This window comes from Argopecten irradians, chromosome 8 (assembly GCF_041381155.1).
Source record: "Argopecten irradians isolate NY chromosome 8, Ai_NY, whole genome shotgun sequence".
Lineage (NCBI taxonomy): Eukaryota > Metazoa > Mollusca > Bivalvia > Pectinida > Pectinidae > Argopecten > Argopecten irradians.
Window position 1 is genome coordinate 36,842,695 of NC_091141.1, and position 72,089 is coordinate 36,914,783.

General features: G+C 36.2%; 1 protein-coding gene across 1 annotated transcript; it reads right to left on the minus strand.

Annotated features, from left to right (window-relative positions):
• Positions 1-8,027: 8,027 nt before the first annotated feature.
• Positions 8,028-52,891, minus strand: LOC138330258 (uncharacterized). Its single transcript, XM_069277739.1, has 3 exons — positions 52,352-52,891; positions 25,163-25,306; positions 8,028-12,025 (listed from the first exon to the last, which is right to left on the minus strand). The coding sequence occupies exons 1-3, from the start codon at positions 52,437-52,439 to the stop codon at positions 11,805-11,807; spliced, it is 453 nt and encodes a 150-aa protein (XP_069133840.1). The 5' UTR covers positions 52,440-52,891; the 3' UTR covers positions 8,028-11,804.
• Between the last annotated feature and the right edge of the window lie 19,198 nt (positions 52,892-72,089).

Sequence of the window (72,089 nt, forward strand, 5' to 3'; positions counted from 1 at the left end):
TTTTTTATCATATTGTTTGTGAGGCAATCTTTCCAAACAAGAGATCCTATAGTGACCATGGCGCCCACCAAAGAATGATGTATGTTTGACTATGGAAAGAGGGATGTATTTTTCTGCTTTTCAAACTTTGACTACATAATACATGTATATATAAAATATGAGACAGATCCCTTCAGTACTTTTTGAAAAAAATAGCAGTGACAATCTTAAACTATCAAAATCCAAGATGACTGCCTATCGTGTTCACCGATCAGTCCCAAAATGCAATATGCACAGCTTGAGTCCTAGGGGAAAATGAAAATGAAATTTGAGACAGATCCCTTCAGTGCTTATTGGGAAATAGCGTTAACAAAGATCAACTATCAAAATCCTAGCATATGTGCGCATGTAATTTGTGTGAGGGAGTGGATCAGAGATATTTGGATATGGGGGACATTAAAATTATTGCACAAAAATAGTATCGCTGTGTGTGTGTGATGGTGTATGTATGTAAGGGAGGGAGAGGGTGTGTATGTGTGTGTGTGTGTGTAAGGGATGGAGGGAGTGTGTGTGTGTAAGGGAGGGTGAGGGAGGGTTGGAGTGTGTGTGTGTGAGGGATGGTGAGGTGTGTGAGATTGTGTGTGTGTTTATGGGTAATTGTGTGTGAGTGAGGGTGTGTATGTGTGTTTTTGCATTCATTTGGCCATTTCATATATGTAAAACACACTTGAAATAAGTGCAATATTTATGTTTCTGTGTGATGATAGTGAACTTTATACATATGTTTTTAATGTTGACATTCGTCGTGCTATGTCGCAGAAAAAAACGCAACTGTGTCAATGTTTTTTTTTATTTTTGTGATATGGTACAATAAAGAATGTGTAACAAAATAAGACTCTTACGTTACGGGTCCAAACGATTTTTGTGATTTTTAAATTATTATCTATTTACCAAATAGTCAGCAAAAAGCGAGTTAAAGGGACAGCGGGCAACCTGACAATGCTCTCTCTATTTCTCACAGTGATTGTATGGGACAAGGAAGTATTTCCAACCATGTGGACAAAGAAAATTATCAAATTTCATGTCGATCTGCCGCTTTATCAAGACATACAAAACGAACAACATTACATAATAGGATACGAACAGTAATGCGGGATAAAGTAGACAAATATTTAACTATACCGCACAATGGAGCGCAATTTACCCTTCGGCATGTAGCAGCCGAAGGCCGGATCTACCAAAATGTATCCATGCTGTTCGGCAGAAATATGATTTTACGAAGGGCATATTGCGCTCCATTGTGCTGTATAGTTAAATAATTGTAAACAATAACTAAGATGACAACAAGAGATCCCACATTGACACGTCTTTAAGCTGACAATCACTATCAATTCTCTATATATTTTGTGAAACGATGACTGAAACCAGCAAAGCAGTTGATCTACATAGTCAAATATTTTACGAGAGTTATTTCCCTTAGACCGCAATAAAAAGCTTATAAGCATCCTTTGGCGGTATGTTTCAGTGGTAAAAAGGGCACCAGTTCCACTTTACAATAAGACAGAACATGAATATACCGCAGTCTCCAAAAACACAAATCGCGTACTTCATATACTCTACACACTGCATACATAGGAGGCGATCATAACATGATCCTTCCTTAACTTAAAACATTATCCAAACTTTATGACTAGCGATGAAAAGGAATGGAATATTTTGTATTTTGTCCTTTCGGCCCAAGACATGGTTATAATCATGGCAAAATCAATAAACGTTAAGTAATACCTGTGGTTTGACGTATTTTTAAATAAGATTGATGTCTTTCGTATTAATGATCATTAGGTCAAGGATCAACTAATAGGATAAATTGCTGTTGATGCAAGAAGGTCATTTCATGCAATACAATTTCGGAATGAACTTTATACCATTTTAATTTTTACAAAATATACTTAAAGGGACAGTCTAAGAGAACATTAAAATTTGTACATATATCGAAAAAAAAACACAGTTCCTATTGATACTAGATCAGTCGGTTTTACTGTGATATTCCAGAAAAGCCCATAGGGGTGAAATGCGTGTGAAATGTTTAAACTCGCTCGCTGTCCGCCATTACACATTGTGGTCGAACATCTTGTATGCCGAACCCTGTCCCTTGCTCGTAGAGTAATGCAACTTTTGTCTAGAACTGCTCAAATCGCTCTGACAGTAGTGTGTTTAACTTATTAGGTGATTTGTCTTGCCTAAAAAACATTTTGTCACCTTCTCAGTGGTTATGTAGTTATTTTGTTTAACGTGCGTGACTTTGGCTCGGGTATGCGTACAGCGTACAAATTGTACCTGCTTAATCGTATTGATCAACGATTTGTAATTACAACGGTATCAACTAAAAAAGTAAACAATGACGTGGAATTTGTCAATATTTCAGAATTAGACCGAGTGAATTGTCCCTTTAACGCTGATCAAGCATAAACAATACTCATTATTCGAATAATAACTGGTGGTAAATCGCGTATATATATATGTTCAATGAACGCAACCAGTTTTTTTTTGCTTTTGGTGGATGCGCAATCAGTACTTCATTCCATATAGGACATAGTGCCACGTAATGTTTTCGGAACGGAATTAATTATTTTTAATATTTTTTTTCTTAAAGTTATATTAGAATCTCAAACTTTTCAATGGTGGTAATGGTGTAAAGTAAGTTACTTTTGTAACTGAAGAAAAATACTAATTCGTCTGCTCCTGTTTTTAGTAGAGGAAAAACCCGTTTGTCAGCGGTACAGCATCTTTAAATATAACATATAGTATTTAAACAGTCCTATTGCCAGCCATCCTCGATACTCCATGGGTTCCGATCACTTATGATCTCTACACCCCTGGACTATCTCATAGTAAAATTGAAGGCAGTTCAGCGAAAAAAATATTTGAACAATCACAGGCCAGCAAAGATTTCCTTTGAATACTACAGAGAGAGCGACGCCTAACATCAAAGCCACACAGTCAACCACAGTGTACCGTTATACGACTCTTTTGATGAACATCAAACGACTAAATTACCTGTTCTGTTCTGTTGCCCTCAGTTTTACCATGAGATAGTCCAGGGGTGTAGAGATCGTAGGTGATCGGAACCCCTGGAGTATCGAGGATGATTACCAGCCCATGTTCCGTTTAATCCTCGAATATGACTGGGGCTGGTGTATTCTTAACATTAAGTCAAATCTACATTATAGGCAAAAATTATATATACACGTATCTAACTTTAGATGTCTTGAGTTAATAAATGTGTTGAGAACACTTGAAATTCGATATATATTACCAAAGAAGGGCCACTGGGTGCCGATTACTGATTACATTCCGATGCAGATGTGTCCTCTCCCACCCATGTTTCTGTTCAACGTGACACCCACCAAGACTACAATTTCCATAGTCTGAGAAGTATACGCTAATCACTGTATGGAAGACTTGATTGATTCAGCTTGACATCGCTACAAATCGTTAACGACGGAGTGCCGCAGATAACATGGAGCATATTATCACAAGGAACGTATGTATTCCCCCGAAACCCGAAACACCGATGTCTGCTGTCACAACACAATAGGTTCAGTTCCGTGATGCATTGGGGCAGCCATGCATGCGAACGATATTTACATGTAAAGCCGATGTCCATTTCACATGAAATCAACATCAACGATCGTGATAAGCATATATACGTATACTTCGATAGATCGAAATGGCAGATAAGGGGAACGAGTTGTCACGAAAATATCTCGGGTTTTTCGTCAAGCGATTTCTCGAAAAAATATCTGGTTATTTTTTCACAGATATATTTTCTTTATCATATCTTTATTTAATAGGAGCAAATATTTTAATTTCACCCCATTCTTATCTGCAAACGGAATTAGTACTCTTTATATTGGTGGATACGTGGTCAGGCTGAGATCGCTACAGACACATCCGTGCATTACCTTGTTGGATTCGTACCAGATGTACTAAATTGATACGGCAACGCCTAAAGCAAAGCCTTTGAATTTTTCCATGATGGCGGCACCCATATGAAAGATACGCTTCGAATGTAAATGCTTTAGTGTTTTCTGTGCTAACAATAAAATGGATACAAACGTAAAACTTTAACGGTTTCCTCAAATATTGAAATAAATAATCTGTGTAATTGCTTAATTAAAAGTACTCGCGGTCTTGTTTTCAACAAGGAAATCATTTCGTTGACAAATGGAATATCTCGAGTCCGCCATCTTGAGTCAAAGTGGTACGCTTTAAGAAACGAAGAAATTGTACCGGTTCGGTTCGGCTGATACGGCGCGTTCCATTTGGGACACAGCATATTCTTATCGATGCTGCCGGTCAACGCTAATGTCCAAACATTGTGTTCATCAGGGTGCTGTCTTATTTTCATCATTTTTCAAGTAACAAACACACATCGACTCCTATTGGCATTTTTCAAAGAAAATGCATACAATTTGATTAGAATACATATCCTTATTCCATGAGTTCTCCATATATCGATTAAAAGCTACAACGGTAGGATTTAGTTTCATTGATAGTTTGAAGCACCATTTTTTATGAAGCACAGGCATTTGGCTCTAGAGACATTTTTCTCTCTATATATAGCTCGGTTGGCATATAACACTACCCAATTACAAAAAAAGTATGATTATTAAAAAATGTATAGGATGTGACAATTGGAATACTTTCAATCGACACCCACATTATTTATCTTTAATTTCCTATGTGATACAATATGTATCATGCAGTATTACATATATGAAAAGAGAAAAAATGTCTATAGAGCCAAATGCCTGTGGATGAAGTTATAAGTTGATCACCGAACATATATATATAGTGAGAGGACATGTCTGGGCTGCATACTGTTATTTTGTCTTACATTATCCATTTGCATGCAAAGAAAATGTTACAAATACAAATAGGATTTTATTTTGTAGCTATAACAACACAGCGTTACGGACACAACATGTAAACATTGCGACGCCATCGGTACATTGTACAACATTGTATATTTATCATACGGACAGAAACATTGGCCAAAGAGGTACGGTATTACCTTAAACAATTTAACGTTTTCGTTGACCCCATAAGGGGTAATGGCTAATTACTTGACTCTTTTCTCTGTGGGGGGGGGGGGGGGGGGGGGACTACCTTTTGCGCATGTGTGAGAGGGCAGTCTGCAGCTGCTGATATCAGTATATAATTTAATCTGAGGTCATTTATATCCCACAGTACAACAATTATTACATGGTATGTGTTTGGTATTGCCGCTGGTCAGGATTCCAGTCAAACCGTCCACACGATTCGGGGTATCTTAATAACATCAATTAGTAAGATACAGGCCCACTGTAGTCTGCTCTTTGTAGTATCGGTTTTAATGCTACTTACAAGTTTATGTTATGATTAACGAGTGCACCTCTGATACTGTACTGTTTTTTTAATCATTATACATTGGAATGTAGGACATATGTAATACAGTATCATTTTTGAAGTTTTCATCATTTCAGTAAAGCAAAGAGGTTAATAATAATAGTATAAGGTATGATCCGGCTTTACTTATTTGCAAACAATAGTTCAAACAATAGCTACATAACTAACGACACCCAGAAGTAAATAACTTTACATGTTGCAAAAGAACTATTTCTGTAAATAGCAGTGTGTTATATCAGTGAGCGCTCGCCCCTGTGAGGAAGTCTCTGGGTTCTGTCCCCTGGCCGAGACACACCAAAGTCTATAAAATGCGATAGTTTCTGCTCCTGCTTAGCGCGAAGCATACAGGTAGTGGGACGACTGGTTCGCCCGTTGGCAGTATAATGTGACCCGCTTGGGTATGTTGCTTCGTGTCTTCGGCGGCATGCTTCAGTGATATAGCACTATAAAAAGGGAAACAGTTCCACTATACAAGAAGACACAACACGAACACACCACAGTTTTCCAAATCACGCACCTCACACTTCACACACGCTACACACCGCATACACGGGAGGCCGTCCTTACATGACCATAGCTGTTAATAGGAAGTTAAAATAATCAAACAAACAAACAAACCCGTTTTGGTTAAAGCATCTTGCAATGATTTGTATCTTTTGTAATATAGACCGCAGTTGTCATATACTGTCAATACACTAATGTACTGAAAAGACAATTCAAAATCAAGGTATTGAAGAACGGATCAAGGTAGCATAACATTATCTCTTTAATGTTTTCGTTTTCGTACCTGTATTGCCACTAACAGCATTTATGCAATAAAACTCATAATCCTTTGTGTCCTCATTTCTGGCTCACTTTGTTTCAGGTTCTTGTATGTGTTTTCATTGCATATAAACAGCTCTCATTTTTTCCATTCTGGACTAGGTCATAGTAAAACTGAAGGCAGTGGATGGCGGAACACATTTGACCAATCATAGGCTAGCAAAGATTTCCTTTGAAGACTAGGCCTACAGAGAGAGCGACGCCTAACATCAAAGCCACATAGTCAACCACAGTGTACCGTTATACGTCTCTTTTGATGAACATCAAATTACTAAATTACCTGTTCTTCTTTCTGTTGCCTCCAGTTTTACTATGATATAGTCCAGGGGTGTAGAGATCGTAAGTGATCGGAACCCCTGGAGTATCGAGGATAAAACGTCAGTGACAGTAACCTCTTGAGCATCGAGGGTGATACAATTGTTAATTGAAATGAAATTGGGCAATTAAAGGTATGCATGCCTTCTTAAAAGTAAAGCCTTATACATTCCTTCTAAAAAGTAGTTAGCCAAGAAAAAATGCCTATTAAAAACTTGATTCCTCGGGCGTCTGTAGGAATAATCAACCTATTAGGTCAACGATGTTTTTTTTTATAAGAAAACAACTTGTCTACATTTGTATTTAAACATACATGTATTCCGTCTTTGCATATTACAGAGTTAGCTTCCTTGCGGATAGGTATCCATTGTGACGTCATTATTTTGTGAGTGCAATTTACGTCGTTTTCTCCGAAACTTATGACGTTACGCTCGCCAATATATGACATCACAATCAATACCTACCCACAAGTGCAGATAACTCTGTAATATGACAATGCGGAATATGTGTTCAAACCTGTTTTGATGCATGTTGCTCGGTATCGTAAGATTGGTACTGAAAACAATTACTTTTTCTGATGCGAACAATTACAACATGTTCATCCGCGCGGCTCCATATTGCTCATGATATACTCTGTTTATCTAGAAATAAATTTAAGTAGCCTTTGTTTGAAAAAAACGGGATTTATACTATCAATTCAAAACTGAATGAAACAATAAAATTATAAAACATATACAGACGTCAAAAAGGTTCGTTATTGATACATATACTTCCATTGTGCTACATTAATATCAAACCACATTTAAAGATGTGGTTTCTATTGATCGTTACTACAAGTAATACGTGCTTACCATTGGTGTATGCATATACAACGTCAGTTGAAATTACCAAGAAATCGTGGCGTTTTCATTTTGAGTTATCCAATTTCATACTAAATATAAAATGGAAGTAATTTCGATCTTAGATAACCTGGAAATCGCTATAGGATTGATCTATTACTTTGAAGGAGATTTCCGTATCGGGCAGGGAATAGCATATACATGTACATTATTCCATACAGTCTTTCCGCCCTGGTAACGCCTTTGTTTTTATTCATTAACACTAGAAATTGGTTAGTTGCTTTGAAGTAAGATCATTTGTATTGGGTTTTGTTATTTTCTATCCCACAAATCGGATGATACTATTTAAAAGAAAATTTGATATTACCATTGACGTCTGAAATTTTCACAATTCAACAAGTAAGAAATTTCCACGTTACGTGTAAGAAATGAATGAGGCACTGGGTCTGTCTCATTAATTGTCCATTGTATTATGCGAGGTAATAAATACTGTAAATGTGCATATTTCAGCGCAATCATAATTCAACGCAAAATGTTAAGCGCGAAAAGCGCTGAAATATTACATCATGCGGTATACAACTAATGTATAAGTATCCTTGGACAAAAACGAGTACAAATGCATGTTATTACATGTTTAATGATCCTTATGGTGTATTTACAATGAATCAGACGCATTAAAATAGTTTATGTTATTCCTTTTAATTCTCCGTTAATCTTGTGAGCGAGGAATGCTCGTTCAAGGTGCAGTTTGTATTTCAATCGTTCGATCGATTAGCAGCATCACTACTGCAATATAATGACATCTATAAAATACCAAGTGCATTAAGTGTAAGACAGCTTAACCCTCTTCGGATTTACAGAGATCGTAAATCTCTTGTTGATGGATTGACTTACCCACTTACCTAAGATTGACGACACAATTAATGCGGGCTACATGAAATAGGTATCTATTGCACAATTTTATTTTTGGAACGACCTTCTGTCTCCTGTTTTATGCTAGATAAAATGCTACGTCAAATGGAAATAAATACACATTTTTTTTTGTTATTGCAGACTGAAGGCAATTTGTCTAATATTCGAAGCATAGCATGCAAGATATGTTTTTAATGACGGCTGTTACTCTATTTTACAAGAATATCTATGCATCTAATTAACTAAGATTTTGCTTTGCTACCATGATTTTTTCTCCCTATTGTTTGAAACAACCATAGCTAGCATGTATTTACATTTTATGATTTGAATTAATATAATTCATTATACGATTAGAAATTCAAGGTAAGCGACCGTTTCGTTCTTTTGCGATAGATCAATAGTTCATTTAATTTTTCTAGCAAAAATACCATTAATCAATTAATTTAAACGATTATTCATAACTTTTGTGGAATCAATTTATTGTTTTAATCGAAGAAACGGGTCATCCACCGTTGATTATCTTGCTTACTGGCTCGCGTCCCGATTTTTCCATTACTTTCCATCATATGTTTAGTTGTACGCTAACGAGTTTTCAGACTCTTTTTGTGGAAAACCTGTAAGGTAGCTGCTTCTATTAGGTAATGATTACTATTTTATTTACGAAAATCTGCATGATATTATACATATATACATGCGATGGCAAAAGGTTTGCGAAAATTGGTAACGACCAGTAGCATTCTGAAATTTTAATGTAAATGATTCGGATGATAGGCTCAGTCCATAATGGATTGGTCGATTAGCAATGACTGGCATCAAATCAACACGTAGAAATAATTTAACAAGAGGCATGGCCTCAGCGGTCACCTAAGTACAGATATAGAATGAAACAAAGACATACTGTCCCTTGATGCCATGATTTTACAAATTTGACTTTTTAATATATGAAGAGTATTTGCTTCCATGAAACCTGTGAACTCAGAATTTGTTTGAAACTTTAGTCATTTTGAACCTGTTTTGTCCCGCCCTTCTGGAGGATTGATATGGATATCAAATTTCTATATCTCAGGTTAATAATTAACTCTTATCAAGTTTGACTCATTTCCTATGACGATTAAGCAAAAATGTTCATAAATGTGTTCTTCCTATATTAACTAAAGAAAACTTGACCCCCTCCCGGGGGGTAACAGGGGGTAACGTGAGACCAAGGGTGATATAATTCACAATTTTATAAAACATCTTAAGACCTTTCCATCTACAAAGAGTATTTGATTCTACCAATTCCAGAATGTTAGGAGAAGATTTTGGAAGTTTTAGCCTTTTAGACCCCTTTTGGCCCCGCTCCTTTGCCCCCAAGGGGGTCAGCCAGGATCAATATGCATATGATGTTAAAATGCTATCTTAGGCTAATAATTCTAAGCAAGTTTGACTCGTTTACTCTGAAAATTGAGCAAAAATGCCCATAAATGTGATTTCCATATATAAACTATAGTAAACTAAATCCCCTCCCCAGGGAGAATCATGAGACCCCAGGATCATATAATTCACAATTACTGTAAAGACCTTTCAATCTATGAAAAGTATTCGATTCTACCATTTCCAGAATTTTAGAAGAATATTTTTGGAGTTTTAGCCTATTTACCCCTTTTGATCCCGCCTCTAAGGCCCCTGGGGGTCAGTAATGGAAAGATTGTTAATAGGATTCAATGTCCATCTCATGCTGATAATTCTGACAAAATTGGACTCATTTCCTATTACAAATGACCGAATAATGCTCAAAATGTGTTTTCCCTATATAACTATGGTAAACTTAACCTCCTCCTTAGGGGAAAACGAAAGATTCCAGGGTCATATAATTCACAATTTTTGTAAAGAACCTTAAGACCCTTCTATCTATGAAGAGTATTTAATTCTACCAGATTTGTGAGTAGAGAAGAAGATTTTTGAAGTTTCAGTCAATTTTACCCCTTTCAGCCCCTTCAACAGCCCCGAGGGGATGGGGACCAGATAATTCAAAAAGTTTTGATTGGTCTTACGCCTTAGACGGTTTGTACAAAATTCCATTGAAATTGCTTCAGCGGTTTTGGAGAAGAAATCAAAAAAGTAAAAGGTCTTTCGTCAAACGACGACGGACAAAAGGCGATTAGAATAGGTCACCATGAGATTTCGTCTCAGGTGACCTAAAATTAACTGATAAATGATGGGTATCAATTATTCCAAGGTCAATCGTGCAATCCTGTTTGCCAAATGGACGAACTAAAATAAGACCGTATACCTAGTCAAATCTGCATAGTTGTTCTTTCTGGTCGTGTTTATACATTCCTCACAGCAAGTTCAATCTTAGCATCTACTCACATGACGGACGGAACGTTATACATTAAAATACACGTGTTTTAATGTAATCACAAAACGTATGAATGCACATTTCCATATACGAAGTTAATATTATATTATAATAATATTCCAAAGTCTTTCTCCTTTTGGAAGATGCCTGTAAGCGACTCCATCCACTTCATTGATTCATGAAACTCATTTGATGTCAGGACATGTGTGCATGGCATGTTAAGATCCCTCTTTTGATAAAAGTTTCTATTTGACATATGTCGATTTGAAACAGTTTGCATTGCAACTGGGACGGTAATAATCAGATTTCAATAACCTGTGGGACTCACTTAATCTTCAGCGTAAAACCTTTCATTACGTGATTCCAATACACATATACCGCCGTCGACTATGGTGATAAACCACATCCATTGAAAGCTCATGGAAGGAGCAAAACGGATGAAATCCCATTTTTGTGACATGACTATATCTGCTTGAATCCTCATATTAATCCATTTTGGACTAGACCGCAAAAGTGACACAGTTTGACCACTGGTCAGATACATCTATATATTTTGCGTCGGAAACTGTTTGGGAATTCCTATGTTACATGTAGGAAGGTAATCATCATATACACTTGACCTTTGTATCTTTGTTAACCAATGTTAATTAGTACCTAAAACTGCTGTCTTATTGTTACACTGTAAACAGTATCCTTGTTTTCAGCTTTCTTTGGGTCAGTTGTATTGAAAAACTATATCCTGCACATGACTTCTGTCAGATTTCGAGGAGGTCAATCACAATACACACAATTCGGCTTTACATTATTTTTTTCCTCGAACATTGTTCGTGTTGGCAACGCCGCATGCCTAAATACAAGTGTGCACAAGAATTTACACCTTGTCACACGTCTTGAACTTCAAAAGCATCTGCACATCAGTATCATGAATCAAAAGCAAAGACACAACTGTTTTTCAAATCATATTGTTACTGAATATGGCAACATTTTACTTATACGATAAACCGATACTTTAGAGCCGTGTGCTATTTCTTGCAATACAAGCGACGCACAATAATCGATTTCTTCTTTCTGCACGTTAACATTCCGTCTACTTCCACTTTTTGTCTGTCACTCGGATCTAAAAATAGCACCATCGTGTCATAAGGCTAAGGATAGAAGAAGGATATTGTTAGACTCATGACACCTGTTAAGGTAAGCACCACGCTGGGTGATGGATTACTTCCCTTGTTACATAAGTTCGTTGAACAGAAGCAGTAGAGGGCAGTAAACCCAATTTCATTGGTCCATTCTCTGCAGCCGTCTGTCTCATTAAGGCCATACAATGTCCCCATCTCGTAACAGACCCGAGCGATCCCGACATAACCATCTGCAACATAGATATGACAGTTGAACAAGGTTAAACAAAAAGCCATATCACTACTCTGAAAATGAGCGCAATGACATGAAAACTATTTTTGCAACAATTTGATTTATTTCAATACCGCTTCCTTAAGAAAGACTATTCTATTATCTTAATATACTTCTTGTTCACCCTTCTTAGGAAATGTAGAATCAGACTAAAACTATAATTCTGGGAATCCACCTATTAGAGACAGAAGATTTCATATCATCCAGATGTAAAATGTTTAGAGCTTTTCTAAAGTTATGTTTTATCAGGTTTATCAGGGTGAGATATTAAAAAGTACAAATATCGGATAAATCTAGTCAAGATGGCGGCGACACTAAACGTACGGTGAATTCTCAGGTGGAAATTTTGGCACCTATATGTGCTTTTATTAGTATGGAAATGGTCATAGTCACTCTACAGACGTTTTATGTCAGTATTTGAACATTATATATGGGAAATGTTTCACCGTTACGTTGAAAATTAGATGTGTGTTTATCAATAGTGAACATTCCATTGTCACGGTCAGTGTGTTACCTGTATACGTAGACAGTAGTGTTAACTGTATTTTAAGCGCACTCACGGCTATGACTACAACTGATACAATGCGCCAGGTAAATACCACACCTATATCTACAAAGCGTAAGGAGCCGGAAAAAAACCACTCCAAGTCCAGGTACACCTATCAAGCCTAGTCACAGAAGAAGGAATTCCATGGAGAGTATAACTCCAGGCGAGACGCCATCTTTGAAACTTGAAGTTGGCAGAGGTAAGGTAGTAGACTTTAATTCACTCATCCACAGTACCGTTTCCAACCCTACCTTTGCCTCGTCAATTGCTCCTGTTTGGGTCAAAGCATTGCTTCCCCATTTTAAAGACATGTTCAAAAATATCATATCAGTAACTCTCGAGGAAATTACTGAGCCTCTTAAACAGACTATCAGTGCCCAAAAAAACTCAATTAAATGAACAGTCCACGCAAATCCAAAGTAGGAAGAATGAAAGTAAAGAACTCTCCATCCCGTGTCATACACTCCAGGGAAGAGTCGAATCACTTAAAAGTGGTTTAGAAGAACTTGAACAATATGGGAAGCGTAATTCCCTCAGATTTCAAAATGTAAAGATGACCAGTGATGAGTCCACCAAGTCGGACCATAAAGTTGTAGAGATCTGCAGACATATGAACTTAGATATATCTGATGATGAAATTTTTACAACACACATCATAGGTAAACCTAGAAATGGCAAGTACCAAGTTATCTGTAGGTTACGGAACTGGAAAGTTAAAAACTCTATTTACCGCGCGAAAAAATCACTGAAAGGTAATCCGGATAGAGTGTTCGTCACCGAGAATCTTACGAGATACAAAAAATAAATAATGATTTAGATAAAATTAAACACTGGGCTACTAAGTGGCTAGTAAATTTTAATCCTTCTAAAAACAGAGGCATCACTTATTTCCAACTCTTGAACATGCAATAGAAATCAAGTTTAATAATGTAAATGTAGACTTTGTAGAAAATCATAAGCACCTGGGAGTGGTAATAATCGAAAATTGTAAAGGGAGTAAACATATCGAAAATATTTGTAAAAATGTGTCAAAACAGGTAAGTGTTTTACGAAAACTTAAGTATTTGTTAAACAAACGAACTTTAGACAAAATTTACAGGAAGTGAAGGAAAACTATGGAAGGAGATATGATGAAACTGATAAGCCGAAAGTTGTGCGTAGTGGATTGTGTACTTGTGCCATCTGGGTCGAGAAAGATCATTCACGCAGTCTTAAACAATGCTTCTTTTTTTAGTGAAAATGTCTTAACTATAATTTATGATGATATAAATGAAAGCCTCTGTCACATTCTTTTCATATACCTGCACCTTCTTACATCCTTTCTTTACCCTTGCCTTATCCACACTTCCACAAAAAATAATATTTTATTGCTAATGTCATCTTGTATAATTTTGTATGTGTTACCTAATATTGTATGGAAAGGGCTTAATATAAGTTGGAAAACTTGTGCCCAATCCTATTGTACATATTTGATACAATAAAATATGTTTAAATTAAAAAGTACAATTTTATGTCAAATTCTAGTGCGGAATTCAGCACAAGATAGCAGCTCCCACCTAAAAGTTTAACAAGATGGTAGATCTTTAAATATTTTATTCGCCCGTGTGAGATGACCTTTTTAAACATTAGTAATAAAGAACCAGAATTGAAATATGGGGAGAGACAAACATTAACATTGTCGTCTATAGGAAATCGTTTGATTCTGCATTCTTTTTGAAAATCATGCCGTTTACTAACCTCAGAGGAGATCGTCCTTTGGTGACATTTACTGTGTGTCAATCAAAATCAAACCAAACAAATGCAAACAGTTAATACAATTAAGATCCACACTAATACCATTGTAACAATGACTGTCGAATTTATAAACATTTTTAATTTACTGGCTTCACCACTATTAACTTATCGATTTTAGTTCATTAACAGCTGTACACCGGAAGTGTGTTCTGGGTTGACATTCATTTGGTTGACTATTTTATTTACGTTCTATTAACGAACAGCTAGGGTACTAAAAGCTAGGGTCATTTAAGGACAAACTCCCGTGTATGTATTCTTGTGAATGTATATTTATTTTCATTTTTTTCTAATACATACCAACGTCTACAAAGGATAAATAATATCAAAACATATTTTTATTGATCTGGATAAATACAGAACATAACAACAAAACATGTTTATAAATTAATGGAAAACACAATAATGTGTGCCATCGTACCAGTTGTAATTGGAAATTTTATATATCTATATACGATCACCCCCTGGTTATTTTGTCGCACATTTACTCACAAACATCGTACTGTGTAACCGATTGAGTCGTGTTAAGGACATCATTAAGTGCAAGGAAGGCATTCTATGCCACGGGTTGTGTCGCGAAGTTTGTCTTTAAGAAAACAATCCAAGTGATTAGCGTATCTACGTATTATTTGTGACACTGGGGTACCGATCTACACTGTACGTCATCAAATGTTTGTATTTTGTGTGGGAAATGCGGTCATTTTATATCGCCGAACAGGTAAGTATACCATGTTAATCGTTAAACGGCAATTACCATGAAACGATAATGTTACCCAAGGTAACACACTGAAGCTACGAAAAAAGATGTTTTGTTTTCCATATTTCATACTCGTATCCCCTATACACCCGTATATACACCTGTGCAATATGGAAGAAGTCATGTAACAAAATCGAGCATTGTCTGAAAATAATAAGATGACCTGCAGGTAGGGCATTAGAATTGTACCTGCTGCCCCTATTGCATGATCGTAAAAGGCGACTAAATTTAGGATCTTATCTTTTCTCTTCTTCCTTACTGACTTTATCTTTCCTAATGCCTCCCTTGGCACCGCCTCACTTTTGACCTTGGGGTGAGCGTTCGTCCCTGTGAGGAAGGCTCTGGGTTCTGTCCCCTGGCCGAGACACACCAAAGTCTATAAAAGTGGTAGTTTCTGCTCCTGCTTAGCGCTCAGCATACAGGGAGTGGGACGACGCCCGTTGTCAGTATAATGTGACTGGGTGGGGTGTGTTGCTCGGTGTCTTCGGCGGCATGCTTCAGTGATATAGCACTACAAAAAAGGGCAACAGTTCCACTATACAAGAAGACACAACATGAATATACCGCAGCCTCCCAAAACACGCACCTCGCACAAAATACATGCAACACGCCGCATACATGGGAGGCCGTCCTTACATGACCATAGCTGTTAATAGAACGTTAATTAATCAAACAAACAAACAAACAAACTGATCTCGGTCTTTTCATAAAAATGACTTATATTATACCTTACCTGAGCTAGTGGAAGACTATCACTGTAATACTCTGCTAAAACGACCCCAATGAAATATTCAATTATAATAATTGAAATACTAATTACATTATAATTCATACACGAAGTAACATCCCCTTCGAACAATATTCTAATTACTAATCAATATATCACTCCTTGAACCCACTTGGAAGGTTACTGGTAGAGTGAAGAACACCTATATCACTTGACCGAATCGATCCGTGCTTCCATTATTCAATTTCAACAAATTTTGTTGCAAAAAAAGCAAAAGGATTTGGCATCAAACAAAGCTTATTTTAGCCATCTCCATACAAATCCGGTATGGTTGAATTTTTGGAATGTAACATTTCATTATATAAGTGTATCTCGCCACCCCATCAGACATAAAAGGAAAATTCTGTGTCAGTTATTTATTTTAATATACAATTTCATATATATAAGTTTATTTTTTTCATTACAATCCTGACAACCATGTAATTACAAGCGGCGTTATTAAGATAGGTGCGTGTTTTCAGAACCATCTCCGGTGCGCATCTGCTGACTCCCGATATTGACAGTTCGCCAGATAAACACGCGAGAGCCATGTCACCAACTTAATCAAATCATTACTTGATATTTTTGCAGTTCACAATTAGACATGGGATTTTCGTGACGCGTGTTTTAGCGTGTTTCTCGATCGGTATATGGCTTCAGTCGATGACCAAATTTTGGTCGCTGGTACCGTGGAAAATGGTTGAAGCCATGCTTTCACATTTAATTTTTCACAAAGGGTCGTGTTTGATAATTCGATCGGTATTGATACGACGATAGTGTGATAATATTTCAGAGATTAATGCAAGTGTTAATTTCTTTAAGACGTCGTAGCAAGTATTTTTGTGTCCAGAGTAAAATACGATTTTTCTTTAGCTAATCATATTACACTGACTGCTAAACAAAACATGGCGGCCGAAAAGTAAAGCATGGTTTCGCCATGTGATCATGAACTACAGGTACGTTCCATCCACAAATAAACATATTTTTAACTATAAATGACTTAAGAAGATATTTAATGTAATGCTTGTATTGAATTAGAATCCTAGACTGCAGAAACGAAGTGCATCAATGACGAATATCTTTGCCGACTCATGTCAAACATGAGAAGCATTACGAACACTTAAACGTGTTGACATTACCGGTTTGAAGTGAAATCAGTGAAAACATATCGGCGTATTTGCTTGTAAATGACCTTCAGTTAAATATGAGCACTGCCCGAAATTCCTATTTCTTAATAACTAAAATAAATGACCCGTGAACTAACTTGAAATAAATGACAGAAATAAACACGAACAGTTGTTTACTACGTGATTTTTCTTTGCCGAGAAAACGAACAGAAACTGTCCCGGTACACAATCATTTCGGTGACATTACCGACAATAACCCCATTACTCACATCCACCCTCCATTGCAAATGAAAAATAAGGCACACGTGTTTCGTAGCATCAGATCTGTAGGATAGATTTTATTTATGATGAATTAGAAATCAAAATTTGTTGTTGCAGGGGCTGTTCATGTCATAGTTCAAAATTCTATTTAATAATAAATAAGTTTGATAATAGAATACAAAAATAAAATTGAAAAAGACAAGTCGTTTTACTCAAATTATCAAACTGTCATAAGTCAATCGCAAACACACATGGGATTCATAAAGCACATCTTGAAATAAGGCTTGGATAGGTAGCTTCCGGCAAACTACTGGGCTTGAATAATAACTATATAGCTTAATTGAGCATCGTAAAAATCAAAGCGCCAGAGATTATAAACACAAGGCCGTTATCGAACAATGATACAGTTCACGATTCTGTTACAGTACTTATTCTGATGTTTATTGTCTGGGTTGACCTATATAATAAATGATTTAATCGATTTAGGATACAGAAGAGGTTACTGAAAACGCTATACGTCCTGTCATGAACACATGTCTTCGGCAATTTCCATTTTGACGCATGGTTTTGGCATTCTTTTAAAAAAATTATCATAGTAAATAACAAAGGATTATATATGTATATATTTCAAATAGTTACTTCTATCTAAAAACAATAAGTAAAAACATACAAACAAACAAACAAAAACATTAATAAGAAAAATCAACAAAAACTAAATTCAACTAAAAAAATAAATAAATTAAAATCGAGTGCGATGACATTAAATGCCCGTCTGAGACAGAACACAATTGGATGAGAAATAAAAGAAACTTGTTAATGCACAAGACTGGCAGTCCAGATTATTACGCCTGTCGTGTCTGTAACGATTCTATCTACTGTCAGTGTGGACGAAAAAGCTTTCCACGTTGACTGACATCATCAGCAGTAAATGTGATCGAGCGTCAAGTTGTCTGGGTCTGCCGCAATAATTAGGATGCATCACTAAGTCTCTAAAAAACAACTAAGTCTTGTCATCCTCCATCAAAGTTACATTGAGTTGATGTGTTTGTTTTTAGGTCATCTGACCGAAGGTCAGGATGACCTATTGTCATCGTGTTTCGTCCGTCGTCGTGCGCCGTGCGCCGTGCGCCGTCCGCCGTGCGCCGTGCGCCGTGCGTCGTGCGTAAGACTATTTATACAAAAGCCTACTCCTCCTTCATCCTTTGATGGATTTCATCCATATTTGGTTTGAAGCATCATTAGGGAAGGACAATCATATTTTATATAAATGAGTCTGGTCCAACCCCTAGGGGCTGAGGGGTGGGGCACCAAAAGGGCAAATTTTCTTATTTTAAGCTTTAAAATCCTACTCCTCCTTCATCCTTGGATGGATTTCATCCATATTTGGTGTGAAACTTCATTAGGGAAGGACAATCATATTTTATATAAATGAGCCTGGTCCGACCCCTAGGGTCAGAGGGGCGGGGCCACAAAAGGGCAAATTTTCTTAATTTTTAGCTTTAAAATTCTACTCCTCCTTCATCCTTGGATGGATTTCATCCATATTTGGTTTGAAACATCATTGGGGGAAGGACAATCATATTTTATATAAATGAGCCTGGTCCGACCCCTAGGGGCTGAGGGGTGGGGCCCCAAAAGGGCAAATTTTCTTATTTTAGCTTTAAAATCCTACTCCTCCTTCATCCTTGAATGGATTTCATCCATATTTAGTGTGAAACATCATTAGGTAAGGACATTCATATTTTATATATTTGAGATAGGTGTGACCCCTAGGGGCTGAGGGGTGGGGCCCCAAAAGGGCGAATTTTCTTATTTTAAGCTTAAAATCCTACTCCTCCTTCATCCTTCTGATGGATTTCATCCATATTTGGTGTGAAACATTATTGATGGAAGGACAATCATATTTTATATAAATGAGTCTGGTTGCGACCCCTAGTGGGCTGAGGGTGGGGCACCATAAAGAGGCAAATTTCTTATTGTAAGGCTTTAAAATCCTACTCCTATCCTTCATCCTTCTAGATGGATTTCTTCTACCATACATTTTGTGTGAAACATCATTTGGGGATGGACAAATCATATTTTATATAAATGAGCCTGGTCCGACCCCTTAGGGGCTGAGGGGTGAGGGCCCCCAAAAAGGCAAACTTTTTCTTAATTTTAAGCTTGTAAAATCCTACTTCTCCTTCATTCTGTGGGATGATTTCATCCATATCTTGGTGTGATAACATTATTTGGGACGGACAATCATATTTTATAAATAAATGAGCGTGGTCCAACCCCTAGGGCTGAGGGGTGGGCCCCCAAAGGGCAAATTTTCTTAATTTTAGCTTTAAAATCCTACTCCTCCTTCATCCTTGAATGGATTTCATCTATATTTAGTGTAAAACATTATTGGGGAAGGATAATCATATTTGATGTAAATGAGCGTGGTCCAACCCCTAGGGGCTGAGGGGTGGGGCCCCAAATGGGCAAATTTTCTTAATTTTAGCTTTAAAATCCTACTCCTCCTTCATCCTTGGATGGATTTCATCCATATTTGATGTGAAACATCATTGGGGAAGGACAATCATATTACAAATGAGCCTGGTCCGACCCCTAGAGGCCGAGGGGTGGGGCCCCAAATGGGGAAATTTTCTTAATTTTAGCTTTAAAGTCCTACTCCTCCTCCATCCTTGGATGAGTTTTATCCATATATTTGGTGTGAAGCATCATTGGGGAAACACAATTAAATTTTATATAAATGAGTCTGGTCTGAACCCTAGGAACTGAGGGGTGGGGCCCCAAAAGGGCAAATTTTCTTAATTTTAGCTGGCTCACTTCCTGTTTTAAGGTTTCAGTCTCCGATCTCAATGAAAATTGGTCTATAGGGGTTTTAATTGATCCCGAACAACATGCAAACATTTTCGTAAAGATTTTGGTATTCCAAGATGGTCGCTGGCCCACTTCCTGTTTTAAGGTTTCAGTCTCCGATCTCAATGAAAATTGGTCTATAGGGGTTTTAATTGATGCCGAACAACATGCAAACATTTTCGTAAAGATTTTGGTATTCCAAGATGGCCGCTGGCCCACTTCTTGTTTTAAGGTTTCAGTCTCCGATCTCAATGAAAATTTGTCTATAGTGGTTTTAATTGATTCAGAAGGGGGAACTTTAGGTAAGGACAATCATATTTTATAAAGGACGGAGGTAAGACCCATGGGGATAGTATGACCGAGGTCCAAAATGGGAGCTTTGCTGAAATGGCTTTAAAATCTGACTCCTCCTTATATTAATCCTTGAATGGGTTTCGACCATATTTGGATGAAGGGCTACCAAGTTTGTTCAACAAATGACATTTACCTTTTTCAGAAACTTACATATTCAACTAAGGAGTTCCTTGTATTGTTTATATTAATCGTTAACCAATACTTTATACTGTGACTTTGTTGTTTTGTGCCATGAGTCAGATGACCGTTAAGGCCCATGGGCCTCTTGTTTACTTTGGTGTTGTTGTAATATATAATGTGATGAAACGTTACATTGACTATCAATTGATGTGATGTAATTATGCATATGATATATCTAAACGATATAATGACGAATTTATATGTTGTAATGATTATGAATTTATATGTAAATGTTGAATTATATGTTATGATATATTTATCTGATGTAATTGATGTGATGTAATTATGTATATAATATATCTATATGATATAATGACGAATTTATATGTTGTAATAATAATGAATTTATATGTTAATGCTGAATTACATGTTACGATATATTTATGTAATGTAATGATACAGTATCTGATGTAATGATACATTATCTGATGTAAACATACATTTATCTGATTTAATGATGAATTTATATGCTGTAATGATTATGGATTTATATGAAACGATGCATTTATCTGATGTAATTTTTAATTTAAAAGTGTACCATGGCGCCTGTCGATTATATTATCTACATATAATTAGTTATGACACCAAAATAAACAGCAGGATATACTGTAAACAAATCTGCTTTCACGGTAATTTAATTTTGCGATTTCCATTTCAAATCAAGTTCGCAAAGATTAACATTTGCGGATTTAAAAAGAAATGACTAGAAATTCCTATCAATATAAATGGTGTAGATGTTAGTTCGCGAAGATCTACTTTCGCGTATTTACTTGGACCGAGAAATAAAAGTTGGTTTACAGTATTTTAAAGCAAGAATTTAGGCTAGCTGAGGTTTTTTTTGTTTTTCTTTGTTTAAAGGGAATATGCTATGTACTTTACCTTATATTTAGATTACGAAAACTGCTTCACACAATTTTGTGTTTTAGCTGTTGGGCACTTACACTTATTTATCGATGGGAACGTTTAAAAGATACGCTTCTCAGTCAGTAAATTTAAATCATGAAAAACAGCATTCAAAGAAAATCCATTTTTTAATCTGTCATGGATACATGGAACTGATGGTCCTTAAATACCGAAGAGTGATGAAATATTTATTTCCCTGAAGTCTTCGTCTGTTCCATTAAGATGAGATGCGCTGTCATATGTCAATGGCTACACAACAGTTAGAGTCCATTCCTGCTGTCCGGGTGTGACAAGATCTCTCACTACAGGACGTTTTTCTACTTAATGAGTATTCCGAGAAGCCTGTCTTTTCATGATTGAAAGCATTATCGCCCTACGTGCGAGTATCGTTCTGTTGCTGTCTATAGAGGAATTGACCCCGCAGGTTCGTTATAAGGAATTGTCTACTAAATGGATTTCAACTAACGCTGCAAGACCTAGACTCGAATACATGTATTGTGTTCCACTTACGGATTACTGAGGCTCAATATGGGTAAAATGAAAGTTTTCAACCTTCATTAGAAATGATTGATTCTGTATGTAAGTCACAGTATATCTATAAAGAAACGCCATTAGCGTTATAGAGAACGACGTCATTTGCTTAATTGTGCGTTTTATGTACAACCCATATACCATGAAGAACGCATTTGTTTTGTGCGGGCGACAGACATTTGCTTAATTGTGTGCTTTGTGGAACAAAAAATGCATAATTCGAGATCCGATTCCAAAAGCATGTCAGCTTAACGGCTTACAAGCTTGACTGATATTATATTTTAAATAGTAAACCTTGAAAACCTATACATACTATGATCTAGAACAGTAGCTCAGATTACGTGTGTAATTGTGCTGGATCGTAAAGCAAATGTCAAAATGAACTAGTCCAAGTGAATACTGTTTCATATTTTGATTAAGCTTAACATAAAACGTAAATGAAGTCAAGTGATAGTCTTGAGCGCTATTGGAGAAATCTGTGGTGAACGAACTAATGGAATAGCCAATAAAGGCCTTATCATACATATATTGATCCTCTGAAGTAAATTGAAAGGGTCGATGTTGTGTGATGTTGGGAATGAATCCCGGAATTTATTTTTTGTTTCAAAGAACGAATCAATTCATCCTTTATCCACTGTTTAACACTTTTTACATCAAAATGTCTAAGAATTCTCTAGTTTTTAGGTCATCTGACCCGAAGGGTCAGGATGACGTATAGTCGTCATGTTTCGTCCGTCGTCGTCCGCCGTCCGCTGTGCGCCGTCCCGCCGTGCGCCGTCCGCCGTGCGTTAACTTTTCACATTTTGAACTTCTTCTCAAGTTCTACCAGTGCGATTTTGCTGAAACTGGCATGAAAAGATCCTGACATGAACCTGACAAAGTGTTGTTATTTTTTGGGTCGATCCGAAATCCAAGATGGCCGCCACAGCCGCCATCTTGAAAACACATTTTGAACTTCTTCTCAAGTTCTACAGGTGCGATTTGGCTGAAACTTGCATCAAATGATCCTGACATGGTACCGACAAAGTGTTGTTAGTTTTCGGGTCGATCCGAAATCCAAGATGGCCGCCACAGCCGCCATCTTGAAAACACATTTTGAACTTCTTCTCAAGTTCTACCAGTGCGATTTGGCTGAAACTTGCATCAAATGATCCTGACATGGTCCCGACAAAGTGTTGTTATTTTTCGGGTCGATCCGAAATCCAAGATGGCCGCCACAGCCGCCATCTTGAAAACACATTTTGAACTTCTTCTCAAGTTCTACAGGTGCGATTTGGCTGAAACTTGCATCAAATGATCCTGACATGGTACCGACAAAGTGTTGTTATTTTTCGGATCAATCCGAAATCCAAGATGGCCGCCACAGCCGCCATCTTGAAAACACATTTTGAACTTCTTCTCAAGTTCTACCAGTGCGATTTGGCTGAAACTTGCATCAAATGATCCTGACATGGTCCCGACAAAGTGTTGTTATTTTTCGGGTCGATCCCAAATCCAAGATGGCCGCCACAGCCGCCATCTTGAAAACACATTTTGAACTTCTCCTCAAGTTCTAGAGGTGGGGATTTGACTGAAACTTGCATGAAATGATCCTGACATTGTCCTGATAAAGTGTTGTTATTTTTCGGATCAATCCGAAATCCAAGATGGCCGCCACAGCCGCCATCTTGAAAACACATTTTGAACTTCTTCTCAAGTTCTACCAGTGCGATTTGGCTGAAACTTGCATCAAATGATCCTGACATGGTCCCGACAAAGTGTTGTTTATTTTTCGGGTCGATCCCAAATCCAAGATGGCCGCCACAGCCGCCATCTTGAAAACACATTTTGAACTTCTCCTCAAGTTCTACAGGTGGGATGTGACTGAAACTTGCATGAAATGATCCTGACATGGTCCTGATAAAGTGTTGTTATTTTTCGGATCAATCCAAAATCCAAGATGGCCGCCACAGCCGCCATCTTGAAAACACATTTTGAACTTCTTCTCAAGTTCTACCGGTGCGATTTGGCTGAAACTTGCATCAAATGATCCTGACATGGTCCCGACAAAGTGTTGTTATTTTTCGGGTCGATCCGAAATCCAAGATGGCCGCCACAGCCGCCATCTTGAAAACACATTTTGAACCTCTTCTCAAGTTCTACCGGTGCGATTTGGCTGAAACTTGCATGAAATGATCCTGACATGGTCCCGACAAAGTATTGTTACATCTCTGGTTGATCACAAATCTAAGATGGCTACCATGACACTATATCTAATTAATTTCTTATATGTTAAGGCCCTTGGGCCTCTTGTTTGAAATAAAATTTGTTGAAAGAAATTGAAAATGATCCTGATGTGGTCCTGACAAAGTGACAACATATATAATTAATTTTACTATTGCAAAGGTAGTCAGATGACCGTTAAGGCCCTTTGGGCCTCTTGTCTTTCTTGAAGTACAGAATTGTGAATTAATGTGGATTGGTTTATTTTGGTTTCCTATAAACGGCCCCGATCATTTAACAATGGCCTCGCATGTGCGCACTGTGTGTGTTTGTATGTATGTGTTTTGGGAGACTGCGGTTTATTCGTGTTGTCTCCTTGTAATAATGTATCAATATTTCAACTTTATATTTCGGAATGTTTTGTTTGATTTAAGTAAAACACATGTTTGTTGTCACATTGCCTTCCTTGTTTTCTACAGGTGCCATCTTCCAGACAAGTTATATGCAGTTAGCCGGGCCAGTGATTTACATAAAATTATGTTGGATTGTTCTTTAAGAATCAAATGCTGAAATATATTTAGCTGTTCTTCCGTGTTTCGTGTTTTTCTATGACATTTAAAGCAGGTGACTTATCGATACAAACGGTATAAAATATTGTTTTATAAGTGAGAACAAAACAAGTTTTTGAGCTTCTTCCGAACCTTCAATAAACATGGCCATGATACATGTTTTACAATACAGCTTGTGCTCGGTTATGTTTAAGGTCCTGGTGGATTATCACAAGATTGCTCTTGTATAGACATAACAGTATGCTATCCAACCCGTACCTGCTTCTGTCTGACGTTGAAGAGCACATTTGTAATAGGGGCTGCCATCACCACATTTCTGAGCCTTGAACTGATAGGCCTTGAAGTATTTTCCACATGCAGGGTTGACACCGTTTTCACACTCGTAACATCGGATGCTTGATACTGTAAGAGAAAAAGAAATAACAGGATTTTACACATGTACCTGATGGGGTGTACTGTTTGCTGTCGCTCTAGTGATAACATCGACACACTTAATAAGCAGAAGGGACACAAACACATACCATTCTCCCTAAACATACATTTGTATTTCGTCTTTGATATGCTATACTAAATAAATCTGTGGCGTTCGGTGCTCTCGTGGTTACTGTTTAACCACGGATATTTCAAACAGTGACTTTTATTTTTATACATTATTGAAATGGCAATCTGATTCAAATAAAGATCGTTATTATCACTACATTTGATAAGAGGATCTGAGAAAATCCCATTAGGGGTCATGTCCAGGTGACCTTTGAAAATGGCAAATCAAATTGCTACCTGCAAAATTTTGACAGTGAATTTCAGGGGACGGAATAGTTTGAAAAAACTGTCAGAATGATTTTGGTTTACGTAGTCATCTCGCCCAAAGAGCACAACAAAGCTTATTGTATATATATACTTGGACGAAATATCGTTTTCAAGTGATGTAGCAAGGTGTAGAAAATGGTTATGGTATGAATTCCACGTGGTATAAAGGTCATCTGAACGTGACTCCCTATGTGATTTTATCAGATCCTCTATTTAACGGAGTGGTTATAAGGATCTGTATTTTAATCAGATTGTTGAAATGGCATCCCATAGGTCAACCAAAAATATTTTACCACGAAATACTTTGAAAGCTTTAAACCATGAAAAAAACTTTTACTTGGCAGAGATTCCCAGCATTCAACCTTATAATAAGGAGTATTAACTAAAGTTCCAGATTTGGAACCACTCTGTGTTCCGAATCTGCAACCGGTTCCGAAATTGGAATTGAAATGTTTAGATTAATTTGGGTATTGCTTCAAATCTGGACTAAATATCCATTGTGAAGGATTGGCCAACACTCAGCAATTTTCCAAAATCTGCCATGATAATAGCTCTAGATATAATGGTGATATATCTGTATGACTCGGCTGATAGCTCTGTCGTCTGCGAGAGAATGGTAACGATGGTGAGAATTTCTGCCTTTATACCCTTATCGAACGCAACCTCGCGCACAAAGTATCTTTGAAATTCCCGCACTTTATAGTCACTTCTGGTTTGTGAACTAAAGAAAAAGCGTGATGGCGGCCGCCATACAAGGCGTTTGTTTGTTTGTTTGTTTGATTTATTAACGTCCTATTAACAGCTATGGTCATGTAAGGACGGCCTCCCATGTATGCGGTGTGTTGCGTGTATGTTGTGTGAGGTGAGTGTACTGGGAGACTGCGGTATGTTCGTGTTGTGTCTTCTTGTATAGTGGAACTGTTGCCCTTTTTATAATGCTATATCACTGAAGCATGCCGCCGAAGACACCAAGCAACACACCCCACCCGGTCACATTATACTGACAACGGGCGAACCAGTCGTCCCACTCCCTGTATGCTGAACGCTAAGCAGGAGCAGAAACTACCACTTTTATAGACTTTGGTGTGTCTCGGCCAGGGGACAGAACCCAGAGCCTTCCTCACAGGGGCGAACGCTCAACTCAAGGCCAAAAGTGAGGCGGTGCCAAGGGAGGCATTAGGAAATATAAAGTCAGTTAGGAAGAAGAGAAAAGATAAGATCCTAAATTTAGTCGCCTTTTACGATCATGCAATAGGGGCAGCAGGTACAATTCTTACGCCCTACCTGCAGGGCCACACAAGGCGTACTACCGGAGGAATAAAGCATAACAACGTGTCTTTAAAGACTTAACTACTTAAAAGGTATGATTATATGGTAATATAAGATACTTTCACAATTAAATATCGTAAACTTACAAGCTCATGCTTACTCATAACGATGAATATAGCTATTTCATTTTAACACTCACATCATATGAATCGCCATTTTTACCGCCAATTATTTCAAACTACATAGGTAATATCGAGACCTAAAATGAGGTACGTTACATTACACAAAACAGTACGCTTCAAAGAGATTTTACTATAATGTAGACAAGTAGGTCTATCTACTGCCCCTTATGAAGAAAACACGGGAACTGATCCGAGTACAGTGACGTAACTCTTTAGCAACATTACTGTGACGTAAACCATTTTTTTAATTTTGTTATGTAGGTGTTAACTGTTCAAAATTGAACTAAATCTGATGTTTCCAAGAAGTCACAAGTGTTTATTTTAGTTTTAGTGTAGAATAGTATCATTTTACGATTTATCGTATATCGGCACAATGACCGGAAATATAAACAATGTCGGTCGAGTTTTCATGTGTGTGGTGAGATTGACGTCTTTCAGCCGTCTTTTGCAAGATAATATAGACTAAGTGCACTTGTAATGTGACGCTAGAAGCAAGACAAACATGAAATACCAAGAAGTAGTTTATCGTGGAACTTTGATCACTTTAATTCATAGAGAACTGACTGGTAACTAACAGGACTGACCAACTTGCAGTCGAGCAAATGATTATAAACTCGTCAACTGGACAGCTGTCCTAGAATAAAGACTGAGTGATAATGCTGTTGATTTACGACAGTGTGTTTGGTGATACAGTTGCAGAATATAAGCCCTGTCTGACATCGATATCACGCAACTGTATCTAAAGTACTAGTACTTATAAAGTTATAATGCTGACTGTTCAAAATATCTTATGCTAATACTGACTGTTCAGAATATCTTAGGCTAACAAGTTATTCAAAGTGGGAAGACCTTCCAACTGACGGCAGAAAATAACAGTTCAGTACATGCATAATGTGGACAAATGTATTTACCAGATTTAGGCCTATAGCTTATAAATGATACTAGGCTAGGCTTAGTGTTCAACACTAAGCTATTTTTTTTCAAATATTTGTTCGTTTAGGTCTCTTTTATCATATGAAAAGATTTGGAAAACATGTATTTACAACAATTAGGATAAATTTAAGTTTAAAAACTAAAATAATGTATTTTAATCATGCAATACATGATCAATCATACTCGGATGAAAATAAGAAACAAAGCGTAACACATACATTCTCATATATAATTTTTGCTCAAACTTTGTCAATGATATAGTCATGAATCAATTTGAAGAAGAAAAATAACTTGATACTTATATTTTGTTTATCTTAAAGTGAACAGTCGGGAAGGATCATTGTTCATAATTGAATTCTTCATCTTATGAAATGGTAAAAAAAAGCTTAAATAAGTATGGACATCTTCAAGATGTTATAGTGTTATAGTGAAAAAACAATCACTTGACCGTCGTATTAATATGTGAGAACCATTTAGATGGTTTTCTTTGCCGACTATTCACTTTAATAATCATTGTCATAATTAATTCTTCATGGAAAATGTAAAAAAGCTTAAATAAGTAGACATCTTAAGATGTTTTAGTGTTATAGTGAAAAACAATCACCCATACATTTTTAATTGCATTTATTTTCTTTGTCTGTAACCCCTCTTTCACAAAAGTCATAAGAGAAAAAGCTGTATTTACAAGAAATTTTTGACCACTCAGCGCAATACATTCTTCATAAGACACATTTAAGCACGATTAGACATCAGTTATTATTCAGATGATTGGTATCGCTTATGATCTGTTTGTTGACGGTTGAGCATCTCTAAGGAGTAATTGTATTCATTTTAATTGAACGAGCTAATGCATAATTTTAACGGTTTACTGTAAAGGTTTAACGGGTAACTTTAAAGGTTTAACGGGTAACTGTTTAAAAGTTTAACGAGTTAAGTGAGTAATGTAACGGTTAACGAGTTAATGAATAGTTTTAACGAGTTACTGTAAAGGTTTAACGAGTTAATATAAAATTCTAACAAGAGAGTGTAAAGGTTTAACGAGTTAGTGTAAAGGTTTAACGAGTTAATGTATAGTTTTAACGAGTTGGTGTAAAGGTTAGACGAGTTAATGTAAATATTTAACGGGTTACTGTAAATGTTTAACAAGTTAATGTAAATGTTTAACGGGTTACTGTAAATGCTTAACAGGTTACTGTAAAGGTTTAACGAATTACTGTAATGGTTTAAAGAGTTAGTTTAAAGGTTTAACGAGTTAGTGTATAGCGTTTTGGTTTGATAATCACTATACTTCTTAGGCCAATGATATGCGATTCCGTCATGAAAAAAACTATAAAAGTGCAATCGAAAAGGTGACTTCTGAATATTGTCGTGATTTGTTGATGTTGGGGAAATCCAATTTCCCTGAGTTCGTCGTTAATCATTCTATCAGAAGTTAATGGAATACTTCACATTTGCATTACCATTGCGTTCGGGGATATTTATATAGGAAAAAAAAGAGGGAAACGACTCAAATTTAAGATTAGCAATCCAGATATTGTAGGGGATGTCATTAAGTAGGAAGTCTGATTAAGTGTAGTCCTGCCATTTTCATTACCTAATGATTTTTATAGAGGGCTCTGTCAGAAATGGCGTCGCGTTTTAAAGGCATCATTAAGTATTGTTGTGAGCTGTTTTTGGCGTCATTAAAGCTGCAACCTTCCGTCAAAAAGTCCATACATTTTCGACAACTGCTGAAGCTTCATCTGGTAGGATTAGATAAATTTATGAGGTTGTGGTATCCGCTACGTGAATACCGAGATTATTAAATTTGTAGTTATTGACATTAATCAAGAACTGATATTGAATTATATTGAAATTTCTCTTGTGTTACTTTGCTATAAATATACACATGCATATGGATGGTTTTGTTCGGTGTCTTAATGTCTAAGTGTATTAAAAAGGATATGGAGCACAAATACACAATCTTATTTCATTCGTTTGATTAAGAAAAAAATATAATTTAATATTCAACATTCGTTAGGAGATAACATAAGCTACAAGCCTAAATAGTTTTCCCATCCTAGCTTCTAATGTTTTTGTGGGTGTAAGCATAAGAGAGTTTGCGTAAATAAGATATTGTTTAAACTAACATTTGTTTTGTTTTTATTAAAATTGAATCCCAAAAACAAACCTCTATTACACATTGAACAATGCAGACCAACGCGAGATAAACCCATACTAATGTGATCCAGTCATGGTGATCAAGTTGCAGTATCACTGAACAAGGTGAACGGTATTTATCAATTATGAAATTTGTTCTGGTCAATATGATATTATAACGCCTTGGTAGAATTAAATATAAGATTTTACCATGGCGTTATAACAAAATACGGTCCGAATCAAATGTCCTTTATTATCAAATATGAAATGTCAAAAGAATGTTAATTACAGGAAGAATGATGACTACAGGACGTCCCCCTGAAGAACTCAACATGTGGTTAATGACGTGACAGAAGGTATAAGACGCTTCTAAAATTGGAAAGACCGAGTTGAAATGCTATTTATCACATTACCATGAATTGATCAAAGAGAATAGGAGAGAATAGGAGAAAATCAGAGCAAATCTAATATTGCTGAAACACGCGTACGTGCTCAGAGGGTAATCACTACGGGCATTTCTGATTTGCCATGTACCTGAAATACTATCTGTACAGTTTTGCTAATTTTACAATGACGGTTATAACAAAGCTTTTCTAGTCTAGTAACCACCTCGGTATCATATCAAAAGGTATCAACGTATATCAGTGTTTTCAACAACTGAATTTGAGACGATCCACACAATTTGCGGTGCCTTACTCCGCGTTAAAAATCTGTATATGTCTGTTATATTAGTACCTCCGTGTGTTCTTCTTTTGTGATAAGCATATATCATCACATCTATGATCGGTCTTTATTAGCGTTCGTGGAGTGACATGCAATTATTTTGAAGATTACAATCATATTGCGGTCCAGGCTTCATCTATGATCAAGCTGATACCAATGCTTCTCGGAAGCCGTGTCATCTCTTCGATGTTCTCTGGATCAGATAAACGTGATACAAGGCCTCGGGCCAAGGTAGATCTCATCGACAGCAATGGATGTAATTTGACCCTCAAAGACCAGGTTTGTTTCAAAGTTGGTCAGTGTATTTTTCTTATCACTACATGCTTCTACTTCATCAATCAAACCGCACTAGACTGGCTACCAGACACTATTTATGTTGTTGAAAAGACTTCTTTGCAGAGAGTGAACGTGTTCCTTGTTGTCTTCCGCGGCTTTCTTCAGATGATTTTTTATTTTACTTTGAATTTATTTTGGCCTTTATTTCGGATTATTAATATACTAGCTTTATACCGTTTTTCCTCATTAACATTCTTCAGTGATATAACACTCTAAAAGGACAAGAGTTCCCTTATACAAGAAGACTCATCAGGAATATATAACAGTCTCCAAAAACATAAACCCGCCATTCCATCATTTACATAGAAATAACAGAATTTCTAAATATATTTCAATATAATACATCGTTCTTGCAAAATTATATAGGATGTTATTTCTCTACAATAGTTGTATTATGTGGTATCCATTGGTTATTTTACTGAAGTAAATATTGAGCTAGGCTAAGTAACTTGCGATTATTGTTACGTTTATCTAATATAATTTACTTACCGGTTCTGAGGAGTGAATGATTTAAACACAGAGTACCAGGTAACTATCGCATCCAATAATATAGCTTAATTTATCATATTTTACTTAATATTCCACATCGTACAAAAAAAAAAAACTCTACGAGCATCTGCTCCGCCATATTGTTTACTTTATATTCGGATCTCTCGGATTTTATCCACATCACTGTTAAAGAGTTTCGAGTTTACTTACGTCATCAATTTCTATAATTTACCAATCAGAATTAGGGGCGGGAAAATTTTACTATAAAAGTTGCGACCCGCGGTATTTTCGAGCAGAGCGATTTACTCCTCTCAAGAGATAACTTGAATCTCTCAAGTTAGCCTTCAATACCTTGTGCAGATCATACCCCCGTGTAATACAAAGATGGGACGTGACGAGCAGGTGATTATTAGAGTTCTTGTATAAAGAACAATTATAATAATCAATGAAATTCACTTTGTAAACAAACCTGTAGAATCGATCGCCATTTTTATTCTCCAATCCCCAAGTTTCATAGTATTTTCTCACAATACAAGTATTAGTTTTATAAAAACGGTACTCTCATATCCTCGGAGTCGGTAACTATATAGATATTATCTAATTTGGAAATTTCGCCAAAATTCGCCAATAATCGCCAACAGTGTCCATGTTATAGAGATAAGATTTTTTACCTTGTGAAATTGTGTTTATCCTAATCCTTAATAAAATTTATTATCAGAATAGAAATTCTGACTGATCTAGGGTAATCTTTTGAGTAAAATTACTTAATTTAAAACCAAGTATACCAAATGCCAGGACCAGACGGACCCGGGACACGTCGAGCAAAGATCTACAAACATAGAAAATGGAACGAGGAATAGCAGACGTGACACTTATCATATGCTTATTTACTTAATGCGCTGGCTTTCATTTGAGTGTGTATTTAAATTGAAATTACTCATCGTTGCTATTGATTGAATGAAATCAGTGTTTTTCAAGACACCGAAAGTCAATAACGGAATTGTTGTTCTCGGTTTCATGTGATTTTTTGTTTGTTTGATTACTTAACGTCCTATTAACAGCTATCGTCATGTTAGGACGGCCTCCCACGTATGCGGTGAGTTGCGTGTATGTTGTGCGAGGTGCGTGTTTTAGGAGAATGCGGTATATTCATGTTGTGTCTTCTTGTATAGTGGAATTGTTGCCCTTTTTATAGTGCTATATCATTGAAGTATGCCGCCGAAGACACCAAACAACACACCCCACCAGGTCACATTATACTGACAACGGGTGAACCAGTCATCCCACTCCATGTATGCTGAGCGCTAAGCAAGAGCAGAAACTACCACTAATCTAGACTTTGGTGTGTCTCGGCCAGGGGACAGAAACCAGAGCCTTCCTCACAGGGGCGAACGCTCAACTCAAGGCCAAAAGTGAGGCGGTGCCAAGGGAGGCATTAGGAAAGATAAAGTCAGTTAGGAAGAAGAGAAAAGATAAGGTCCTAAATTTAGTCGCCTTTTACGATCATGCAATAGGGACAGCAGGTACAATTCTAACGCCCTACCTGCAGGGCAGGGTTTCATGTGAATTCAAAGAAATAGTTTCATATTACTGTCTCGCTCAGACATCTACCTATATTAATCATAACAGCTGTATCATTTTACCAATTATTTTTTTCCAATAAAGAAAATTTATTTGGCAGATCGCAAGATGTCGAACAATTAGGCGCCAGTTTTGAAATCAACTGCCTTGGGCTCCAGATGTCTGTCTGTCGGAGATTCCGAGACAATTACGCATGTAAATTTGTGTATACAATTATTTTCATAACATAAATAAATGGTAAGTATGTAAGGTATGTGAAATATACGCACTAGTAGCAATATACATTTATATATACTTAAGTTATTGACATTGATTCCATTATATCTTAAGTTTACAGGATGAGAATACTCGTCGAGCATCTGACGCTTTATATTTTCACTTTTATCTATACAAGAGATATACTGTATAATTACTTACATAAGATATGCTCCGACTTTTCACTATTCTCATTGGCTAATGTATGGTCAAGTCTTCGAACCCACGCAACATGGTTTTGTTTGTGTGATTAATTAACGTCCTGTTAATTAATCAAATAAACAAATTAATTCTTTTTTTTTTTTACTTTTGTGTCTCGGCCAGGGGACAGAACCCAGAGCCTTCCTCACAAAGGCAAACGCTCAACTCGAGGCCAAAAGTGAGGCGGTGCCAAGGGAGGCATTAGGAAACATAAAGTCAGCTAGGAAGAAGAGAAAAGATAATATAAATTAAGTCGCCTTTTACGATCATGCAATAGGGGCAGCAGGTACTACCCGCAGGGCCATGCTGGTAGAGCTAACAAAACAGTTTGGTAATTTGATAATTCAATGGGAAGCAAAATATTCCCCGTAAAAGATGACAGTTGTTTGTTTGAAATCAATTCGGTGAATGACATAAACTGTTGTTGATTATTAACGACTACAACGTTATATTTATTTTCTTGCGCTTTATTTAAATTAATACTATATTCATCACTACGTTAAAAACTAAATGAGAACGGATGGCATTTAAATGCAGCATACGCCAGCTTTTTGTACTCCTTTAAGATATTTGGCCGGTTATGATTTTTTAAAGTTCTTGGAATGATTGCTAACAATTTAAACAATATTTCATACAGGAAGTTATGGTCTTATAATTATTGACGGAACGCAGGTCTAACGTTCTTATTTGTTAGAAAATATCACTGGCAGAGCAACAGAAAAGGAACAACTTCTGGCCACTGTCACGTGAAACAGACAGACATTAAGTGGTATCGACATGCACGTTAGAGCGCGCGTGACATGTTCACGATAAGGCTTGTTTGGCCCATAAAATCCCGGCGATACATTTTATAGTGCTTCGGTGTTCAGAGGAAAGCGGTGGTCCACTAATGCAATCTGACATACGTTGTTTTGAGTCTTTTGGGAATGAAAAAATGGCGTGTATCGAAACAGAATTCTTTAAGATGTGTATTTATAAACAAAAGACAGGGATAGGCGACTTCGATAATGGAATAATGATGTACGTTATGTAATACCAATTTTGTCCAGACGCTTAAGTGATTGGAACATTTTATAGTCTATAATTGCACGCACGCGTCCAGTTCTACCATAAGGATAAGAATCACACTATATATGTGACGGATATCTGTTAGATTCGCTCGCTGTGTCTTTTATAATATTATTTTATTGCATATATTGTATATTGTGTCCTTTTTAATATAATGGATGTAATTCCTCGATGATGTCAATCACAATGTACGGTAAACTTTAACATTAGGCAATACGGAATTCTCAACTTTGCCAGATAAGATGTGATATCAAGGACATGTTTAATTACTGTTAGCTAATTGAGCGGAAGTGATATCTGACGAGCACATTGATACATTGATGGAAGTTTCGTGATTATAGTGATAATAAATTTATTGTGACGCAATGAATCCTTGGTAGAATTTTACACGGAATTATTGTTTGTTTGTTTGATTTATTAACGCCCTATTAACAGCTATGGTCATGTAAGGACGGCCTCCCATGTATGCAGTGTGTTGCGTGTATGTTGTGCGAGGTGAGTGCACTGGGAGACTGCACTATGTTCGTGTTGTGTCTTCTTGTATAGTGGAACTGTTGCCCTTTTTAAAGTGCTATATCACTGAAGCATGCCGCCGAAGACACCAAGCAACACACCCCAACCGGTCATATTATACTGACAACAGGCAAACCAGTCGTCCCACTCCCTGTATGCTGAACGCTAAGCAGGAGCAGAAACTACCACTTTTATAGACTTTGGTGTGTCTCGGCCAGGGGACAGAACCCAGAACCTTCCTCACAGGGGCGGAATTAACATGGTTTGCTTAGGCCTTGCGTGTTTCTGATGACACTTTTTGCTGGAGGTATATTGTGAATAGATGAGATGAAACATAAAACTAAAACCTACTAAAGTAACCAGATCGGATTGACTGACCGATTGCATTATGCTACCGATGAAATTTTGTAAAATGACATTAAAGTATGGACGTTGTCATTGCACTAAATGATTAGACTGAATGATTAGGCCGCATTGACACCAATTTAATTTTGCAGGCCAACAAATTTATGGAATGTCTCGCATTATCGCCATTTACTCTCTTAAATGACTAATAACCCTCTTCTAAAATATTTTCAAATCTTCGGAATCACATACATGACTTTCTGATTTTTAAAATGTTAATGACAGTTGCTTAAACTGGGTTGAATTATCAAATAGTGTTTTTCTGACGTTCTCAAATGATGCAAACGAAATGTATAGATTTCTTTGCACCTTTTGATAGCTAAAGGTGATTGCAACGACTTAAGGGACTAAAAACTTGTAGCACCACTCCTGAAGGCAAATGATGACCTAGTTCATTTCTTTTAATATTCTCATTGTCTTTTCTAATCGAATAACCATTATTTCGTTTTCTTAATTATTCTCAGTTATCGTTTTCTTCCCAACGGACTATCATTTCTCAGTCTTAATTATCTTCGCTGCATTTCATCATAGATATATATTTTTTCTCTCTTTTTCATCAAGTCATCAGGTTTTGGCTCCCTGCAATTGCCCGACATGATAATAGTATTGGTTAATCCACGATACATATCTCTTTGAAATGATACGATTTAACATCCTCTGCAGTCATGTATGGACGTCCTCCCATGAATGTGGTATGTGTGAAGCATGTGGCGCGTGATTTGGGAGACAGTGGTAAATTCATATTGTGTTTTCTTATATAGTTGAACTTCACTGAAGCATGCCTCCGAAGACACTAAGAATGAAGTAAGACACCTCATCCTTTGCTTGTATGAATAAATGTCCTATTAAAAGCCAGGGTCGTAAGCCTTGTAAGGCTTACTTCCCATGTATGCGGTATGTAGTGTGTATGATTTTCTGCTCCTATTCAGCGCTCAGCATTAAGGGAGCGGGACGACTGGTACGCCCGTTGTCACCAACACCCCTGGGTCGGGGTTGTTGCGTGGTATCCTCGGCGACAGGAGCATAAACTATCACTTTTATAGAGTTTGGTGTGTCTCTGCCTGGGAACAGAACCAAAAGCCTACGTCACAGGATCGAGCGCTCAAATGAAGGCTAAAAAAGCGATCTGGTGTCGAGGAAAACGTTAGGAAGAAGAAAGTAAGTTAAGAAAAAAATGTCCTAAATTAGGTCGCTTTTTACGAACATGCAATAGAGACAGCAGGTATAATACTTAAGCCCTACCTGCAGGATGCCGTCGTTAAATGGCCCTGCTTGTTCATTGAACGATAATATTACAAATTAAACGGTCTTCCCCTTTTTATAAAACGTCCAGATGGGAGGGTACAATAGTTTGTGTTTAATTTTGTCAGGAACCGGGAAGAGGAACCTTAAAAAAGTCTAAAACTCGGAGGATTCAACCCTGTGCATGCCAAAGATTATAAGCGTTCCAGAACCACTCCCTAAAGAGTATCAAACTATCACATTTTTATCCGTTAAAGGAAATGTCACACTTAAATGTTGGTGTTTGAAAATCAAAATACACCTTTCGTGTTATATGTGGAACACCAGATAACTAAAGCAGGGAAAACAAGGTCGAAAAAGAAGTTATCTCAAACGCATCAATCACCGATGTGTATAAAGCTATTGTCTGCCACGGGATATGATGCTGGTATTATTCACACATATATTCCCCATCCATCATCTGTTCATATCATATCTGTATAGCACGGAAATCCGGTCATCACAACGGCAGCTATCCGATCTAACAGAGTCGCCTTGATAATCGCATAATTCCGACAACCCTCACATGTATTCACTTGTAAAACCGACATTTGTATTTGTGTTGTTTGTATCCTTCCATGCAACAATGCTCTGTTCAATGACACAACTAAACATTCGGTGTTTTCGGCGGCATGCTTCAGTGAGATAGCACTATAAAAAGTGCACGAGTTCCAATATCACAAAGAGACACAACATTAATATATCGCAGCCTCCCAAAACATAAGACAACCACACATCACATTACATTGCACACATCGGAGGCCGTTCTGAAGTGCGCTGGCTGTTAATAGGACGTGAATATATTTAATCAAATGACAATACATGGTAGTTACCCTTCCGTGATTTTCTGTAAAACCTGTTATTTGATGATTAACCTGTTCTATTTCAAATATTAGGTATATATCTATAAAATAACGATTGTTTATTGACAAAATAATTTGTTTGTTTGTTTTTGCACAAAACTGTTTGCTAATGCATTGTAAAATGCTATTTGGTCAATAATAATTATTTTCTTGCATAGACATTTTAGAAATCATACCATTTTTTTTAACAGATTTATTTTCCACATTTCAGTTTTTTAATTCCTAAAAAATTTCATTACTTTCAAAATAGCATGGTATTAAGGTATGATTTTTATTGTTTGTATATTCAAAGAATTTTGGCAAATATTTATACTAAATTCCTTTTTATTGACTTTTTTTGGGTGGTATACTTTACCTTAAAGTGAACAGTCGGGCAAGGATGGCTTAAGTCGGTAAAAATAATGTGAATGTATCCAGTATAATTTCTTATGAAATCGAAAAATAAAATCTCTCGTCAAAATCTGTCTGCGTACGAAGAAATTAATTTAAAGTATGGGAATTCTAAAACGTCCTCCAGGCTCAATATGTCCGTGGTTACATTTCCACGCAGCCTCGCTTTCAATGCTTTCAACTTTTCATTACTTTAATGGTCAGAACTGGGAAAATAAGCAGAACTTGACCGTCGTATTAATATGTGAGAACTTTTGGAAGGCCAATGAACGCATTTAGACTGGTTTTCTTTGTCCGACTATTCACTTTAAGGTGGATCCTTTTCTCTATATCAATAATACCGACACTACAACCAAATGGGACAGATTTATGTTCCAACTATGCTAAATATCTTATGTTTTGTACAACCCATTACGAGGCACTTACAAGGTTGATATCAGTAGACTTTACTACTGGCTATTAAGATTTATGTATGGATTAACAGGGAACGTAAAACTGCCACCTTGGCGTAGCTGGACTATATATCACATAGCGTGAGATGTCGTAAAGGCATTCATATCCTGAAAGTACTGGCTAATTGGGAGATCAATTCTTATTATATGCATTACAAGATATTGTCGCCTGTATATATTTATACTTTTTAGGATTTTTAGTGGTTATTCTTGCAAATGTGTCTAGTACTTTTAGTAATGTTTTTGTTAGTATAAACACGGTCCACACAGCGTTTTTATACCCCGATTCACAAAAAATAGTGACATCAATGTTTAAATGTCAAGGGGCGAACCAGTCGTCCTACTCCTTGTATGCCGAGCGCTAAGCAGGAGTAGACACTGCCACTTTATTTATTTATTTATTTATTTGGTGTGTCTAGGCCAGGGAACAGAAACGATAGTCTACAATTTTATCGCAAGTGTAAAACATCTGTTGTAAATTATAAATCGTGATCCAAGACAAAGCCTCCGATGTTTTTTGTAACAAAAATTAAAGTGTAACTGTTTGATTGATTAGTAACGTCCTTTTAACAGCAAGGGTCATGTAAGGGCGGCCTCCAATATGTGCGGTGTGTAGAACTATTAAATTCTTGGCAAAGATGACGGAACATTGTATGACAACATCTGTGATTGGCTAAAGTAAAAAATTTAATAAACTTGATACATTTGTATTTACATTTTTATTACCACGCCTCCGAGATTTGACACTAAAACGTTACATTGCAACATTTTCACTTCTTTATGAAATACAGCCTTCGTATATCATTTGAAATCCTCCTTCAACTGAAAAAAATAAACAAAATACCTGGGTTAACTGCTCTATGTAATACAACATGTAAGACGTAATCATCAAGTTGCCCTTGTAACTCGTGAAATACCTCAAATACTATATCCTGTAGCAAACAGATTGCTATGTATCGGATAATGTTTAAAAGCCAGATAAATATAGATAGCGGTAGGGGGCATCCTTGTGGTAAAATGAGTGTGCCTCATCATATTCTAGGGCGTTAAAACGCTCACAGCGGTAGATCTATAATGGTGTGCCAATATTATTTAAGGATAAACTTGAATAGATTTTTTTATGTTATGGAGATATAAAACAAAAATCTAAGTGTACTCTAAATAAAACGCGAAGCGGTTCATGATGAGAATACACTCAGATTTGTGTGTTATATCTCCATAACCTAAAAAATCTATTCAAATTAATCCTTATAATTCAATTTACTAAAGATAATCTCTTCAATACTCAAAATTCATTTTGGGACTCTTTTGTCTACGAAATCATGATGCCTTCATTTCAGCCAATCAGAAGCAACGTAATAAACGGAGACGATATTTTTCCTTTATGGGCTGATTAAGTAAGTTTTTAAACTAATGAAAATGCTCGTAACAAGCAAAATTTAATTATTTTCTATCAAGGATTTTTCGTCTTAGGTTTTCATGCGTTTTATGTTTTTGCTATTAAGTGTCTTCATTGTCTTCGTGTTTGAATTTATGGGTATAATTAATCAGAAGATAAACACAACTACCTTTAACCTTGTTATTAAGAATATTATGCATCCCATGTACGAGTGTATGTTGCGTGTATGAAGTTGTGGTGCGCGTTTTGGAAGACTGCGATATATTCGTGTTGTGTCGTCTTGTATAGTGGAAGTCTTGCCCTTTTGCCCGCTTATACACAGGTCGTATTCGTCAAATAATCTGTAATAAGTCATGAATGTTCCTTACTGAACAATACACTTGATATCTGATTCTGCGAAATAAAAATACTCCGAAAGTCTGAAAACCTGAACTGAACCTCAGTGCTATGCTATTAAGAGACATGCTTTTGAAGTTATGACCTTATCAAAAATACATGTATTCATCATATAAACATTGACAATAATTAGCCTAATAAACACAGTCTAAGCGGATATATCCTGTCGACGGAGCAATGATTACTACCGACACGATACTCATCAAACAATGAATGCACGTGAAATGAACCAATATCAATGCGGAATTGACGATAGCAGATCCATGAATAAGCAATATACATTTAGAATAGACATCTACAAGACATTGTGTGGCATCAATATTTGAAGCTGTAGGAGGTTGTGTATATTAACATCGTTATAAACGTGACAGAGACAAATGGTGTTTGACAACAATTCTGGAATAGTCGCAGACATCATGTTTCATATCATTATCCACTCATTGTGGAAAAAAATCAACTTCAATATAACATCAAATTGGTTGTATATATTGCATCATAAGGTTACTACTGATACGAGACATGTAGTGACGGCCTCCATGTATGCGGTGTGAGATGTGTGTTTTTGGGAGACTGCGGTATTTTGTAAATGAGATATGACCAATATCCCCATAGGTTGATTACAGCACCGGTATCACACATCCTCGAAAGTGATATTACCACAACGCAGACTCAAGAACCATAAAGTGAAATCACACACCCTCATAGTTTAGAAAATTTGCATTTCTCCTGGTTTTTTCTTGTTTCATATTTATATTAAGAATACAGTATTTAATTACACACCTTAGAAAACGTTTACTGGAAAACTAAAATGCTGTCTTAATTAAGAAAGGGAAACAACTCTGCCTTGTCAATCCATATCGCCAGCGATATCTCTATTGGGTCTTATTTACCGACTTTTGTATAGTTCGATTTCACAGATGTATTACATAATTCAGTATATATATATATATTACTTTTTCACTTGTACACGTTTAAAACGGCTCGGGAGAAATTTGGAAGCAGTAGTTTGATTGGTCATTTTGAAAGTACTTCAGAACGTGACCCCTAATGGGATGTAGTCAGATCCTTTATGGAATGAAATTAGAATAAGAATGTGGGCTTTAATCAGATTGATAAGTGCAGAACGACATCAATTGGATTGCCAAAGATATTTGATTTCTTCTCGTAAATAATGTACCATGACTATCATAATCCGTATTCTACAATATGGAAATGTTATCTGCCCAAGGAATGCAAAGGCACACGTTGGTCATTACAATAACATTATCGCTAATCGATTGCAGCAGCAACCTACCTCATTTGCATTACTGTACAAAGATAAACACTCATTTCAGGATTAGCAAATGAGGGCGGCGGGACATCATTAGCTGGACAGTCTTAAACCGAAACGACTTGGGCCAAGGTTCTGTCCTTAAGCTCATTACATAGTTTAGTATGGTATTTCAAGCAAGGATATGGTCTGTTTTCTGAGGAGGAATTCGGCATAGATTCCGACGATTGATCATTTGAAGATAATTCATCATTTGCGTCAGACAGTCAGCTGTTTGACATAATGGAAGTCTTAACACGTTAGTGATGAAAGTTCACAATTAGCCATTAACGGTAATTTGACAAGATAAACATTCTACTTCAGATTATACAGTAGTAGATCGTAGTTAATATTTCCAATAAACTGTACCATGATCGTTCAAAACCGACTGAACCATTTCCGTGGTTGATACTTGTGTATAAAAGTATGTATATCAGTGGTTGATACTTGTGTATTAAAGTATGCATATCCGTAATTGATACTTGTGTACTGAAGCATGTATTTCCGAGGTTGATACTTGTGTGTTAAAGTATGTACTTCCGTGGCTGATACTTGTGCACTGAAGCATGTATTTCCTTGGTTGATACTTGTGTATAAAGCATTGTTTCCTTGGTTGATACTTATGTATAAATCATTGTTCCCTTGGTTGATACTTGTGTATTAAAGCATGTATTTCCATGGTTGATACTTGTGTATAAAGCATGTATTTCCTGGTTGATACTTGTGCACTGAAGCATGTATTTCCGTGGTTGATACTTGTGTATAAAGCATTATTTTCTTGGTTGATACTTGTGTATAAAGGATGTATTTTCTGGTTGCTTGTGTAGAAAGAATGTATTTCCGTGGTCGATACTTGTGCATCAAAGCATATATTTCCTGGTGAATAAGTGTCGTGTATTAAAGCATGGATATCTGTTGTTTGTGCCTGTGTAATCTAGAATGTATCATGATAGATGTTTTAAAATGTACTAATAAAATAATCATTTTATCATCACATAGCCGTTTGAAACATACATCCACAATAATTCATTTGAATTGTGTAAAAATCACAACAACAAAAAACAGGAATAATATTTCAAACTACACCACGAACATACCATCCTGTTTGTCTTACATACAGTTCTTTCCGCTTTATTAGTAACACTTAAAGTGCTCGATGTTCGCTCCATTAACACTGTTTAGTACCAAACAACACATATCAGCTTTACGTGAAGGATTTTAAGAGAGAAATCATGCAACGGGTTTCCGTTTTAAAGGTTGAACATTTGCGTATGTTACAAGAATAATCATTATGTGTATCTGCCATTACTTGTTGCATTTCTTTACAGAATACCCATTCAAACACATGTGTTTCATTATCATTCATCCGTAAACACGTGCTTTCATTTATACATTAAATGTCCGTAACCCAAAAGTAAGATGAAATTATTTATTGGCATGTTAAAACACGTTGCACCTTGATATGTTAAACAAGTATAAATATAGCACACATTCTTGTCTTCATTTAACGTAGCTTGTCTTTCCCGTAGTTTAACATTGTTCTCCAACTTCACTGTTATGTTATGCGTTGCGTATTTGAAAGTATGCTATCTGCAATTTTTTTTAGGTTCAAATTAAATTTTATTCACAAAGAAATCATAATATTACATAACATCTAGTGTCCTCACACAGGAGGAGATTCATTCAACACCCAATCATATAAACTATTTTCACTCAAACTTGTCTACTTAACATACTATTTTAACCTTACCGTTTCTATATATATATATATATATCATTTTATACTCCGTATACACACACACATCTATAGATATATGGTAGTACCTCTCAACTACAGGAAGATTCCGGACAAAATATATGGCTGATGAGATGTGCCTCACCTTACCTATTACTTTCGTCCTCCCGTAGTGAGAGTTAGCTAAACTTTAAGAGAAAAAGATAATTTCATTTTACAAAACACCTATATACTGAAAAAAACCCGTTTTATTTTCTCTCTAATTCCGGACTTGTTCTCCCTTTCCGATTCCGTTAATTATTTATTTATGTGTGTTTCCGGCTTTTGTATTTTGGCCAAGTAAACTTCGGTAAATACCTTCGTTTTACATTTGTTTTGCTTTATCGGTATGCTTGTGCTCTTTGATTGTGACCAAGTAATAATAAAGTTCTTAATTTTGATATTTATGTACATAACATGATTTACGCTATCTGCATATTCGTGTTGCGTTTTCATAGCAACACTGGAAATTCTGCCCTTTTTATAGTACTATCTCACTGCAGCATACTAATTAAGACATCGAACACCACTTACTTTCAGATCTCAATATACCGACAACGTGCAAACCAGTACCATTCCTTTTGTTTCGAGCCCTCGTTGTAATACATATTTCGATGTTTTCCAATTGGATTGTTCAAAATAAGAAGCAATAACATGAAAAGCAGAATGTTTATTGGTTTCGCTCCTACAATGCATTAAATGTCTTTTGTAATCGACAACCTGCTATATATTGTATTGATGAATGACCATAGCTTATTCTTATAATTGAATGGATAACGCAGTCGGTTTAATATACGATTGCGAAAATCCTATCTGTTTTCTGAAATCACGTATAGCATATAACTTAACTGTACTGATATCGTTTGAATAAAGTTCTTTCACAATAAAAGTAGATATATTCCTGATTGAATATTGATCGAAAACATCGCCAGCATTTGTTGACAATATTTCATGTTTTTGATATAGAGAAAATTTATATCACTGTTTTTTATCTGTTCTTTAAATAAATTGTTTTTCTGTCTCTACAGAAGATGTGATAAAGACATGTCTGGCCTATCGTCCTAATATGGAGTTATAGAAATCCTCAGGTCAACGGTCTGTATGCTGCAGCAATGTCTCGTGCACTCTATTGTCTCGTAAGCTATACGTTTTATCTATAAAGTAATATGATCCATACGCGGCAAGCGGCATAATATAATGGATGGATACAGATAAACTTGCCTTAGTGACCATATTTTGTATACAGACCACCAAGGTCCAAAATGACCAATTTAAACGCAATTCAACCTTTGTATAAAGACCACATGACTATAAAGACCATTTTTTCCGCTGCCTCTAGTGTGGTCTTTATAGAAATGGTTGACTGCATTTACATCTGATATCTCATTAAACCAATTTTCATATGGCATTAAACACGTTGTTGATTATCATTTTGTCAAAATGTTTTTATTTATCTCGGTGAGTTTTTATTCACATGTCAAAATTTGCACTTATTGGCATATTCATTTTATTAGCGCAGAATAAATGAAAGCAAAATAGCCGAACGTTTCCGCGCCGCGAATAATTCCATTTTTACAGTATATACAAATGGCGTTGAAGAATACGATGTTGCAGGTGAATGTGTTGCAGTAGAGGTATTCGTGCTGCTATCGTACAAGTAAATCGTTTTTGTAGTGAATAACAGCTATATTTCGTGACAAAATTGCATGCTTCTAAAGCGCACGGATACCATTTGATAAGGTTTCGTCCTTATCATTATAAGATATGTATTATCACTCTAGGCAAAACAGGAAACACTGCAAATTCACAACAATTATAATTGCTTCAGGACGCCATCTAGTCACATCAATTCTTTAAGTTCAATTCGTTGTACCCATTCCTGTGATTAAACCATTTAGGCGACAAAAACAATGTTATTTCAAACAGAAAACAAATGCATTAACTTCAAAGTCATATTTTTTCTTTTGTTTCTTTTGAAATGAAATTTTAAGGTCTCGTTTTTTGAAAACATAATTTTGTTCCAAAGAAAGTTAATCATAATCATGCGCAATTATTCTTTCACGGGCAATTTTTCAATAAAGTAATTTCAAGCACAGAGAGAACGGTGGAAGCGAATAATATAATTATGAAGTCACTACTTTAAGTAAAACCCGGAGGAACTCCATTACATATTAATCATTGACTAGTATGAAATGACTAGAGATCCATACCTCAATTAATTAAGAACATTTTCCAAACAGGATGTTTTGGTTCGATATCAGAGCCAAAATTATTTTGTTTTAGATTTTTAGCAACATGTAAAGAGTTTATTTAACTTATTATTGAGACAATTTCCTAAATTAAATGTTAATGAAACATCAATTTTGTTTCCCAACAATAATGGAATTGCATTGAATATCATTTACGCTTTTAGTCACGGAATTGTCTCAGTGACATGCAAAAATGACTGAAACATATATGCTGCTAATGCAGAAACAGATCATTTATGAGACGAGTTTTCCATGCGATAAGTGTATCTTACATTCATTTATTTATTAATTAACTCTGGTTGGTTGGTTACGTAATCCTAAGTTTTGTTCGATTAACGTCCTATTAACAGCCAGGGTCATAATTATATAAGGACAGCCTCCCATATTCGCGATGTGTTGCGTTTGTTAAGTGCGTGATGCGGGTTTCTGTGAGACTGCGGTATATTTGTGTTATGTCTTTTTGCAAAAGAGAGGTCTTTCCTTTTTTGTAGTGCTATCTCACTGAAGCGCCGAAGCCACCAAACAAGCACTACCCACCTGGTTACTATAATGTGATATGTCCTTGATAATAATACAAACACATTATGCTTATTATCTCAAAAGGATAACAATTTTCGTTCAGAAAATCAGTGTCATCTACAAAACGGTTTTGGTAAATAAAAATCACGAAAAAGGTATTGATATACGAGATATCTTTTTTTAAAGACAGTACTTCCTGGAAATATAACCTGTTACAAACAGTAATCTTCAGGTATTACCTCAGCATGTGCCTGCTGACATTATTTCATGACGATATACCACTATTTTTTTCATTTGGCTTTTATCTTCTAAATGTTTTTTTCCTTCCTTACGTCTCCCTTGACACCGACTTATATTTTGGCCTTCAGTTGAATGTTTACATGCCCTCTTCCGTGTGCACGGGAACGACACACTAGTGTCTATAAAACCGTAGTTGCTATTTCTGTTTAGTGTTCAGCTTAGAAGTCAAAATAAATATTTCCCTGTGAATTCGGATTGTATTTTGTCGATAGTTTTCGTCTGGTGTCAAAGCAAGTATTGAGTAAGCTAGGATTTAAAGTTTATACAAACTGCATCAGACAACAAGCCATGACCACCATTTAAAACCAGATTGCAAATTCACTGGCTCCAACGAGGCTCTTTATCATTTATGACATGGGAAGGTACATTTGTATCGATTAATTTGGAATATATTAAGTAGGGTTTACTTGAAAGATTTCAATTATGTTTAACGGCCGCTAAAACAGTTTGATTTTTATTTCCATTAGTAGTAGATATGTATGTCTAAGTTTAAAGCAGAATGAACCATGTGCATCACTTACTAATACCACACATGTAGACATTTTATGAGTAGCTGACAGAAACCAACGATACTAAATTAAGTATAGCGTGTCTTTTTCATACGAATTATATTTTGCTTCTCCCGAAGCTTCCATTTTACTGGAAATTAAAGTTGCATAGCAATGAGAGTATTTGACAAAATCTTGAGTGTAAGATAATCCGATGAATAAAAACTAATAATTTTGTCGTTGTGTTAAAGTATACTCTTTAGTTTATAGTTTCTGCTCTGGCTTAGCGATCATTATTAAAGTAGTGGGACGACTGGTTCGTCAGTTGTCAGTATATTGTGTTGCATGGTGTCTTCAGCTGCATCGTTCAGTGATGTAGCACTGTATAAAGGGCGAGTGTTCCACTATACAAGAAGACACAACACGAATACACTACAGTCTCCCGAAACACTAATCACGCACTTCACACACGCAAGACAACATATACACGAGAGACCGTCCTTACATCACCCTGGCTGTTAAGACGTAATTATATTAAACCAAACCAAATCATGTTGTAAAAGATTATGGAGTTCGCCTACATTTTGGCGACGTAATTTTTCTTCCCAGCCGGATCGCTGCTGATAGATCGATTCTACCACAAATAAAATAAACATAATATATTTCATATTTCCAGTCAACTCAGTCGTTTAAAATAATTTTGTTTAATGAACTAGTCAATATTTTCAAAGCATAGGTGATTTCATTCAAGTTTCAAAAATAGTACACTTTCAAATAATGGTATGTGTCGGGTACTCATAGTTCCACTACACAAGAAGACACAACACGAATATACCGCAGTCTCCCAAAACACGCACCTCGCACTACATACACGCAATATACCGCTTAAATGGGAGGCCGTCCTTACATGACCCTAGCTGTTGATTGACGTTAATTGAATCAAACAAACAAACAATTTGCATCGGGCTTTAACAAGAAAAAGTTCGGTTCCGGATATTATGTTCGTCAGTTTCTTTCGTTATTTAATTTTTTAATCAAATAAATGAAACTAAACTTCCATTTTTGCAAGACCACTGGAATGAATAAAAGGAATTTACCAGTTACTCAAAAGTACCCACTTACCCAACTCTCTATTTCTTGTATGGCGTCCGTTGTGTTATTTGTGCAGCTGATGTGTATGAAATTTTAACGTTGTGGTGTATCATGCGGCAATCACAGAGAGTTTTGCTGTGTTGGTTTGTGCTATTCCGGGAGAACAAGATTGGAGTAAAATGTCCGATCAACTGATTTCTTGGCTCATTTCCATGATAAAGTAATACAAACTGATTTGCTGAGAGTATATTTGGGTGATGTTGTGTCCCCACTGATCAAAATATGTTTATTATCATCTTATATACAACTACTCTAATTTGCCAAAAGTATTACTATTAAATGTATTCAATATCTGTTGTGTTATTGTGGCTATTTAATAAGTCATTTGGGCAATGCTAACACAGAAATGATACAATTTGAGAACTGGAGAATTACTTATGGGTTGTATGGATCTGATGGTTTTTGTTTTAAGGTCTTTATCACAAACATGATCCTCGTTGCCAATCGCAATTAGCCTACCCATTATAATGATTTGGTATACATGCGAGAAATTAACGAATGGGAAATACAATAACTCTGTACACGCTATGATCTAAATTTTAATTTTAGTTTCGTTAATTTCAAACTTATATTAACTCATATTTCACCAAGTGCATGTTGGTCATTTTTCTTGTAAACAAAGCTATGTGTTAACGCGGTAACGTGAATTTTCTTCGGAGGATTATCCCCCCCCCCCCGCAATGAAGTTCAGAATATATACATGTACAGGAGTCGGGTTGTCCGCCTGTCTGGCTGTGGATACAACTGTGTCCGGCGAACTCCTCCTAAACTACTAGACAGATTTTCATTGAAATTTTGTTAAAAAAACGATGACATAAAAAGCGAAATTGAGTAAACTATATAAGCCTCCGCAATGTCACCTGTAAATGGAGTTATTACAAAATTTGTGCAGCGGGGGTATTAGTCGTCCACTCTGGCGACAGTTCTAGTCTCGTGTTGTACAGATGCACAAACAATAACTTTACACTAAGAAAAACGTAAAGTGTGACAAACATTTGATGAGGTTCCATGCTAACATTTTAATAATTGCTCATTTTTATCCTGTTTGTGATATTACGTTACTTCTGAGTAAACACATTTTCTATGATGAAGTGTGAATGTGGAGTATATTTAAAAAAAACATTTTTCGAAAGCACCTGTATAAAAGATTATGTGCTTCTTCAATGCAGAACTTCTGAGAACTTTTCACAAGAAATGTCACAACCACTGCAATATATGTCTTTCACATAACCACAAATACATTTTCTGATTATTAAAGTTCCACTTATACTAGCCTTTTGATAGTTGCTTAGTTGTTTGGGCTTAACGTCCTATTAGCAGAAAAGGTCATTGAAGGTTTGGATTATCGTCCGTTCATTACAGCTAGAACAATGTAAAAACGGCATCCCTGTTTGTAAATGTATAGTCCTGTTGTGTATTATTGTAATAGAGGAACTCCTGCGACATCTTACACTCTATTCAATGTGTTGCGTATTTGAAAATTGCTATGTTTTGTGGAAGCTGCGGTATATTTGAATTTTGTGTCTTTTTATAGTGTTATTTCACTGAAACATATTGGCAGAAATCAAAACAATATAATCGGGCACATTTTACTGACAATGATAACTGGTATTTAGGCTTTTAGTTCACATATATTTTTCAAATGTGAACATCAAAATACCTTAAAGGTAGGTTTCGCCCAATGAAATTTAAAGACTACGGAATTGAAATTTATCCTGTACATATATATAATCTTCAGATCATTTTTAATGCATACAGCGAACAATATGGGTGGTCAGTTGCATAGCTTGACCAGGAAAATACTCCTCTAAAAATAGAGCGAAGTCAAGGTATTGCTACATGCCATCTCTTAATTTCGTTTCATATAGATACTATAGGGTGCTACCGATTCCATTCCAATTTCCTCGTTTTTGTTGCCGATTCAGATACATTTTTTCTCACACGCTTTCGTTCAGCCATTTTATTTACTTTTAGTGCGTAACAATGCGCATGCGCGAAACTTCGCTATCGCAGCTTCATTTGCATACTATTCTGTCTGGCTGACAATCGAAATAAATCAAGGATTTCCTTCAATTTTGAATTCAAGACACACTTGTTCAATCACATACACATAAAGAAATTAAATTGAGATATTTTTGATACATTTTTTTTCATCTTTTCTTACGTTTATCGGATTTTACAATTAAATATTTATTTGGTTGGGCGAAACCTACCGTTAATCAATGATGTCTGTTTAAAATTAATTAATAGCAATTCAGGGGGAAACAATGAAGTTATATAAGAATGCTTTACATAAAAGACATTATTATTCGATTCACGATGTATGGAAACAAAACAAAATTAAGATGCTAGACTAAGTCGTTTTGTATAATCAAAATATAAATAGGATTCCTCGTCTCCAAAGTGACAGTAAAAAGATTGACCCTGATATCTCGAAACAAAAACATACTTACCGTAAGTCAAATTTTGCATTTCTAATAGAATCAAATTGACCAAAATCCGGTTGTGTTGCGTCGAGTGCAAGGATAAAATTGTAAACAAGCTTCCAGTAAGTATTGCAAGCTATACACGTGCCCTGCCGTCAATTAAATATTCTACTATATGGCAAGTTGTTAATTTTGCATAGTTATTGCATGGGGTTTTAACCAATTTTGTTAATGTGTTCTCAAGTTTGTGAAACAATCTATATTTAGTAACAGTGACTTTGAAGTCGACCTTTTGACCCCACATTTAATACCAAGCTGTGTTATCTCCTATGCTACCATTGTATGTATTTTGAACTAATTCCGTTGATGTGTTCTCAAGTTATCGTCTGGAAACTTGTTTTGTGAAAAAATCTAACTTTAGTCGCGTTGACCTTTTGACTCCAAAATTTGTGAAACAATCTATTGTAGAAAGAGTGAACTTAGTCGTTGATTTTTGAAAAAATAACAATCTAACGATGTTTTATAACACGAAAAGTTTTTGGCAAAAACATATTAAATATTCTACCATAAGTTAAATCATCAAGCTCTTTTGTTTATCACAGTTTGACAATAACTGCGTTTGGCGAATTCACGGATGTCTGTCAAGTCCAGTTGTGTTAATGACATCCAGACACCACCTGGCTTCTAAGAGTGTTGAGGAAAATGCTAAAATGTCATGTAACTCCTAATAAAAATTACTCAACACAATATACATGTATATTCATCGTAATATTTTCAAATGTATCCGTTGCAAGATTTTAACCGCATCAAAATTTTGATGTAAGGCCATAGTTGTTTTATGTTCTGTTTTCCGTCAACTTGTTTCTAGTTGTAGGTATTAGGTGCCATGAGTACAAAAAAAAACCACACTTGAATAATTTAGAAACGGAGGAAGAAAGACATGTGCAACAAAGAAATTCGTTCAAATACGTAAAATCTATTAAAAAACAAATCGTTCCTATGTTTATCAATTGGCCAATTATCAATTTGAACATCTCAAAAGTTTAAGACCTTTAGAGAAATGTTTATTTTCTATATTTGTCGCCATAATTATTAATTATCAAACACTCTAAAACTTCTTTTGCCTGCAAAGTTTGGTAAATTGTTCATTTCAATAACTTTCAAACATTAAACGAGCAACTATTATATATTCACACGACAGCGTAAACGATATCCGTGCGATTGATAACAACAGTAGTGCTGTTGTTTTCAGAAACGAAATTGATTGTGTTTTACAGGGAAATGGCAAGTATTAGTAACAAAAAACTTGTAAATAGTTTGATATGAAGACATTTCCTTTTATAAAACCAATGTCAAGTCGTGATATGTACAAGTTTTTGGGGAAAAGCTATGCTAAACAATTTACGTAAGCGAATGTCACCAATGCGGTATAGCCTAACTAAGCAATTACGTGTTCGAGTAAAGTCATCCACTTACCGCATTACGGTATAGTAAGATTTGATAAAAAGTCGTAAAGCAACATGGTCAGAAATGCAAAGTAATACTCACCAACTGTTACGGTCACCAAGAGGATGAATAGTTTCCAAAGGGTATGCACATGAATCCGGACCATGTCGTCGTGTCCGGATCTACACATTACTTAATACTCCACAATGAGCAAACACGCATACTCGATTTCACGAACAAACATAATTCCTATATCTTTAAGACATATTGATAATCAACTGTTTAGATATTTCATTAATCCATTTTTGATTTGAACTGCTTCTAAGTTGTGTACTGCGACAGCCCTGTCTAGAATGATTTTCACAGCAAAAGTTTATCACTATCGTTCAGTGCACGTGTACGTCATGTGAATGACACGTTCACAATACCTTCGGCGAGATGTCCATACTAACAGTTACGAGGCTACACAAGTAGTTTTATATAAAAGTTTCCCTAATAAAATGCGAGAGAATTATTGCGGCACGTCATTCAATTCACCATGAACATTTCTACAGTAAAGCTAGAATTACTATAATTATCAACGCCCAATACTCCGCTCCCTCTCATCAGCGCTAGCAGCTGTAGCAATAGTGTCTTGTGATGCTTGCTGGCAAACAGTTATAGTACCTATACACTTGATTAACAGTTTGCTACGTACGTACGCTTTTATGTCTATTTTCCGTCAATAACGTTATGGTTGCTGTTTTTGCTCTTACAGCTTTACGACAACTAAATGTTGTGCAACTCTTGCCAGTGATCAAAGTGAAATATGAAGTGAAAGCAGGTCTAAATTAGCACTAACATTAAGGTATCCGACCTAATATATATCTATATATATATATATATATATATATATATTGAGTGTATATAACTGTTCCGTAATATAAAGGATAGTGTTAGGATACAACACATCTAAATTTTACCCACACCATTACGGTAACCCAGCGCTATATGTCACTTTTTTCTCATCATCGCGATGATACAGTAGTTTAAAGTCGACTGTTGGGAGTAGCTCTCTGCTTGGATTTATAACACACATTCCCATAGATCTCCAATGTATTAACAATGGGATAAGATGTCTCCGAATGGAATTCTTTTTTTTAATGGTTGTCCAGTTCACGTGTCAATAAAAAGGTTTGACATGAACGCTTCCGTTCTTTGTTGAAATAAACAGCGATGACCTAAACAAGATATAAAATATCATAGGGGAAGTTATTTTGTGTGGTTTCAATATAAGTTATAGCAAGAATAAACGATTAAAGCTTAGTTTCTGTTCTGAAAACATATACATATTTATTGGGTAAAGCATCCGTGCTCTACCGAAAGCGAGAAGGTAAATATTGTTAATAAAATCATAGCCACAAGTTTCTTTAAAGGGACATGAACCTAAATAAACCATGTACAATTGTGTAAAATACATATTTAAGACGTGTCAGATATTGTGCAAATGTGTCAAATAAAAAAATAATAATGGAAATTCCATTATTCTGTATTTTGAACCGGCCCGGTCGAATTTCGTAACGATAGTATAGTAGTGGTGAACTTATTTAACTATTTAACTATCTAACTTATTTATACTAGTGACCTCCCACAATGCACTGCACAAATTAAATGAATGTAAACAAAATTGTGCGTCAAAAAACGTGGGTGAAGCGAACACAAACGAACAGTGTACGTCAAGAGTCAGTAACGTGCGCGATTTGGAAAGTAGGGAAATATAAATGGATCACTGAAATGCAAGAGACGGTAGCAACTCCCCACTTTATACTTGCGTGATGTACATATGTGCAATACGTCATTATGTAAATCATGTCAGCAAGTTTGTTGTTCATTTTAACCTCGCTTTCGGCCAGCTTTCGTTTTGTGTTCCAAATATAGAATTTGACGGTCTATTTTTATGATCTTTGAGGTAGGTATTCCCCACGTTTTCCTGTCGTTTTAGATAACCAATCATTGCATTAAAATATTCAATAAACATCTGAAAACCATATCTAAACATACAGAACAAATTATTTAAAAGTGTCCTTTTAAATGGGAAATTCGTTGTACATTGTATGACATAACACAAAAATTTATAAGCGTTAAAATATTATTTAGTGGACAAACAGACGAATTATAATCCCATTGTGAATTCGCATTGTGAATTGTAATGTTTTAATAAATAAAACCATACCATGATAAGTCCACAACAGTTTCTACATTTCTCGAAACTTCAAAGATACGATATGTTAATATTGTTATATTTTTGATAAATAACGCTTAAATCAAACCGAGGTTGATATCTAGGAAGAATTCTCGACGTAAATGCTTTGTTTGGTTCGGTTTATTATATTTACGTCTTAAAATTGTTCCAACATCCAGGGTCATGAAAGGACGAACTCCTGAATATGTGGTGTCTTGTGTGTATGAAGTACGTGGTGCTTGATTTGGGCGACTACAGTATTTTCATGTAGTGTCATTTTGTATAGTGGAAATTCTGCCCCTCTAATAGTGTTATATCACTGAAGCATGCAGTCGAATACAAATGCTATTTTACAATAAAGTTTACTAATATTGATATATCAGTTTTATAAAAACGACATCATATTTCCAAGGAAAAAATGAGTGTTTTTTTTGATATAATAAATTCAAAAAGGGTCAAATCCACGCTAAGAGCCATTAGCACAGCAGAGTTAAAACCATAGGAAAGAATGAGTCTTTACCGAGAACCAGCTGCCGTGGAGAACGCCATTAGAAATCGGAGGCGACGCCTGAATCCATTTGGCAAACAACATGCATGTTATCTTACGTCAACTCCGGGGAAACCGCATGTCAGTTACCAGATATTTTAAACAGAATTATAATCATTTATCGTCTTAATAGCTTCTGCCCTGTGATAATTAATGTTTTTTTTGCCTTTAAAATAATGCTTACGGAACGAATAAAGTTCGAAGAAGCCGCAACATTGCACCTGAGTTTGCCTTGTGAAGATTTGTAATGCTATTTAAGAAACAACTCGTCTCCTTGAAAAAGATAAAGATATTATTCATCTAAGCATGTTTGATAAAAATGTATCTTTCATGGCACACATTAATTGATGAGCACTGAATAATTCCGACTAAACAAGACTAACAGACGTATATCAATAATCAAACTCAAATATATGATATATTGAATATATCGTATGTTATATAGTGTGCAATGTTTTCTTGTAGTGGTTTCAAAGACCGAACAACTGCATTTGTTCTCTACATCTTAATAAAAATTATTTTGATTTTAAAGGAAAATTGTTATTTTCGTCAGATCAATTTAACATGATGCTATGTTTGTATTATTCTTTCAATGCTGAAATATTAACTATTTCTGTTTGAAAATAATTCCTGTGTCAATTCTCAAAATATGCAGTTACCTTAAATTAAAGATGCTCCATCGCCGACAGAGCATTAATGATATTCATCATTTGAATAAAACACGCACCTTGCACAACATACATGCAACACAAGGCAAACATGAGAGGCCGTCCCTACATGACCATAGCTGTTAATAGGACGTTAATTAATCAAACAAACAAACAAACAAACATTTGAACAATAATAAGTGTTTAATCGTGTATATATGTGCCTTATTAACACAAAAATAATATGAAATAATTTGTTTAGCCTTTAATGCATGCGCAATCAGTATTTCATTTCATAAAGAATATACTGCCATGGAATTTTTTCGGGATGCAATTAATGGTTTTTCATATTTTAACTTGAATTAAGATTAGAATCTCAAACTTTTCAATGGTGTAAAGTAAGTAACTTTTGTAACCAAAGAAAAATACTAAATCGTCTACTCCTGTTTTTGATAGTAAAAAAAACCATTTGTCAGCGGTGGAGCATCTTTAACGATTCCGACAGATCTATTATGGAAATCTAAAATTATTATACGAGGCTCTGGGGTTCCAAAAGTTAAGCATCCTTTGCTTTATTTAATATGAACTCATTGCTTGATCTAGGACTAGACCGACTACATGTATATATGCAATTACAAAACAAACAAAACAGGGTAATGGTATATGTTTTTTGGAATAGCCACTTTATGCACGAGTTAAAATGAAACATATTTCAAGAAAAATATATGTGTGCTACATTCAGATTCGATGATACTGTACGTTTTTCTTACATAAAGTCTGTTTAAGTAATTAACACCAATTGAAACTGATTTAATTTAGTTAACTTCAGAAGTTGAGGTAAGCGCGTAATAATAATTCGATCTAAGATTGGATTCTGGTACATGTAGAATCCCCCAAGTAACGTCTCAAGGCCTGATGTCAGGGGCAATCTCCATAGACACCTGCAGATGTTATAAATGTTGTCATCCGCTGAAACTCGGATTACGTTGGTGGTATATGTGGAGGCGAATATCTTAATACCACGTCAGTCTATAGCTGTAGAAAAATTGTCCTCATGGGAATATTCAGTCGTCACCAATTCTATGCCACACCTGTACTAATATATGTAGAAGCCAATAGGGACCGAATTATGTTACGTAAGAAGCGTAAATTAGCACGTACATCAAGTTCAAGTCAGAAAAACAAGAGGCCCTTGGGCCTTAGCGGTCACCTGAGTTAGAATATATAATGAAACAAATTAAAGACATATAAACACTATATGCTGGGCCTTGGAGTTAGTCAGTGATTTATAAATTTGACTTTTTAGACTATGAAGAGTATTTGCTTCCATCAAACCTGTGAACTTAGAGGTATTTTTTTTAAATTTTAATCATTTTGACCCTGTTTGGTCCTGCCCCTCTGGTCCCCCAGGGGGTCATCGAGGATGGATGTGGATGTTAAAATGCTATATCTTAGGCTAACAATTCTAATCAAGTTCGACTAATTTCCTACAAAAATTGGGCAAATAATGTTCACAAATATGTTTTTCCTATATAAACTAAAGTAAACTGGACCCCTCTCCAGGGGGTAACGTGAGACCCCAAGGTCATATAATTCACAATTTTTATAAAACACCTTAAGAACTTTCCATCTATAATTATTTGATTCTACAATATCCAGAATTTTAAGAAGATTTTTGAAGTTTTAGCCTATTTGACCCTTTTTTAGCCCCGCCTCTCTGCCCCCAGGGGGTCGGCCAGGACCAATGTGGATATGATATTGAAATGCTATCTCAGGCTAATAATTCTTACCAAGTTTGACTCATTTGCTATGGAAATTGAGCAAAAATGCTCATTAATGTGTTTTTCCTATATAAAATATAGTAAACTTGACCCCCTCCCAAATGGGAAACAGGAGACCCCAGGGTCATATAATTTACAATTTTTATAAACAAACTTTAAGACCTTTTCATCTATAAAGTGTATTTGATTATACCATTTCCAGAATTTTAAAAGAATATTTTTGAAGTTTTAGCCTATTTGACCTTTATTGGCCCCGCCCCTCTGCCCCCGGGGGTCAGCCTCGACCAATATGGATATGATATTAAAATGCTATCTCAGACTAATAATTCTAACCAAGTTTGACTCGTTTCCAATGAAAATTGAGCAAAACATGCTCAAAAATGTGTTTTCCCAATATAAACTATAGTAAACTTGACCCCCTCCCCAGGGGGAAACTTGAGACCCCAGGGTCATATAATTCACAATTTTTGTAGAGGACCTTAAGACCTTTCTATTTATGAAAAGTATTTGATTCTATCATTTCCAGAATTTCAGAAGAAGATTTTTGAAGTTTTAGCCTATTTGACCCCTTTTTAGCCCCGCCCCTCTGCCCTCAGGGGGTCGGCCAGGACCAAATTTGAATATGATATTAAAATGCTATCTCAGGCTAATAATTCTAACCAAGTTTGACTCGTTTCCAATGAAAATTGAGCAAAACATGCTCAAAAATGTGTTTTCCCTATATAAACTATAGTAAACTTGACCCCCTCCCCAGGGGGAAACGTGAGACCCCAGGGTCATATAATTCACAATTTTTGTAAAGGACCTTGAGACCTTTCTATTTATGAAAAGTATTTTATTCGACCATTTCCAGAATTTCAGAAGAAGATTTTTGAAGTTTTAGCCTATTTGACCCCTTTTTAGCCCCGCCCCTCTGCCCTCAGGGGGTCGGCCAGGACCAAATTTGAATATGATATTAAAATGCTATCTCAGGCTAATAATTCTAACCAAGTTTGACTCGTTTCCAATGAAAATTGAGCAAAACATGCTCAAAAATGTGTTTTCCCTATATAAACTATAGTAAACTTGACCCCCTCCCCAAAGGGAAACGTGAGACCCCAGGGTCATATTATTCACAATTTTTGTAAAGAACCTTAAGACCTTTCTATTTATGAAAAGTATTTTATTCTACCATTTCCAGAATTTCAGAAGAAGATTTTTGAAGTTTTAGCCTATTTGACCCCTTTTGACCCCGCCCCTAAGGCCCCTGGGGGTCAGTCATAAAAAATTTGTTAATAGGATTAAATGGCCATCTCGTACTGATAATTCTGACAAATTTTCACACATTTCCTATAACAAATGACCAAATAATGCGCAAAAATGTGTTTTCCCAATATAAACTATAGTAAACTTAACCCCCTCCCCACGGGGAAACTAGAGACCCCAGGGTCATATAATTCACAATTTTTGTAAAGGACCTTAAGACCTTTCTATCTATGAAGAGTATTTGATTCTACCACATCTGTGAGTAGAGAAGATTTTTGAAATTTTACTCAATTTTACCCCTTTTGGCCCCTCCCACAGCCCCCTGGGGGGTGGGGACCATATAATTCACAATTTTGATTGGCCTTATGCCTTAGAAGGTTTGTGCAAAATTTCATTGAAATTGCTTCAGCAGTTTTGGAGAAGAAGTCGAAAATGTAAATTGTTTACGGACATACGACGCACGACGGACGACGCACGACGGACGACGCACGACGACGGACGACGGACAAAAGGCGATTAGAATAGGTCACTTGAGACTTCGTCTCAGGTGACCTAAAAATTGGTTGATTGATCTACGTCATATTAACAGCCAGGGTCATGTATGGATTGTCTTCCTTGTATGCACTGTGTTTGTGTGAATTCCTGTATATTTTGGTAGACTGCGGTATATCCATGCTGTATCTCTTTGCAATAGTTGAACTCTAGTCCATTTGATAATGCTAGCTCACTGGAGCATACCGCCAGCAACACCAGATATTAAATGATTAGAAGGGACCTAATATATACTTATCACACCTGAGACTCCGGGCAGGTTTTCGCACGACAGGTCGCGGGAATATTAGACACGTGATTCATATCAGTGGTCAGCTACATGATATCTTAGCATTTTCTTCAGTCAATATTTCATATAGTTGTGTCCAAGCACTTTTGGATTATATAGCTTATATATAACAGCCAGTCATTTATAAGGACAGCGCATGTGATGTATTGCGGGTTTTGGGAGACTGATGTATTCGTGTTGTAGGTTCTTTAGTAGTGAAACTCTTATTCATTATAGTGCTAAATCACTGAAGCATGCAACATTTGTTCTCATAGTTTTGGTTTATTTCCTGTAGTGACAGTGACAGTCTATTTATGTCATAAGGTTGACATTTTTTGTGTGAAATTCTCATATAAACTCAAATATCAGATTTATGATTACTACATATTGCAGATTAGGATAATACATTGAATGTCCGTTTTGTGCCATTTGAGTATCATGCAAGATATATTATAGGTTGGCGATAAGCGTGAATCTCTTTTAATTCACAAATCAACATAACTACATTTTTCACACGTCTGTTCAAAGTGAACCGATAAATACTGTTATGTGATCATAAACAACCCGGATAGACAATTTCGTCATAACCCAGATCAATCTTTCACACGTTTTTGTGTGTGGAAGGAACACTGCAAAGGCGTATAGGAAACCATATATAAGCTGAAAGCATTTTGCTTGAAGGGGAATTGAACTTTGTCATTCAAATGATCGGGGTCTTCAGAAATAGACGTAAAGTAAGGATGGTACTTCAAATGTCATTGAGATTGGCTGTTTTCTAATTGCTATTGACACTGGTTTTGAAGTGTTTAAAATTTCTCTTAACATATATCACATTGGTACATGTGTATTAATTCACGTCGCAAAATTGAAAACCTACATCCACTGCCTTAGATTCAAATATAAAATCAAACAAATACAAGATTCCGCATGCAAAAAATGTTAATATTGTAGGTTCGAATTACCAATTTACTGTGTTCTGTATTGATAATCAACTACAGCGCAGTAGTTATTAAATAATAACTAATTGAATGAATAACCTTAGCGTTTGATAGAACGTTCAGGAAATAAACCTGTTCTTTCATCATAATGTCACAGGGGGATAAGTGCGTGCTTCCGCGTTCAGCGTAATGTCGACATAATGTTATTAGTTGATGCCCTTTATCCAGCACGTACAAAAGTTACCATCAATTAACAACAGCCTGTAGCAATCACAAACCATAAGGGCAATCCTACATCTTTAATTTCCTGTCAGTTACCGACTTTTAATGACGCTGTATTCAAGACAGTTGTTGTTATGATTAATATCCATGACCAGAAAGAAATATTCTTGTATGATGGCATGTCATAGATCATTTTCGAGAATTTTTTTTGAAGGGTTAACCACTTAGTTGATTAATTTATAATGCTCCCACTTTTATTTTCACTAAAATTTCACGTATAATTTTAAGGGAAAGTTTAGTGTAAGAGAGCATTAAACTTTTAACATCTACCGGAAACAAACTAGTTTTAATACAAATAAGTTCGTTTTACTGTGATACATCAGAAAAACCCATGATGTTGAAATGTGTGAAATGTTCAAACTCGCTCTCTGTCCGCCATCACACATCGGATGTTTTGTGTGCCGCACCCTGGCCCTTGTTCTTGGAGTAATGAAATTATTGACTATCTATTCAAATCGCTGTTAAAGTAGTGTGTTTACTTTATCTAGGTAAATTGTCTCATCATCATTACATCAACGACTCATTAGTTATGTATTTCATTTGTTTAACATACGTGACATTGGCTCGGGTATTGGCAAAGCATTCATATTGTATGACATGGAATTTGTCAATATTTAACGTTATATAATTCATAAGAAATGTAGAACTATATATTTATGCCGTATTTTGCTTTGTGGTTATGTAACAGAATTAGCCTGACTGAATTGCACCGGCAACAATGTGTATTGAGAGAATATGAATAAATTATCAGATATTTGGTAATAGAATGAAATCAGATAATATTATTAACCATTATAATTTGTTTATTTGTTTGTTTGAGTCCTTATGATCAAAAATCAAAACTTAAAATTGCAAAAGTTGGGATGAACTTTCGGGTATGACTTCATCAAGATAGCCGCCATCTCCAATTTGACTAAAAAGTGACAAATAGTCATAATATTGACATTTTGCAACCGAAGTAGACAAATGGATATTAATATTACCACAATAGAACAACAAATACATATCAGGTCCAAATAATCAAATATATGTAACATGTCGCCGAAGACACCAAGTAACACACTCACCCAGTCACATTATACTGACGACAGACCTGGGGACAGAACCAAGGGCCTATTAAACAGGTTCGAGCGCTTAACTAAATGCCAACAAGAGGCACAGAGGGCCTGTATCGCTCACCTGGTTTGTAATGTTATTTACAATTTTAATATTAACCTCTAAATCCCCTATTGGGCCCAACCCCTCCTGCCCCCAGGGTGTTAGAGCAAAAATTTATACAAGTTCTGTTCCCCTTACCCCAAGGATGTTTGTGGCCAAATTTCGTCACAATCCAAGCAAAATTCTAGGACAAGTAGCAATTTATAGGATTTACCTCTATTTCCCCTATTGGGCCCCACCCGTCCTGCCCCCGGGGGACCAGAGCTAAAATTTATACAAGTTATGTTCCCCTTCCTCCAAGGATGTTTGTTGCCAAATTTGGTTACAATCATGTAGAACTCTATGACAAGTAGCGATTTAAAGAATTTACCTCTAATTCCCCTACTGGGCCCCGCCCCTCCTGTCCCCGGGGTGTCAGAGCAAAAATTCATACAAGTTCTGTTCCCCTTCCCCCAAGGATGTTTGTGGCCAAATTTGGTTACGAGCACTGCAGAACTGTAGGACAAATAGCGATTTAAAGAATTTACCTCTATTTCCCCTAATGCCCCCCCTCCTGCCCCCCGGGGGCCAGAGCTAAAATTTAAACAAGTTCTCTTCTCCTTCCCCCAAGGATGTTTGTGGCCAAATTTGGTTATATTCCATGCAGAACTCTATGACTAGTAGCGATTTAAAGGATTTACCTCTATTTCCCCTATTGCGCCCCGCCCCTCCTGCCCTCCGGGGGATCAGAGCCAAAATTTATACAAGTTATGTTCCCCTTCCCCCAAGGATGTTTGTGGCCAAAGTTGGTTACGATCACTGCAGAACTGTAGGACAAATAGCGTTTTAAAGAATTTACCTCTATTTCCCCTATTGGGCCCCCTCCTGGCCCCGGAGGGTCAGAGCCAAAATTTATACAAGTTCTGTTCTCCTACCCCCAAGAATGTTTGTGGCCAAATTTGGTTACAATCCATGTAGAACTCTATGACAAGTAGCGATTTATAGGATTTACCTCTATTTCCCCTATTGGGCCCCGCCCCTCCTGCCCCCGGGGGGTCAGACCCAAAATTTAAACAAGTTCTGTTCCCCCTCTCCCAAGGATGTTTGTGGTCAAATTTGATTACAATCCATGCCGAACTCTATGACTAGTGGTGATTTAAAGAAAATGTTGACGGACAGACGGACGACAGACGCCGCGCCTTGACATAAGGTGAGGTGGTGTCAACGAAGACATTGGGAAGGAAAAAAATGTTTGGATGAAGAGAAAACATGATATGCTATATTTAGTCGCATTTTACGATCATACAATAGGGGCAGCAGGTAAAGACCAGTATTACATATGAAGGTATGAGACATATCAATATCAACGACAAATTGTATCATGAGGCTAGGTCAGGGCACCTTAAGCTTTGCTCCGCAAAGCATATGTAAAACAAGAGATCGCCGAGGGATCTTGGCGCCAACCAAGGATTGATCTATATCTGATATATATTTTCTCTACTTTTCAAACTTCAACCATCGAAATCCAAGACCTGTCAGTCATCGTCTTCACTGATCAATCCCAAAATCTACTATGCACAACTAGGGTCCTATGGGAACCTATTTAGGGACCGCAGAATCAAACCAAGAATAAGACACAAGATTTCATAGAGAGGTGAATATTTTGGAGCCTGCTGATTGGGTATTCAGGGCGCATCAGTTTCAAATGTTTAATGTGCGGGTTGAGCAATACATGTAGATGTAAAATATGGAAAATTTGAAAATTCTGTCAAGTGTGTTTGTGAAAGGAGGAGGTAATCAATCAATATTGGAATTTCATGAATATTTTTGTCAATTGTTAGTGCGGAATTCAACATAAGATGGCACCCCACATAAAGTTTAGCAATTAACGGAGTGGTTATAAGGATCTGTATTTTAATCAGGTTGTTCACAGGTATTAGTGACAGGTTACCAGACTTGAAAACTCCATTTAGCATGGACAGTGGCAAACGTATATCGTTTGGTTCTGCGGTCTCTAAATGTAATTTGAGACAAATCACTGCGGTTCTTTCTGAGAAATAGTAGTAACAAACTTCAACTACCAAAATTGGCGGCCATCTTGTTGACAGATCGGTCCCAAGATGTAATATGCACATCCATAGCCCCAGGGGATACTACAAATAAAATTTAAAGAAAGAACCCTTCAGCGCGTTCTGAGAAATAGCAGTTACATGTATTTACTGTCAAAGTCCAAGATGGCGGCCATCTTATTAATCGATAAGTCCCAAAACGCAATATGCACCATTAGGGCCCTAGGGTAACCTATATTAGAAATGAGAACGATCCCTTCATTATTTCCTGGGAAATAGCGATACAAAATATCAACTAATTTAAAATCCAAGATGGCGGCCATCTTGGGGATCGATAGTCCCAAAACGCAATATGCAAAACTGGCTCCCTAGGGAAACCTACATATTAAATTTGTGAATGATCCCTTCAGTACATTCTGAGTAATAGCGATTACGAACTTCAATTATCAAAATCCAAGATGACGGTATAGCGGCTATCTTGTTGACTTACCGGTCCCAAAACGTAATAAACATAATTAGGGTCAAAGAGGCACACATATATGAAATTTGAGAACGATCTCTTCATTACTTTCGGATACAAACTTCAACTATCAAAATCCAAAATGAAGGGCCGCGGCCATCTTGTTTACTGATCGATACTTTCCGGGAAATATCGATTTAAAAAAATTGTTAACGGACGGGGGAAGGACCATGGACTACGGACGAAAAGCGATTGATATATCACAACATTTAATGATGGTGGGATAAAACTCAAAAGAGTGGGAATAAAATATTTCTTTTAACAAATATACAGACTGGATTTTTTTCTATTACACATCTTATTCCAGTAAATGAGATTTCAGTTCAATATGTATATTTGTCTAATGGCATTTCTTAAAGTAGATAGGATATTCAAATAGATTGAAAAGGGAGCAGCTGCGTATGGCGACAGCATTGTGGTAATGTAATTACATAATATCTCCATACGAAACATTGCTTTAACGAGTTGAATGGCGACGCATTCCACTAATGGATGAATGGGTAAAGCCCTGGCTTCAGATACGGCATGAAATAAGTGAAAGCCCATCTATGTAATAGAACAAAAACTAAATTTTTAAAAACAATGGTGCAAGATCAGAAAAATTGACACGATTCAATTTGTATTATATAATTATATGTCTGGTCGTCACTCTTATTGTTCTTGGCGTGGCATATCTAAAATTCCCTGTGTTTTAACATATTTTAAATAACATACTGGAAATATGCTCACGGGGTATTTACTGTAGATATCAATTCCATAAGAAATGAAATGTCAGACAACAGCTAAAGCACTAACCTAATAAATACACAAAACAAAATTGTGGAATCAGGTCAAATAGGTTTCGGAGGGACGGAGGCAGCCAATTTAATATTCCCGCAATAGTTGAACAGACCCTAACTTAAGTCAATCTGTTTCATATAAGGAATATAAGAAAGGGATATTTAGTTTTGACTTCAGTCTCTGCAGTTTTGTTTCGAGAATTCAGTGTCAGGTCATTGTAAAATGCTGCATTTTATGGGTGCATCAAAACTCAATGAAAAGTATACCAAAAGTTATACGTATCAAGTAGAGCTATTTCCGCTGAAAATTCAAGATAATCGAAACGGCATCCTAACCCCTTTTAACATTTCTACATTTTTGTGATGAATTCATAAAAATTGCTATTCAGATAAGCAATGGTATTATAAAACATTTTAAGACTTATCGCCACAAAGCTCAATTTCCAGTAAACAGAATTCTGAAACCTCTGTACTATCATTGGATATTGAAGAAATTATTCTATACGCTGTTCTCAGATATTCAACGCATAGCCATCCATTACATATGTTCAATTTACTCTTAGCAGCGAAAGACAAAGTACGTCAAAATAATCACTCTAATTTGTACATTTATATCTTTGATGGTTTCCTTTAAGGTTTTTTTAATAACCAGAATAAGAATGGCGATCTTGAATATTTGACAATATTCCTTTATATAAATTGATAACCTCTATGTACGAAACAAAGAAAAACGCATATGGCATTTGAAAAGCTGTAATGTTGGCTTCACAAGACACAGAATGGCACACTATTTTAGATATTAAACGCCGTATTACTGCCATACTACTCGAAAGCCCAAGCTTTGCCTCAAAGAAATAACATTCTTGAAGAATAGCAGCTGATGTGATCGATTGGGATACTTTATAAAGGTTTCACAAAGGAAGTGGTTTGCCATTCAGCCATGCAATTAATAATTAATCAATAGATATTGCAAAATATTTAACAAATATATATTAAAGACAACGGTTGTCCATATGCTATGTTTATTAAAAATGTAGAACATGGCATGTTTCTCCTGAAAGGGCTGCGTAGGCCAAGTGGTTTAAGGTGTCCTGGAATGTAACAACTAATATCTATGTAACCAATTTGAAAAAACACGATGAGCAGCTGCTAGGTATGGACAGTAGGTCGGTGTCTTTTCCCGTGCTCCTTTCCTAATCCTTATACGCCATGAACTTCATTCTTTTCTTTAATACGTACAGAATCATTGCCATCACCAACACCAAAAACCAACGTCTTTCTAAATATGTTTTGCTATAGTTGATGCGAAATCACAGAATCCATTATACAAATAGGAGCGACAGAAAAAGTCGGAGTCTATGAAAGCTATCTGATAAATGTTATTTTGATTGAATCAACGCCCAGGGTCATGTATGGATAGCCTCACACGTATGCGGTGTGTTGCCGCCTGTATTAAGTGCATATGTGTGTTTTGGGAGACTGCAGAATATTCGTGTTGTCATTTTGTATAGTTATACCCATGCCCTTTCTATAGAACTATACCACTGAAGCATGCCACCAAACAATAAATTCCAGGAGATACTTCGCGAACATATTTTGTGGGCAGCATGCTGCAGTGAGATCGCACTTAAATGGACAAGGTCTGTAACTCCGTCCGCCATATTACACTACCAAATTTCAAGGGGGGAAAGTATGATTATTAACACCCGAATAAAATGTGACAATGTGAATACTCGCAAGCAACGACAGATAATTTATCTTTAATTTTGTATACGATACAACAGCAGACATTACCGTTCTTTCATATTCTTTCTCTATAGCAGCATTCCAAACAATAACTGTGCCAAAATCTACAATATAACGTGCATCTTATTTAGTAAAGTACAGAGAACTTCGCAAACTTTATATGACGAGAATTATTGATTAGGTTTCAAATCAAAGCTGTCTTGCTGCCAATGAAGACCGTTGATCGATCCATCAACATTTATTTGAAGGGAACCTTTAAAGTCCAATCGTCTTGACGATATTGCAATCGCAAATATGTCATTCAATTTATTGTGCAATTTAATTGATTATTTTTGTAAAGGAGACAAATTAGACCGGTTTGAAAAACTGCTTTGCTGACAATTTGATATCGTCTGAAGCAACTTCAATCTTCTTTAGAATATCAAACACGTCGTGCAAAAGCTATGACTTATACTACGAAATAATAAATATAAATTTGCATACAGTAAAAACCATATAATGTTCGTTGAATTACAGTATGTTTCAATAGAACCTGTTTTAAGCGATATTTTAAAATATTACCTGATTATATGGTATTTCCCACCTTTAAATAAAGCACATTATGAACAATATTAAAAACTTGGCATTTACGTCCTATTAACAGCCAGGTTCATGTAATGACGACCTCTCGTGTCTTGCGTGTGGAGTGGTAGGTGCATATTTTAGAATGATGTTAAGTAACCTTACAAGCGAGCGCTCAAATGAAGGCCAAAATTGAGTTGGCGTCGTAGGAGCCGATAGGTTTGTTTGTTTGTTTGTTTGATTAATTAACCTAGACTAATCCTAGATTTAGTCACTTTTTACGATCATGAAAGAGGGGTTGCAGGTACTGTTTTTTTTTTTTTTTAAATTTTAAGATCTTTCATTAAGGTCAAGTCCTTAAGTCTAACACCCCTTACCAAAACACCATGTTTGTAAATATAAATATCGTCAATATTGTTGAAAGTTTATGTGTTTCCTTTTGTATATAAAATACCACGCATGACGGAGGACTTTTATGGTGATTTGACAACTATTTGCCAGAAGGTTCATTGTATTATATGGTTGTCAATAGCCATATGTCTTGAAACTAACACAGCCATTTAGCGAAGGCAATTTAATTAAGTTACGATATAAGACCCTATTTGAAGAATTTTATTGTTATTCAACCGTAAAGCAAGATCTATACGCCGTGATTACATTAGATTAGTTCATGAGAAACGCAGACTAGCTATAAGACAAACTGAAATTTATTTCTAGTATAGCCGTTCCTTAATGTTTTTAGTTTAGTTAGAAACGATTTTTTAGGGATTTACAACGCTTACAGCAGACGGTACATTTACATTAAAACAATTACTTCTTGATTAAAGATCCACCTTAATGGCTCAAATGCATTTAACCATAGAAACCATGAACATCACTTTCTTTGTTTGTTAGAAGTATAGGATTACACGCATGTTACCATGTTTTATTGTTCAACCAACCCGTAAACCTTGATTAAATAACTAAAGAAAATGCGAACAATAGAATCCCATAGTCTCCTTTAAGTAACGATATTGTCTTTGTTGGTTTTGTTTTTTAAAACGTCTTAGTCCTATTATTTGGTTAAATGCGTTTGATGCTTTAGTTTCCAGCTAGTTAATTATCACTAAAAACTGCCGCGCTTGCGGATTGAAAGCGGGCCATACATTTTAAAAAGAAAATTTCTTTCTGCGGGCTACCTGATGTTTCTAAAGCTCAAGAAAACTGTTGACTATATAAATTCTAGGAATTACAATATATGAAGTTGAAAATGTATTGTTTTCGTCCTATTTTTTTTTATTAATATACCGCAACCTCGCACAACATACATACAACACACAGCATACATGGGAGGCCGTCCTTACATGACCATGGCTGTTAATAGGACGCACAGGGACCTGGCACGATTTTTTTAACTAAGAGTATACATATATATATATTATAGTATCAAGGGTATGAACTCGGCGGTTGAGAAAAACTGACCTATTTTTTTAAAACCATGATTATTTTAATAAATAGGTTCTATACAACATTGACGGATATATTACCTTAAAGAAAAATAATTTATCTTTCCATTGAGTGCTTGATGAACAAAATTGGCCAAGTATTGACGAAGTTATGGCTTGATGAATCGGGAAATTTACGTCAAATATGCTAGGTAGACATTTCCCTGTCCGGTCGAAATGTCGTCTCGGCTCTAATGGGTACCTCAAAAAGCAAGCCAAAATCACAAAATCTACGCTTGTGGTGGTAAACAGTACCCATAACTGTGTTCATCCACAATCTCCTTTGAAGGTGTCATGACCCGTACTTTGTAGACACTCCATTTAAACATCGTGTAGCTCACTTACTTTAACCGTCACCGCCATGTTCATTTTTCTCTCGGAACTCTCCTCGACTTTACATATCGTGACTACATTATGCAAATTATGTAGTGTTGTGCTTGTGGGTAAACTCGAGAAGCGTTCCGAAAAACAAATGAACATGGCGGTGACGGTTAAAGTAACAGAGCTACACGATGTTTAAATGGAGTTTCTACAAAGTATGGGTCATGACACCTCCAAAGGAGATTGTGGATGAATACAGTTATGGGTACTGTTTACCACCACAAGCGTATATTTTGTGATTTTGGCTTGGTTTTTGAAGTACCCATTAGAGCCGAGACGACATTTCGACCGGACAGGGAAATGTCTACCTAGCATATTTGACGTAAATTTCCCGATTCATCAAGCCATAACTTTGTCAATAATTGGTCAATTTTGTTCATCATGCACTCAATGGAAATATAAATTATTTCTCTTTAAGGTAAGATAGCCTTCAATGTTGTTTAGAACCCATTTATTAAAATAATCACGGTTTTAAAAAAATAGGTCAGTTTTTCTAGACCGCCGAGTTCATACCCTTGATACTATAATATGTATATGTATACTATTGGATAAAAATTTTCGTGCCAGGTCCCTGTGATAGGACGTTAATTAATCAATCTGGTTTAAATACAGATCCTTATAACCACTCCGTTAAATAGAGGATCTGACAAAATCACTTAGGGAGTCACGTTCAGATGACCTTTATACCACGTGAAATAACCATTTTCTACACTTTGCTAAATCACTTGAAAACGATATCTCGTCCAAGTATAAATATAGAATAAGCTTTGTTGTGCTCTTTGGGCGAGATGACTACGTAAACCAAAATAATTCTGACAGTTTTTTCAAACTAGTTCGTCCCCTGAAATTCACTGTCAAAATTTGCTATTTGACTGGCCATTTTCAAAGGTCACCTGGACTTGACCCCTAATGGGATTTTCTCAGATCCTCTTACCAAATGTAGTGATAATTAGGATCTGCATTTTATTCATTTTTTATTATTCTTCTGCTCAGAAAACTGTATATAAATGATCTCCGAAATGGTAAGAGATATATACCTGTGCAAATGTTTGTTGTGTTTGTTTGTTTGTTTGATTTATTAACGTCCTATTAACAGCTATGGTCATTTAAGGACGGCCTCCCATGTATGCGGTGTGTTGCGTGTATGTTGTGCGAGGTGCGTGTTTTGGGAGACTGCGGTATGTTAGTGTTGTGTCTTCTTGTATAGTGGAACTGTTGCCCTTTTTATAGTGCTATATCACTGGAGCATGCTGCCGAAGACACCAAGCAACACACCCCACCCGGTCACATTATACTGACAACGGGCGAACCAGCCGTCCCACTCCCTTTTTCCTGAGCGCTAAGCAGGGGCAGAAACTACCTCTTTTATAGACTTTGGTGTGTCTCGGCCAGGGGACAGAACCCAGAGCCTTCCTCACAGGGGCGAACGCTCAACTCAAGGCCAAAAGTGAGGCGGTGCCAAGGGAGGCATTAGGAAGGATAAAGTCAGTTAGGAAGAATAGAAAAGATAAGATCCTAAATTTAGTCGCCTTTTACGATCATGCAATAGGGGCAGCAGGTACAATTCTAACGCCCTACCTGCAGGGCAGTTGTTGTGTTTGTTTGATTCATTAACGTCCTATTAACAGCTATGGTCATGTAAGGACGGCCTCCCGTGTATGTGGTGTGTGTCCTGCGAGACTGTGGTATATTCATGTTGTGTCTTCTTGTATAGTGGAACTGTTGCCCTTTTTATAGTGCTATATCACTGGAGAATGCCGCCGAAGACACCAAGCAACACCCCCCACCCGGTCACATTATACTGACAACGGGTGAACCAGTCCAACTCCCTGTATGCTGAGCGGGAGCAGAAACTACCACTTTTATAGACTTTGGTGTGTCTCGGCCAGGGGACAGAACCCAGAGCCTTCCTCACAGGGGCGAACGCTCAACTCAAAGCCAGAAGTGAGGCGGTGCCAAGGGATGCATTAGGAAAGATAAAGTAAGTTAGGAAGAAGAGAAAAGATAAGATACTAAATTTAGTCGCCTCTTACGATCATGCAATAGGGTAGGACATGAGTTGAAATGTGACAGCAGCATTTTTATGTTGTTGAAACATCCAATATGGCCGTGATAACCTCTCTTCCGGTTTCAAACTTATGTCAATATCTCGTTATCTGCTTGGCGAATTTCTTATTGTCTTGGATATGTTATGTATAATCTGATAATTAATGGAAAAATAACTTATATAACACCTTTCTATAAAATGTCACCTTCAGCTTGGAAATAAGGGTCAAAGTTCAAAAGTTTTTTGAAAAAGAAATCATTAAAAAAAATCTTCTAAACTTCTAGAAGGCCCAGAGATCTGGTATCAGATATGTAGCATTCTGTCATAAATAAAAACACTATGTAATCGAGGTAAAATTAAACCTAAGAAATTAGTTCTTATTATAAATCGTTTTCGATGTGATATATATTTATTCAATATTATGTTTGTTAGCTTTATTTGCGATTTCTGAATGTAAGCTTGTGATTGATATCTAGAATATGCATGATAAACTGCGCCACAGAGATATAATACTCTCCGAAACACACAGCACGTCTTGAAATTACCCTAGGCGCCAAAGTGTTGTTCAAGAGATTATAAGACATATTTACAGACATGACCCTCACGGTTTACAGCAGCTGGTAAATGGATTTTAA

Bases quoted from the DNA above. Each gene is read 5' to 3' on its own strand.
- LOC138330258 (XM_069277739.1), bottom strand. From the start codon at position 52,439: ATGTGTAGATCCGGACACGACGACATGGTCCGGATTCATGTGCATACC. The intron at 25,307-52,351 runs GTGAGTATTACT...TTTCTCTTACAG, and splicing joins CTTGGTGACCGTAACAGTTG to TATCAAGCATCCGATGTTAC. The intron at 12,026-25,162 runs GTACGGGTTGGA...TCTATGTTGCAG, and splicing joins TCAACGTCAGACAGAAGCAG to ATGGTTATGTCGGGATCGCT.